General features: G+C 42.8%; 1 protein-coding gene across 2 annotated transcripts; it reads right to left on the bottom strand.

The window, feature by feature from the left end:
• Positions 1 to 20,533: 20,533 nt before the first annotated feature.
• Positions 20,534 to 52,820, bottom strand: LOC129826236 (angiopoietin-related protein 2-like). 2 transcript variants are annotated; one of them, XM_055886739.1, is made up of 6 exons: positions 52,198 to 52,820; positions 51,086 to 51,258; positions 38,624 to 39,582; positions 32,288 to 32,481; positions 26,513 to 26,783; positions 20,534 to 26,333 (listed from the first exon to the last, which is right to left on the bottom strand). In XM_055886739.1, exons 3-6 carry the CDS (start codon positions 39,543 to 39,545, stop codon positions 26,134 to 26,136), a joined length of 1,587 nt encoding a protein of 528 aa, XP_055742714.1. In that variant the 5' UTR covers positions 39,546 to 39,582; positions 51,086 to 51,258; positions 52,198 to 52,820; the 3' UTR covers positions 20,534 to 26,133. The 2 variants fall into 2 exon arrangements, with proteins under 2 accessions (XP_055742714.1, XP_055742713.1); XM_055886738.1 differs by lacking the exon at positions 51,086 to 51,258.
• Between the last annotated feature and the right edge of the window lie 19,269 nt (positions 52,821 to 72,089).

The following is a 72,089-nucleotide window of genomic DNA, read 5'->3' as shown; positions in this document are numbered from 1 at the left end:
GCAAAAGATCATGAATCGTTTACTGATGTGTGTTCACAACTAAATAAATGAGCTCATTCACCACTGGAACATTAAAACATAACTTTGATTGGATGTTCGGCTACAGTTTATATTAGCTGTGGAATTCAAGACATTGTTTAACTATTGTGTATAATTTATCACATTTTGCTTGAATCGCAACCGTGAAGCTAAGCTTGACTGATTTTGGGATGTCACGCAAACCCAAAGATGGACAGGGGAATGTTATTGTCCAGATTATTAGTTAACATGTTATTGTTATAATTGTGGCATATGTTGAGCTGATCTCAGACCATTTCCATAGTTACACATAAATTCCAACCCTAGACGTTGGGAATAGATAATGACGTATTAAACCATTTGGAAATGTAGAATCCTATGTCATCAACCATATGTCAGCTGTGCCCCAGAACCATGTATCCCACATCACGCCAAGCATTTGCAGGGAGGTTCACTTCACCTGCTTTCCTAAGAGTGCAAAATGTAATTTTTTGTTGTTGTACTTTTACTCCTTTTTCTCCCCAATTTCATGATATCCAATTGGTAGTTAGTCTTGTCCCATCGCTTGCAACTCCGCTACGGATTCAGGAGAAGCGAAGGTCGAGAAGTCCCGGCCGGCCAAACCCTCCCCTAACCCAGACGTCGCTGGGCCAATTGTGCACTACCTCGGGTCTCCTGGTCACGGCCGTCTATGACACAAGGAAGACATCAAACCCTAACTCTAGCCTCCCTTTGCCTTGATGACAGCTTTGCACACTCTTGGCATTCTCTCAACCAGCTTCATGGGGTAGTCACCTGGCATGCATTTCAATTAACAAGTGTGCCTTGTTAAGTCAATTTGTGGAGTTTCTTTCCATCTTAATGTTTGAGCCAATCCATTGTGTTGTGACAAGGTAGGGGTGGTATACAGAAGATCAAGTGCTATGATGAAACTGGCTCTCATGAGGACCGCCATAAGAAAGGAAGACCCAGAGTTACTTCTACTGCAGAGGATGCGTTCATTAGTTACCCGCCTCAGAAATTGCAGCCCAAATAAATGCTTCAGAGTTCAATTAACAGACACATCTCAACATCAACTGTTCAGAGGAGACTGCGTGAATCAGGCCTTCATGGTTGAATTGCAGCAAAGAAACCACTACTAAATGACACCAATAAGAAGAATAGACTTGCTTGGGCCAAGAAACATGAGCATTGGACATTACACCTGTGGAAATCTGTCCTTTGGTCTGATGAGTCAAAATCATGGAGGAGGAGGTGTGATGGTGTGGGGGTGCTTTGCTGCTGACACTGTCAGTGATTTATTTAGAATTCAAGGCACACTTAACCAGCATAGCTACCACAGCATTCTGCAGAGATATGCCATCCCATCTGGTTTGTGCTTATTGGGACTTTTTTTGTTTTTCAACAGGACAATGACCCAACACACCTCCAGGCTGTGTAAGGGTTATTTGACCAAGAAGGAGAGTAATGGAGTGCTACATCAGATGACCTGGTCTCCACAATTACCCAACCTCAACCCAATTGAGATGGTTTGGGATGAGTTGGAGAGCAGAGTGAATGAAAAGCAGCCAACAAGTGCTCAGCATATGTGGGAACTCCTTCAAACCTGTTTAAAAGCATTCCAGGTGAAGCTGTTTGAGAGAATGCCAAGTGTGCAAAGCTGTCAAGGCAAAGGGGGACTACTGTGAAGAATCTAAAATCTAAAATATATTTTGATTTAAAACTTTTTTTGGGTTACTACATGATTCCATATGTTATGTCATAGTTTTAATGTCTTCACTATTATTCTACAATGTAGAACATTTAAAAAAATAAAGAACAACCATTGAATGAGTAGGTGTGTCCAAACTTTTGACTGGTACTGTCAGTACCCGTAGAACACTCCTATTGTTTCAGACCCTATCAGCTGCGTGGAACCTGCTGCACTGTAAATGGGTTACTGTGAATTTGACAGTAGCTTACAGGCTGCTTGATGGTTAGTAAAATTATGTATTTCATATTACAGTACAGCTACTGTAATATAAATATGGTATCAAAGCAAGTACTGTGTAATGACACACAGTACCTTTAAAATATACTGTATTACATTGTAAAAACAAACAAACAAAGGCTTCCAAACTGGAAGCGACTGCAGGGCAAAACAGACCAAAAGGACATGGTAAAATGCTCAACCATTTTAATGTTTAAGACCTTCTGCCAATCTGTCCCCTATACATCTTACATTGATGTGGCATTATAACCACATAGGAGCTAAATTGGTACCGCATTCTCACTCACAAGGTGCGTCAAATATAGCCTCTTACAAGGCACGCTTCAAAATATGTTAATGAGACTGGAAACAACACCATGCACCCACTAGTGGTCATTTGGTTTTTGACGCGCCAAAGATACGGTACGTTACGGTTCTCTATTCTGTGGGGTAGAATTACAGTACCATTTGAAATACAGCAATTCTTTCCCCGCTCCCAACATTTTCCCACAATGCAACATAATGTACAATATGCTGCAGTAAAACATTGCAAGTTATTTTACTGCTGATAAAAATGAGTGTATAATTTACAGTTTACTGTTATAGTATGGGTTACAGTGTGAGAAAACAACAGTTTGTTCTGCTCTTAGCTGATGGACATTGAAAGGGGTAAAAAAAAAATGGTATTGTACTGTTGATCTTGTATCTTCTCTTTTCCCTTTTCTCTCTTGTAGGCAACGCATTCCTTGAATTCATGTGATCATTTTAAATGTTATTTCCATTTCAAGGGAAAATCTAGTTCATGCGTTTTATTGGACTTGCAGCTGTCATGGGAACACTTATGAAAATGGGATTTAGTCCACAATGTGCTCCATGTCAGTAACAGACTAGGAGAGCTGATGGCTTTAAAGGAAATCTTTTTTTTTTTTTTTTACTGTAACACATTGGTATACCATTCTACAATACGATAAATTCAACTCTAAAGGGTACAACAGCAGTGTGTACTACTGTATATCTGTGTTATGACTCTTTCCAATTCCTAATCTCTCTTCTCCTTTTGATCATCACATGTCAGTTAGCATGAGTGCGTTAAAGGTAATGGCTAAAGCAGGCACATTGACAACAAAAACAAAGAGTTCCTTCTGGCTTTTCTCCTACAACGAAAGCCAGCACAGTGCTACAGACCGGTCACCCTGTGGAAATGAAGAACGTGGCAGAAGAATGACATCATCCACCCCAAAAATCTGGAAAGGAACAAACGACTGAAGATTGCACAGAGGTCAATAAATCATTGAGTTTATTGAGGATGTAAGGAAGTAGGATGAAAGCAGAGTCTCAGTATTAAAATTAAATGCATTTGAACTTGTAATATTTTATTGTTTTTGTCTGCTACAAAGCCGTACACTATTGTGAATGCTTATAGCAAGCCATATAATTCATTAATAGCTGTCTCATTTTTGAAAACTTGATGCTCTTCTCTGTTTGTCCTGGAGCTGAATGACCTATGTTCTCTTTTCTCTGCACTTTAGATCTTCAGACTCAGACAGACTTGGACGGCATGACATGGTAGGACAGTAAGAAGTTGCTCACTGCATCACATCCTGCTCTAACTGTTTCAAGAAGTATATGATCGAATAGTCTATTCAAACACAGGACAGATAAGAATGTCCTCACAGAGAAAAGGGAACAGAAGTGGGTTGGAAGAACTTGAAACTTTGGTCATCAGTTTTTACCCCAGGTTTTACAGCTATCAGATCTAGACATTACCACATTTTGAAGCCAGTTCAAGCTCAGTTCAATGGTTTTGGTCATTTAGAAAGTTGAATTATTCCACATTTGATACTGACAAATGCAATAAACAACTAAGGATATTTTTCTTCAGCCAGCTACACTGCATTAGCCAATATACTGTGTGTGATTCTCTGTTTCTAAATGTTTCCAATGACTACCATATGGATGATAATACTTTTGTGACCATCATTTGGTGTGGTTTGGATATAGACAGGGAAAAATATACTGGTTAATCTTTTATTGCACACTATTTATTATTAGAATGATTCCAACCATGCTGTTTAGAATTGTGTTTTTGCTGATTTGCAGTGAAGTGGTACCATTCTCTGCTCTATTCAGTGACATGCTATACTGTATGTCACCTCCATGGGAAAGTCTTTGTTACGTGCCAGTTTCCTTTTCCCAGTCTGATGTACTCTATAGGGCATATTTGTTTATATATGAAAACAAAGGTCAAAGAAGAATACTCTAGTATGACCAGACTGGCTGAGGAATGTTCTTCACATTACCCATAACTGCATGTCACCATTAAGAGTGGAATATGGTACATTTGGGCTTTAAAAAAAAATAAAGGCACTAAACATCAGAGCACTTTGCAGTAAATTATCTTGGTAAAGTTGTAAAATATAGGCCTATAGACATTCTTGATAGAGGCCCTAACTAACACTGATGCCTCTCAACAATGGGCCTATGAGATCATAATGTCCATGCATTTCTCATTCTGTGGTCGGTTAAAATGACTCCATAACTGTCTGCCCTGGAAGCTTTGACAGATTTACAGTATGTGTTTTACATTGTGCTGCATGAATGGGTTCAGATTTCAGAAAACATTTGCACATGCCTAACGCCTTGTACACACATGGATGGAATTCCACTGACTGTACGTCCTTTTCATGCAGTCTTGCCCCACTACTGCTCGGATAAGTCAATGCAAAATAATTATATAACAATATTTTTCATCTTTTTGTGTTTCATAATTTTCCTTCACTTTGCAAGTGGCTGGATCTATCTCACCGTGTAGTGCACAGGTGTCAAACTCATTCCACGGAGGGCCGAGTGTCTGCGGGTTTTCGCTCCACCCTTGTACTTGATTGATGAATTAACATCACTAATTAGTTAGGAACTCCCCACACCTGGTTGTCTAGGGCTTTATTGAAAGGAAAGACCAAAAACCTGCAGACACAAGGCCCTCCGTGGAATGAGTTTGACACCCCTGGTGTAGTGTTTATAATGCAAGATGGAGGAGAGCCCGTCTCTCGTCAGATTGCATTTATTTTGGGAGATTGAAAAATATGGCCTTTTCAGTCAAGACAGGAGAAACATATTGTTTCAGGTGATAATAAAACATGTTGAGTTACTTTTTCCTCAACTTGTTTCTCTTACTTTCTAGCAAGTCAAGCTAGCATACACAGAGCAGCTAAAGTTAGCTACTGTAGCTAGCTACCTAGATCGTTTGTGTGTATGCATTGATATGTAGGCTGTGTGCCTTTTTAAAAAATGATGTAGTTCTGTCCTTGAGCTGTTCTTGTCTAATGATATTCTGTATTATGTCATTCTGTATTATGTTTCATGTTTTGTGTGGACCCCAGGAAGAGTAGCTGCTGCTTTTGCAACAGCTAATGGGGATCCTAATAAAATACCAATAGCTAGACTAGATTGAAGATTCTGTAGCTACACCTAATAATTATCATCATAAACGAACATCATTACCATCACAATTTCTTCAGCTTCCCTGAAACATTGCCTCAGATCAGAACCTGTCTGCAATTGCTGTATTGTACAATGATTGTTGTTGCAGGCAGATAACTATGTTGACAGCACAGCAACCCCTCATCAGCTTGGTTCAGCCTTCACTAGGTTGCTCAGCAAAGACTGTAGTGTACTGCAAGGCAGAGATTGTCTTATGATACAGTATCTTTGTGAAAGCTACATGACAGAGATGGAAAGATAGGAGAAGCAGAGGTGAGGGGTAATTCAAACGCCAATAGGAAAACATGACTATTTTATCAAGGTCCGCCTGAAAGCCTGTGGAGTTTGAGTAAAGAGGGAAGGATGGAGAGCTAAGTGTGCACTGGTGCTCATCAGGTGAAGGGGAGAGAGTGATAGAGTGATAGATGAGGGTGTGCTGGCATAAAGATTGATGATATACTACTGCTGGCTGTTTTTAGCTGTTTGTATATTGACCAAATGCCTTTTAAATTATACTGAACAAAAAATATAATCAGTCAATTGAAATAAATTCAATAGGCCATAATTTATGGATTTCACATGACTGGAAATACAGATATGCATCTGTTGGTTGCAGATACCTTAAAAAAAAAAGGTGGGGGCGTGGACCAGAAAACCAGTCAGTATCTGACAGTGGTGGAAAAAGTACCCAATTGTCATACTTGAGTAAAAGTAAAGTTACCTTAAAACCTCTCCGGAAATAGGGGGCGCTGTTTTCACTTTTGGGATAAGATCGTGCACAAATTAAACGGCCTGGTACTCTGTTCTAGATCATACAATATGCATATTATTACTATTGGATAGAAAACACTCTGACATTTCTAAAACTGTTTGAATTATATCTGTGAGTAAAACAGAACTCATTTGGCAGCAAACTTCCAAACAGGAAGGGAAAATTCTGAAAATGGGGCTCTGTGTCAGGGCTTGCCTATTCAATTGCCTTATATTTATGGATCTGTATCCACTTCATACTCCTTACACTAGATGTCAACAGGCAGTAGAATGTTGAATGGGGTGTCTAGCTTGATTTGAGACCGAATGAGAGTTTTTGGAGTGACAGGTCCGCCCTATTGGCAGTATTCAACTGCGCACCAGGGAACACGACATTGTCTTCTGAAATGCGTTAGGTATACACGACGAAATGCTCCGTCTCGGACTTTATTGGATACATATGAGAAAAACATCATAAAGATGGATTTTCAACCGAGTTTGACCAGTTTATTCGACGTCTATTGTGACTTTTGGAATTTTTCGTTCCATGCGCCAAGAGTTGATGGACACGTGTGAGCCACAATGCTAGCCAAAGTTGCTAATTCGACAGAAGAAATGGACATTCTAAAACAAAACAACGATTTATTGTGGAAATAGGACTCCTTGCACTACATTCTGATGGAAGATCATCAAAGGTAAGAGAATATTTATGATGTTATTACATATTTTTGTGGTATATGTTGGCTCCAACATGGCGGGGAATTGCTGGGCGCTGTCTCACAATATTGCATGCTGTACTTTGTACTAAAGTTATTTTTTTTTTAAATTTAACACAGCGGTTGCATTAAGAACCAGTGTATCTTTCATTTGCAGTACAACATGTATTTTTTAGTAAAGGTTATGATGAGTTTTTTGGTTAGATTACGTTATTGTCCAAAATTTCTCCGGACAATTTGGTGCATTATGGCGCTGTATTCACAATGTAATACCAGGATTTGTAGCTATAAATATGCACATTTTCGAACAAAACATAAATGTATTGTATAACATGATGTTATAAGACTGTCATCTGATGAAGTTGTTCAAAGGTTAGTGATTAATTGTATCTCTATTTGTGGGTTTTGTGAAAGCTACCTTTGCGGTGGAAAAATGGCGTTGTGTTTTTGGATATTGTGGTGAGCTAACATAAATATATGTTGTGTTTTCGCTGTAAAACACTTAAAAAATCGGAAATATTGGCTGGATTCACAAGATGTTTATCTTTCATTTGCTGTATTGGACTTGTGATTTCATGAAATTATATTATATGATATCCCTGTGGCGCTAGGCTAGGCTATGCTAGTCAGCTTTTTTGATGAGGATGATCCCGGATCCGGGATGGGGGGCCGTAGAGGTTTTAAAAATGACTCAAATAAAAGTGAAGTAAAATACTACTTGAGTAAAAGTCCAAAGGTTTTTGGTTTTAAATATACAAACACGGGGTCAGATTTACCAAATGGAGGGCGAGTTTAACAAAACAAATACAGATAGGAATAAGAAATAAAAGTAACAAGTAATTAAAGAGCAGCAGTAAAATAACAATAGCGAGACTATATACAGGGGGGTATCTGCAAAGAACTGTACAGCAGAGAGTCCGCCTTTTTTTTGGCACTCCAAACATACACACAGAAACAAATCCAGTGTAGTCTACACAGACAAAATATTTGTATCAAATCAAATTATATTTGTCACATGCCCCGAATACAACAGGGTGTAGACTTTACCGTGAAGTGATTGCTTGCAAGCCCTTCCCAACGATGCAGTAAAAGAAAACAATCCAGAACATCCCAAACATGCTCAATGGGTGAGGTGTCTGGTCAGTATACAGGCCATGGAAGAACTGGGACATTTTCAGCTTCCAGGAATTGTGTACACATCCTTGCGACATGGGGCCGTGCATTATCATGCTGAAACATGAGGTGATGGCGGCGGATGAATGGCACATCCTCAGGATCTCTTCACGGTATCTTTGCATATTCAAATTGCCATCGATAAAATGCAGTTGTGTTCGTTGTCTATAACTGATGCCTACGCATACCATAACCAAACCGCCACCATGGGGCACTACAACGTTGACATTAGCAAACCTCTCGCCCACACGACGCCATACAAGCTGTCTGGCATCTGCCCGGTACAGTTGAAACCAGGATTCATCCTGTAGAGCACACTTCTTCAGCATGCTAGTGGTCATCGAAGGTGAGCATTTGCCCACTGAAATCGGTTACGACGCCAAACTGCAGTCAGGTCAAGACTATGGTGAGGATGACGAGTAGGCAGATGAGCTTCCCTAAGATGGTTTCTGACAGTTTGTTAAAAAAAATATTTGGTTGTGCAAAACCACCTGTTCATCAGTTGTCTGGGTGGCTGGTTTCAAATGGTCCCGCAGGTGAAAAAGCCAAATGTGGAGGTCCTGGGCTGGCTACAAGTGGTCTGCGGTTGTGAGGTCAGTTGGATGTACTGCCAATTTCTCTAAAACGATGTTGGAGGCTGCTTATGGTAGAGAAATTAACATTAGGTTCTCTGGCAACTGCTCTGGTGGACTGTAGTCAGCATACCAATTGCACGCTGTGGCATTGTGTGACAAAACTGCACATTTTAGAGTGGCTTTTTATTATCCCCAGCACAAGGTGCACCTGTGTAATGACCATGCTGTTTAATCAGCTTCTTGATATGCCACACCTGTCAGATAGATGAATTATCTTGGCAAAGGACAAATAATCACGAACACTGATGTAAACAAATTTATGCACAACATTTGGGAGAAATACGCTTTTTTTGTGCGTATGGAAAATTTGGGCTATCTTTTATTTCAACTCATGAAACATGGGACCAACACTTTACATGTTGCGTTTATAATTTTGTTCAGTATATATTCCATTTTGGGGCGGCAGGTAGCCTAGTGGTTTGAGTGTTGTGCTAGTAACCGAAAGGTTGCTAGATCGAATCCCTGAGTTGACAAGGTAAACATCTGTCATTCTGCCCCTGAACAAGGCAGTTAACCCACTGTTTCTAGGCCGTCATTGTAAATTTAAAAAAATTCTTAACTGACTTGCCTTGTTAAAAAGGTTACATTTTTTAAATGTTTTTATTCCTGTGGTTCCACTCCTTGTCCTTACTACATGCAGGGTTGGGGAGTAATGGATTACATGTAAAACCACCGATTTCATAGTGGTCTCTGTCTCTGGAGGTAAGGATGACAGTAGTGGTGTAGTCTACGGTGATAGGATATCACTTATTATTGATATCTACGTTAGCGCGTTGATGTGAATCACACTGCTGCTCTCTCATTTAGCTATTTGCGCCTTACAGATTGTGGTTGTTGTGGATGGCTGTTCACAAATCTAAATGTGTATTTGAACCCAAAAATGGTTGAATTCAAGAACTTTAAGCTGCTTATCAATCATTGTTTTTGAAAGCAGTGGACAGGCAGTGAAATATGCGCTCTTGCAACAGCTGCATAGTGCGGATCCCAACCTATGGGCTTTCATTGCTCAATCTAATTCATGCTGATAATTTTTTTAAATCCATAGTCCTAATGGAAACGTGCTCAAACTCACACACTTTTGATGCACTTAAAAGGGCAATATGTAGTTGCTATATCCATTTTTGGACTTATTTAAGCAATACGGCACTAGGAGGTGTGGTATATGGCCAATATACCACGGCTAAGGGCTGTTCTTATTCACGACGAAACGCGTAACTGCCTGGATACAGCCCTTATCTGTGGTATACTAGCCGTAAACCACAAACATCTGAGTTGCGTTATTGCTATTATAAACTGGTTACCAGCTAATTAGAGCAGTAAAAATAAATGTTTTGTCATACCTGTGGAATACGGTCTGATATACCACAGCTGTCAGCCAATCAGCATTCAGTGCTCGAACCACCCAGTTTATAATATATCCATTGAATCTTAAAATATAACATAAATGCCTCATGAGCTTAATTAAACTGTCACACTCCACGAGAACCTTAAATATAAGCTTGTTTTTCTCCAATGTTTGTAAACATTTTAAATGTAAACAATCACTGTATAGCTTCATAAAATGCTAAAACAATCATTTCGATATCATGGATGTTCAGTCCTTGCATCCATAGCTCTGTCTATTAATCTTAGTGGTTGCATTTCTCCAGGCCCATCCCTCAACTTTTTACCAAAACAGAGGCAGGGTGTCCATTTTGTTATTGTTTCATCTGTAAATTTGCCCTTTAAACAGTTGCATATTATCAAGATATCTAAATGTCACCAACAAAAAGGTAAACCATAGGCCTATAGCAAATGCAGCATATGGCATTCATTTTTTACATGTAAATATTTTTCAGTAGTGCTCAAAGCATGCCATTCCATGAGGGCAGCATTTATTGTTCAACTGGAATCAATGAGCCCAATCAGTCCTCCATGACAACAATCATAAACAGAGTAGGACTGGCTAATAGGTCCTTAGTTTTGGGGTCATGCTCAGGTTAAACAATTTGGCTAATCTATACTTCCATATTTCCAAGTCCTGTTCTTGAAGATCAAGTGGTATAACACTTACTGGAATGACTGGAGTTCTGATAGACTTTGGTTTTTAATGTAAAGATATAATTTAATCATGTGTCAGAAGAAGCCTATATACCCAACCCTCAAAGTAAAATGTATGGCCAGCAAAAATACCCCCCAAAAAGTAAAAGATAAGAATAACAAATAATTAAAGAGCAACAGTAAATAACAATACCGGGTCTATATACAGGGGGTACCAGTGTCGAGGTAATTGAGGTAATATGTACATGTAGGTAGAGTTATCAGATTACGTTACTGAGTTTGGGTAATCCAAAAGTTACTTTACTGATTACAAATTTGGACAGGTAAGTGTAATGGATTACATTTAGAAAGTAACCTTTCCAACCCTGACTACACGTACACTGCTCTACAGACAGACATGCACTGATACACTCCTGCTACATAGCCTTTAGGCCCAAAGCCACAAAGACGGACTGCAGGGAGCCATGAAATGCATCTAATGGAAATTATCTCTCAATGCCCTGCCACAGCCATTGATGTATGAGGTATTAAGATCTTTTGGAACCTCAGGGAGATATTGGCATCAATGACCCTGAACAGCAATATGAGTCAGTCAGCATCATTATATGTGTATATGCAGATTCAACACTAGAACATGGTTTTGTCTGTTTGGGAGGATGCAGTGGCGGTGGGGACTCTGTCAGCCTCACTGAATGAGTTTTTCCATTGTGGTGTCACCTCAAACAGACACAGCGGCAGCCGGAGTGGCTGTTCTGTTTATGGAGACGATGAGACACCTACTCTAACCCTGTTTTGGCAAAGTTGAAGCTGGCTGATGAGCTGACACTATATTTAGCTGACAGTTAGGCTACACTCACATTCATGTCCATGATATACCTCGCTCATCAGATTTAGATCCATAAATGGAACTCTCTTATACCATTTCACTTACCGAGATACAATTTGAAGATAAACAGATCTGCTTAGACCTGAGCATATGAGTTCTTGCTTAAGGTTGAAGAGATTACATGTTTAGGCCTGTTTCTGAGTGCCACTCTAGTAGATTCTTGACCCAGCAGGTTGGTTGGTTCTTCACCAGGCTGGTTAAGGCTGGATGTGCTTACTCAACTCAGTGTGAGTGAATAGCTGATTGAGAGCCAGCCCACTGTCAGAGCAGCTTTACAGTCCACCTTGGACATAGACTGTTACATAAGAAATTGTATTTGTGCTCTTCTGGCAGAGACCTGAACATGAAAGGGGGAGGATGAGCTTGTCTTAAGTTGTCCTGTCTCATCGGTCTATGCTGATATGTGACACAACTACTTCCATTCATTTGTATGGGTTACCTTCGGTCAAGTCACATGAAACTTGTGGGGAAACGGAGAACACCGTCATGTTTGTGGGATTCTCATCTTTCCATAGTGGTCATATTAGTTTGTAGGCCAGACATTTTCCATTTTTGGGATGTCTCACGGTCTGACAAATGCGGAAGGCCGACATAGGCGGATGTGATGGATTGAGTCGCAGCCCATGCAAAACTGATATCTCTAGCTTAAACTGACGGAATTTAATGGATTTTTTTTTTTTACCCCTCTTCGGGGGACACAGCTTTGTTTTCTATAACTTTTTTGTTACATATACATACATTTTACATACATATTTTGCATACATTGTACTTTTATAGAAAGCAATCACATAACACATTACCAAACATACGCTCTTTTATCCCACCCCTCAGCTACTCTCAGCCCATCCCACCTATCACCATAGACTACCCTCGTTTGGATTCCAAGTGCCATATATTTTTCAATTGTGCTGTGATGTTTTACATACATTTTGAACCTTTCTAATCGTATAGTGTCCACAGATTGTGAGCTAAAGAATGAAACCTTTCCTACGAGTATTATGTTATTTATTGATTGACTATGGCTTTCCAAATCGCCCAACACTGCTATTTGTAAGGTTCATTTTCAGTGAATGTGATTTTTATCCATTCCTGAACCTGTGACCAGAAACAAAGGGTCAATACCAGAATAAATAATCTTGTGATTCTGTCTCTTCGCAGCAAAATCTACAGAGCTGAGATTGTTGTATGCACTATATACACTGCTCAAAAAATAAAGGGAACACTTAAACAACACAATGTAACTCCAAGTCAATCACACTTCTGTGAAATCAAACTGTCCACTTAGGAAGCAACACTGATTGACAATAAATTTCACATGCTGTTGTGCAAATGGAATAGACAAAAGGTGGAAATTATAGGCAATTAGCAAGACACCCCCAAAAAAGGAATGGTTCTGCAGGTGGTGACCACACACCACTTCTCAGTTCATATGCTTCCTGGCTGATGTTTTGGTCACTTTTGAATGCTGGCGGTGCTTTCACTCTAGTGGTAGCATGAGACGGAGTCTACAACCCACACAAGTGGCTCAGGTAGTGCAGTTCATCCAGGATGGCACATCAATGCGAGCTGTGGCAAAAAGGTTTGCTGTGTCTGTCAGCATAGTGTCCAGAGCATGGAGGCACTACCAGGAGACAGGCCAGTACATCAGGAGACGTGGAGGAGGCCGTAGGAGGGCAACAACCCAGCAGCAGGACCGCTACCTCTGCCTTTGTGCAAGGAGGTGCACTGCCAGAGCCCTGCAAAATGACCTCCAGCAGGCCACAAATGTGCATGTGTCTGCTCAAACGGTCAGAAACAGACTGAAATGAAACCATAACTTAAGTATGAGTGAAGCTTTAATATTTAATCATTTTAGCCCCCCAAACTCATATTAATCATATAAATAGGCACGTTTAATTTTGTCTGGCTTAGCGTAACAAATAAAATGAATTTTTTTTTTGCTCATATAATTTTAAAAAGGTAGTCGTCTGGAGTAGGCAGCGCCGTTCGTAGGTAGGTTAACTCTGATAGGACCAAAGAGTTAATCAATGTGATTATTTTCTATAAATAGACAAGTATCTACTTTTCCATGGTTGCAGAATCATATCTATTTTTGCTAACTTTCTATTGAAATTTTTGTGGTAAGTGAATACCAAGTATGTATACTTCACCATTCACCATGTGCCCATTTTATTGGTAAACTACAAGGTAGCGTAAACACTGTGTCTTTTAACCATCCAATATGCAATATGGTACTCTTGTCATATTTAGGTCCAGTCTATAAAAAATTAGCAAGATCTTCAATGAGACTGTGCAGGGATCAAGATTATGGACTTAAGAAAAAACTGGAGTCATCGGCATACATGGACACTTTTGTTTTTATCCCCTGGATTTCTAACCCCTTGATGTTCTTGTTGGATCTAATTTTAATAGCTAGCATTTCAATGGCCATAATAAATAGATTTGGAGACAATGACCAGCCTTGTTTTACTCCTCTTAAAATCTCAATACTTTCTGAGAAGTAACCATTATTTACTATTTTACATCTGGGGTTGCTGTACATAACTTTAACCCGTATAAAAGATTCACTGAAATTAAAGTTATCCAGGTATTTATATATAAATTTTAGTCATACTTTATCAAACGCCTTTTCAAAATCCGCTATGAAGACCAGGCCTGATATCTTTGATGTTTCATAATAAATTGTATCAAGTAATTGTTGCATAATATCTCAATTATGTCCTTCATGTAAAAAAATCTGTCTTATCAGGATGAACAATATCTGGTAAAACCTTTTTTATTATATTTTCGCATCACAACATTGAAGTGTAAGAGGCCTCCAGTTTTTTAAATGGACTGGACCTTTATACTTACCACCTGGGTCCTGTTTTAGTTGTAATGAAATCAGACCTTCTTGTTGAGTATCTGAAAGTCTACCATTTTTATAGGAGTAATTAAATAAAGAAAACCCTGGAATGAGTAGGTGTGTCCAAACTTTGGACTGGTACTGAGGCAAAAGGAAAGGCAAATAAGTCTGGCTGCACAACCAATTGGCAAACATACTGCAAATTGAGAAATCATGTGACTAAAACTAAACTAACTAGGAAACTACACTATGAAACAAGGTGAAATGACATATAGAATGATACTAAAAAGCTTTGGAGCACCTTAAATGAAATTATGGCCAAAAAGGCAAACTCAACTCCATCATTCATTGAATAAAAAAAACACTGATTTTGCCAACTACTTTAATGATTTTTTTCATTGGCAAGATTAGCAAACTTAGGCATGACATGCCAGCAACAAACATTGACACTATAGACCCAAATTAAGCTGATCAAATTATGAAAGACTATTTTATTTTTGAATTCCGTAAAGTGAGTGTGGAAGAAGTAAAATAATTACTGTTGTCTATCAACAATGACAAGCCACCGGGGTCTGACAACTTGGATGGAAAAATACGGAGGATAATAGAGGACGATATTGCCACTATTATTTGCCATATCTTCAATCTATGCCTACTAGAAAGTGTGTACCCTCAGGCCTGGAAGGAAGCAAAAGTAATTCAGCTACCCAAGAATAGTAAAGCCCCCTTTACTGGCTCAAATAGCCAACCAATCAGCCTGTTAGCAACCCTGAACACAAAGTTTTGGGGAAAAATTGTGTTTGACCAGATACAATGCTATTTTACTGTATTCAAATTGATAAGACTTTCAGAATGCTTATAGGGAAGTACATTCAACAAGCACAGCACTTACACAAATTACTGATGATTGGCTGAGATAAATTGATAATAAAAAGATTGGGGGGCTGTTTTGTTAGAATTCAGTGCGCCTTTTGACATCATCGACCATAGTCTGCTGCTGGAAAAACATATGTGTTATGGCTTTAAGTTATGGCCCCCTGCTATATTGTGGATAAAGAGTTACCTGTCTAACAGAACACAGAGGGTGTTCTTTAATGGAAGCCTTGAACATTTAAATAGCTTGTCAGCAGATGTTTTTTCTGGACGAGCACTTCAAAAAAGGAGAAATTGAATATTTAAAGCTGGGTTGGAGAGACCTATGCTGCCACCTAATTGTAGTAACAGCAGAGGTGTAGGCATCTTGATGAATACGAATAAACCCTTTTTCCTTATATCCCAGCATATGGACAGAGACAGATGTTTTCTAATTTTGAATTGTACCTTCCATGGGGGAAAAATACACATTGATTTCATTGTGTATTCCCCAGGGGAAACCTGGTATTTTTTAGATAGAATTCAAGCTATATTAGATCAAACCCAGACAGATACTATTATTTCAGCAGGTGACCTAAATCAAGCATTCAACACAAGTTAGACAGATGTAACAATACTAAAGGGAAATTCATGGAACCTCCAAAGAGGCTGAAAAATGTCATCTCTACAAGTATTTCACAGGACACCTGGAGATTATTCCTAACTCCGAAAATGTCTCTCTTTTTTCTTCTCAAAGTAAGAAAAGCTATTCACGAAATGACTGCATTTGTTTTCTCCAAAAATGCGCTCAACAATATACTTGGTTCTAAAATCGATGATCAAGTGATATCGGATCATTCCCCTGTATCATACTTACACCAACAGAAAGATACACACTGACAGAATATGGAGAACGAGCATTTTCAAGACATTAAATATGTAAATGAAAAAATAAAGACCTTTATCATTATAAATCTAGACATAGAGGACAAAGAAAAGCTGACCCCGACAACATTTGGGATGCTTTTAAGATATACATTCGGGGAATGATTGTCACGTCCTGACCATAGTTCTTATGTGTTTTGCTTGTTTTAGTGTTGGTCAGGACGTGAGCTGGGTGGGCATTCTATGTTGTGTGTCTAGTTTGTCTGTTTCTGTGTTCGGCCTAATATGGTTCTCAATCAGAGGCAGCTGTCAATCGTTGTCCCTGATTGAGAATCATATTTGGTGGCTTGTTTTGTGTTGGGATTTTGTGGGTGGTTGTTTCCTGTCTTTGTGTTTTGTCTGCACCAGAAAGGACTATATCGGTGTGCCACATTTGATATTTTGTTTTGTAAGGGTTCACGTTTATTTGTCGTAATTAAACATGTTGAGCACTGGCTACGCTGCGTGTTGGTCCGATCCCTGCTACACTCTCTCTTCTCGTGAAGAGAGGGAAGGCTGCCGTTACAGAACCACCCACCAATCTCGGACCAAGCAGCGTAGCAACGGGCAGCAGCGGCAGCAGCAGCAGCAGGGGGACCAGGAGAAATGGACTTGGGAGGACGTGTTGGACGGAAAGGGTTGCTACACATGGGAGGAGATCCTGGCTGGTAAGGATCGCCTTCCATGGGAACAGGTGGAGGCAGCTAGGAGAGCGAAAGCAGCTGAGAAGGGGAACCGGTGTTATGAGGGAACACGGCTGGCCAGGAAGCCCGAGAAGAAATCCCAAAAATGTATTGGGGGCGGGGGTAAAGGGTAGTGTGGCGAAGTCAGGTAGGAAACCTGCGCCCACTTCCCATGCTTACCGTGGAGAGCAGGAGTACGGGCAGACACCGTGTTATGCGGAAGAGCGCACGGTGTCTCCTGTACGTGTGCTTAGCCCGGTGCGGTACATTTCAGCTCCACGTATCGGCCGGGCTAGAGTGAGCATTGAGCCAGGTGCCATGAAGCCGGCTCAACGTGTCTGGCTTCCATTGCGTCTCCTCGGGCCGGCATACATGGCACCAGCCTTAAGCATGGTGTCCCCGGTTCGCCAACACAGCCCAGTGTGAGTTATTCCACCTCCCCGCACTGGTCGGGCTACGGGGAGCATTCAACCAGGTAAGGTTGGGCAGGCTCGGTGCTCAAGGGAGCCAGTACGCCTGCACGGTCCGGTATATCCGGCGCCACCTTCCCGCCCCAGTCCAGTACCACCAGTGCCTACACCACACACCAGGCTTCCTGTGCGTCTCCAGAGCCCTGTTCCTCCTCCACGCACTCTCCCTGTGGTGCGTGTCTCCTGCCCAGTACCTCCAGTTCCGGCACCACGCACCAGGCCTACTGTGCGCCTCAGCAGGTCAGAGTCGGCCGTCTGCCCAACGCCGCCTGCACTGCTCGTCTGCCCAGCGCCATCTGAGCTGCCTGCCTGCCCAGCGCCATCTGAGCTGCCTGCCTGCCCAGCGCCGTCTGAGCTGCCTGCCTGCCCAGCGCTGTCTGAGCTGCCTGCCCGCCCAGCGCCGTCTGAGCTGCCTGCCCGCCCAGCGCCGTCTGAGCTGCCTGCCCGCCCAGCGCCGTCTGAGCTGCCTGCCCGCCCAGCGCCGTCTGAGCTGCCTGCCTGCCCAGCGCCGTCTGAGCTGCCTGCCTGCCCAGCGCCGTCTGAGCTGCCTGCCTGCCCAGCGCCATCTGAGCCGTCCGTCTGCCCAGCGCCGTCAGAGCCGCCCGTCTGCCCAGCGCCGTCAGAGCCGCCCGTCTGCCCAGCGCCGTCAGAGCCGCCCGTCTGCCCCGAGCCGTCAGAGCCGCCCGTCTCTCCCGAGCCATTAGAGCCAACCGTCTGTCCCGAGCCGCCAGAGCCGTCCGTCTGTCCCGAGTCGCCAGAGCCGTCCGTCAGTCAGGAGCCGCCAGAGCCGTCCGTCAGTCAGGAGCCGCCCGCCAGTCAGCAGCCGCCAGAGCCGCCCGCCAGTCAGGAGCCGCCAGAGCCACCCGCCAGTCAGGAGCCGCCAGAGCCGCCCGCCAGTCAGGAGCCGCCAGAGCTGCCCGCCAGTCAGGAGCCGCCAGAGCCGCCCGCCAGTCAGGAGCCGCAAGAGCCACCCGCCAGTCTTTTGTTTATGTATGTTTTTTATTGTTTGAGGAAAATATCTATAATCATACAAAAATAGAATAGTGGAATACACAAGGTGCAATTAAAAAATGTGGTTGTGCATGAGGAGTTTTACTCTTGTCATGTCAGTCACTGACATTCACTCAATTAGCCATGTCAGGAAAAAAAATGTTAGATTGGTAAGTTAGTCTAGCCAGCTATCTAAACTTGTAGTAATCATGGCCGAATACCAACTGTTAGCTGAAAAACTGCAAATTTCTTCTCTCGCCCCATAGTAAAATGTGTAGAAATGCAGAAAGCTTGCTTTAAAACTGCAACATTTTCATAACTCCCCATGGTAAAATGTGTAGAAATGCAGAAAGCTTGCTTTAAAACTGCAACATTTTCGCAACTCCCCATGGTAAAATGTGTAGAAATGCAGAAAGCTTGCTTTAAAACTGCAACATTTTCATAACTCCCCATGGTAAAATGTGTAGAAATGCAGAAAGCTTGCTTTAAAACTGCAACATTTTCGCAACTCCCCATGGTAAAATGTGTAGAAATGCAGAAAGCTTGCTTTAAAACTGCAACATTTTCTTAACTCCCCATGGTAAATGTGTAGAAATGCAGAAAGCTTGCTTTAAAACTGCAACATTTTCGCAACTCCCCATGGTAAAATGTGTAGAATTGCAGGAAATTCACCTTAAGCTGTTTTTATCTCAATATCAAATCATTTCTGGACAAGTAATTACCTTACTGTGATTGTTTTCAATTCAAATGGTCAAAAGCAAACAAAAATAGCTTCTTAGCCACGAGCAATTTCTCAAGCAAGGATTTTGCTAGGACTGTCTAGGAGTGGTCTGAGTGGGAAGGAGAAAACTAGCTGTTATTGGCATAGAGGGTTGGAACTCCCTTTTAGCTTAAACAGGCAGAAATTGCAGGCGGTCTATTCAAACAGCTCTTACACTAAAAGGGCATTATCATAATTTTGCTAGGTGGCTGCTAGCATGCTAGGTGGCTGTGCTAACGTCTTTTAGATGATTTTATTCTTAATTAAGAGCTGTTATAAATGAACATGCTCATCAAGCTTTATCTCTGTTTATTATTCGTTTGGACACGGCTCACTGGTTAACCGATCCCACTGGGCACAGATGTCAGTTTAACGTCTAGTTTTGATTTACATTTGATTGAGTTGTCAACTAATGTAAATTCACCAAAAAATGCACTACGTCATTGGATTAGGTAAAAATGTCAGTGAAAAAAAGACAATGTCATTACGTTGATGACTTTTTGCAAATCCAATTCGTTTTCCACGTTGATTCAACATCAGAACATATATTTTTGGTGTTGAAATGACATGGAAACAACGATTGAATAGTTTTTTGCTCAGTGGGATGGTTCTTTTTGATACATTTCATTGGATGGTTGCAAAGGATGTTCAGATGAAAAACATTGGATGAAACTCTTTTGATTGCAGTGTAAACATGCTTATCCTTTCTCTAGAGATGGGCAATATCCATCTACTAAGTTTTGATATACCGTTATAGTTTCTTAATACATGAATGTCCTGTCATATCTCTCCTAAAGGGAAATATCAGACTGCATTACAAATGGCTTGCTTAACAGTTTGCCATTAGTCCGTGAATGTGCTTCTCTCTCTCTTTCTCGTCATTTTCCACCCTGGTTTGGAAATCCCTGGTTCAGTCAAATAAAAGCACTGTCTTCTGTGGGGGAAAGGGACTGTAGCATGCCTGGGGTTTTACAGGCTGTCAGGTTTCATTTGTCATCCCATGTTCCACTGGCCCTGTGGTTGATAAATGCTACGTCAGAGACAGAGACAGTGGCTCTGTCTCCTTAGTCACACGTGGCCTAATATTGTCCACAGGAGAGGAGAGCAGCTAGCTGACATCTTCATCGCAGACTGTCTGTAATTAGCTTAATCTCCATGGAGCCATGCCCTGTCTGGCTCGGCCTCTCAGACATTCTCTCTCTCTCTCTCTGTCTATCAATCTATCTCTCTCTCTCTGTGTGTGTGTATGGCCTGTAATACAAGATCCAAGACACATGAACATATACAAGATCATACAACAGAATGTCTGTACATAAAGCAAGAACTCCCAAAGAAAAGCAAAGAAGCTGCACATCGTTTATTGCAACTGTATAGTGATACATGTTAGCTTTGTTACATTATATTACAAATATATTTTATGTACAGACAAAATGTGTTGAGTCATTTTACACCAACAATACAGTACAGTATACATTGTTCCTTGGTTGCAAGCTAAAAATTGAGTTTTCATGTCAGAAAGCAATATTGAAATATGACAGCTGCATGTAACCTTTATATTTGATGAAATATCACTCTACCATCTAGACTTATGATCAAGTCAGTTGTCATTGAATAGTCGTGGCCAAAAGTTTTGAGAATGACACAAATATTAATTTTCGCAAAGTTTGCTGCTTCAGTGTCTTTAGATATTTTTGTCAGATGTTACTATGGAATACTGAAGTATAATTACAACCATTTCATAAGTGTCAAAGGCTTTTATTGACAATTACATGAAGTTGATGCAAAGAGTCAATATTTACAATGTTGACCCCTCTTTTTCAAGACCTCTGCAATCCGCCCTGGCATGCTGTCAATTAACTTCTGGGCCACATCCTGAATGATGGCAGCCTATTCTTGCATAACCAATGCTTGGAGTTTGTCAGAATTTGTGGGTTTTTGTTTGTCCACCCGCCTCTTGAGGATTGACCACAAGTTCTCAATGGGATTAAGGTCTGGGGAGTTTCCTGGCCATGGACCCAAAATATCAATGTTTTGTTCCCCGAGCCACTTAGTTATCACTTTTGCCTTATGGAAAGGTGCTCCATCATGCTGGAAAAGGCATTGTTTATCACCAAACTGTTCCTGGATGGTTGGGAGAAGTGTCTCTCGGGGGATGTGTTGGTACCATTCTTTATTCATGGCTGTGTTCTTAGGCAAAATTGTGAGTGAGCCCACTCCCTTGGCTGAGAAGCAACCCCACACATGAATGACCTCAGGATGCTTTACTGTTGGCATGACACAGGACTGATGGTAGCGCTCACCTTGTCTTCCCCGGACAAGCTTTTTTCCCGATGCCCCAAACAATCGGAAGGGGGATTCATCAGAGAAAATGACTTCACCCCAGTCCTCAGCAGTCCAATCCCTGTACCTTTTGCAGAATATCCGTCTGTCCCTTATGTTTTTCCTGGAGAGAAGTGTCTTCTTTGCTGCCCTTCTTGACACCAGGCCATCCTCCAAAAGTCTTCGCCTCACTGTGCGTGCAGATGCACTCACACCTGCCTGCTGTCATTCCTGAGCAAGCTCTGTACTGGTGGTGCTCCGATCCCGCAGCTGAATCAACTTTAGGAGACGGTCCTGGCGCTTGCTGGACTTTCTTGGGCGCCCTGAAGCCTTCTTCACAACAATTGAACCGCTCTCCTTGAAGTTCTTGATCATCCGTTAAATGGTTGATTTAGGTGCAATCTTACTGGCAGCAATGTCCTTGCCTGTGAAGCCCTTTTTGTACAAAGCAATGATGACGGCACGTGTTTCCTTGCAGGTAACCATGTTTGACAGAGGAAGAACAATGATTCCAAGCACCACCCTCCTTTTGAAGCTTCCAGTCTGTTATTCGAACTCAATCAGCATGACAGAGGGATCTCCAGCCTTGTCCTCACACCTGTGTTAACGAGAGAATCACTGACATAATGTCAGCTGGTCCTTTTGTGGCAGGGCTGAAATGCAGATTAAATGTTTTTGGGGGATTCAATTCACTTGCATGGCAAAGAGGGACTTTGCAATTAATTGCAATTCATCTGATCACTCTTCATAACATTCTGGAGTATATGCAAATTGCCATCATACAAACTGAGGCAGCAGACTTTGTGAAAATGTATATTTGTATCATTCTCAAAACTTTTGTACTTCGGTTTTTCTGGACCCTGTACCTTGGACTACTGTGCCACACAAGCGTTATGCATAGTTGAATGATATACATCATTGTTTACTGTGAGTTTGTAAGACAGATATCAGGTGATGATTGTTGGCAGTACCAGACTATTGTATCTGTGCCTCCTTTAACATCCGTGGTAGACATTAGATTGTATATCTTAACAAAGATGATGGCTAATGGTGAATGAATTGCAGGTATACACAACATGAGTACCTGTACCAAGAAATATGATTATTGTTTCATATAAATTACTCACTTGAAGAGCTTGCTTTAAACAAAATAAGGCTAGTCACTGGATATAATGTCCTGTGTCATCTTCATTCTAATAAAAATATTTATTGCATTATAATACATACAGACTTCAATATAAGATCGCAATCCCAAGCTCCTTAGTGTAAGTACTGTGAACTGACGTACTCTCTCCTAATTTTCTTTTTATCTTTGTTTTATCCCAAATGAATCACACCGTTCCATCAGTTCTAAGGCAGCAGTACACCTTAACAGCCACATTTGAATAGAATTTGAAGGGAAAGAAGCAAGCATAAAGCTGTGCTAGTGCATATGTTTGTCTTTGGAGCAACATTTGTTTTTATTATGGATCCCCATTAGCAGCAGCTACTCTTCCTGGGGTCCAGCAAAATTAAGGCAGTTATATACAATTAAAAACATAACATTACATTTCACAACACATTAAATGTGTGTCCCCAGGCCACTACTCTACTACCACATATCTACAACACATAATCCATGTGTACGTGTGTGTATAGTGCGTACGTTATCATTTGTGTGTGTGTGCCTCTTCACAGTCCCTGCTGTTCCATAAGGTGTGTTTTTATCTAGGGTTTTTCAATCTGATTTAACTGCTTGCATGAGTTACTTGATGTGGAATAGAGTTCTATGTAGTAATGTGTGCCTCCTATAGTCTGTTCTAGACTTGGGGACTGTGAAGAGACCTCTGGTGGCATGTCTTGTGGGGTATGCATGGGTGTCGGTGCATTCAACATGTAAATACGTCTCACAAATACAAGCAGTGATAAAGTCAATCTCCTAAATTTTGAGCCAGGAGAGATTGACATATTAATGTTAGCTCCCCATGTACATTTAAGACCCAGCCGTGCTGTCCTGTTCTGGGCCTGTTCTTTCCAGTCGCGTGGCACCTGACCACACGACTGGACAGTCGTCCAGGTCCGACAAAACTAGGGCCTGTAGGACCTGCCTTGTCAATAGCGCTGTTAACAAGGCAGAACAGCACTTTATTATGGACAGACTTCGCCCCATCTTAGCTACTGTTGCATCAATATGTTTTGACCATGATAGTTTACAATCCAGGACCATTCCAAGCAGTTTAGTCTCCTCAACTTGCTTAATGGGCACATTATTCATTACAAGATTTAGATGATTCTTAGGGTATAGTGAATGATTTGTCCCAAATACAATGCTTTTAGTTTTTGAAATATTCAGGACTAACTTATTTCTTGCCACCCATTCTGAAACTGACTGCAGCTCTTTAAGTGTTACAGTTATTTTACTTGCTGTAGTAGTTGAAGTGTATAGTGTTGAATCATCAGCATACATTGAAACACAGGCTTTACTCAGAGGCAGTGGCAGGTCATTAGTAAAGATTGAAAAAAGTAAGGGGCCTAGATAGCTGCCCTGGGGAATGCCTGACTATACCTGGATTATGTTGGAGAAGTTTCCATTAAAGAATACCCTCTGTGTTCTGTTAGACAGGTAACTCTTGATCCACAATATACCAGGGGATGTAAAGCCATAACACATACACTACCATTCAAAAGCTTGGGGTCACTTAGAAATGTCCTTGTTTTTGAAAGAAAAGCACATTTTTGGTCCATTAAAATAACATCAAATTATTGATCAGAAATACAGTGTAGACATTGTTAATGTTGTAAATTACTATTGTAGCTGGAAACGGCTGATTTTTTTATGGAATATCTACATCGGCATACAGAGGCCCATTATCAGCAACCATCACTCCTGTGTTCCAATGACACGTTGTGTTAGCTAATCCAAGTTTATAATTTTAAAAGTCTAATGGATCATTAGAAAACCCTTTTGCAATTATGTTAGCACAGCTGAAAACTGTTGTGGTGATTACAGCAATAAAAATGTCCTTCTTTAGACTAGTTGAGTATCAGGAGCATCAGCATTTGTGGGTTTGAGTACAGGCTCAAAATGGCCAGAAACAAAGAACTTTCTTCTGAAAGACATCAGTCTATTGTTGTTCTGAGAAATTAAGGCTATTTCATTCAAGACATTTCCAAGAAACTGAAGATCTCGTACAACGCTGTGTACTATTCCCTTCACAGAACAGTGCAAACTGGCCCTAACCAGAATAGAAAGAAGAGTGGGAGGCCCCGGTGCACAACTGAGCAAGAAGACAAGTACATTAGAGGGTCTAGTTTGAGAAACAGACATGTCCTCAACTGGCAGCTTCATGAAATAGTACCCTCAAAACACCAGTCTCAACGTCAACAGTGAAGAGGCGACTCCGGGATGCTGGCCTTCTAGGCAGAGTTGCAAAGAAAAAGCCATATCGCAGACTGGCCAATAAAAATAAAATAATTAGATGGGCAAAAGAACACAGACACTGGACAGAGGAAGATTGGAAAAAAGTGTTATGGACAGACAAATCTAAGTGTTCGGATCACAAGGAAGAACATTCGTGAGATGCAGAAAAAATGAATAGATGCTGGAGGAGTGCTTGATGCCATCTGTCAAGCATGGTGGAGGCAATGTGATGGTCTGGGGGTGCTTTGGTGGTAAATTGGGAGATTTGTACAGAGTAAAAGGGATCATGAAGAAAGGCTATCACTCCATTTTGCAACGCCATACCCTGTGGACGGCGCTTAATTGGAGCCAATTTCCTCCTACAACAGGACAATGACCTAAAGCACAGCTCCAAACTATGCAAGAACTATTTAGGGAAGAAGAGGTCAGCTGGTATTCTGTCTATAATGGAGTGGCCAGCAAGGTCAACAGATCTCAACCCTATTGCGCTGTTGTGGGAGCAGCTTGACCATATGGTATGTAAAAAGTGCCCATCAAGCCAATCCAACTTGTGAGAGGTGCTTCAGGAAGCACGGGGTGAAATCTCTTCAGATTACCTCAACAAATTGACAACTAGAATGCCAAAGGTCTGTAAGGCTGTAACTGCTGCGAATTGAGGATTCTTTGACACAATTATTATTTAAATTAAAAATCATTATTAATAACCTTGTCAACGTCTTGACTATATTTCCTATTCATTTTGCAACTCATTTCATGTATGTTTTCATGGAAAACAAGGACATTTCTAAGTGACCCCAAACTTTTGAACGGTAGTGTACGTTTTTCCAGCAGCAGATTATGATCGATAATGTCAAAAGCTGCACTGAAGTCTAACAAAACAGTTCCCACAATCTTTTTATTATCAATTTCTCTCAGCCAATCATCAATCATTTGTGTAAGTGCCATACATTTTGAATGCTTTTCCCTATAAGCGTGCAGAAAAGCTGTTGTTAATTTGTTTACTGTGAAAATGCATTGTATCTGGTCAAACACTTTTTTTGTTTGTTTACTAAGGGACTTTGAAGCAGCACGATGCTTCTCCTTTATTGCTTTTCCAAGGCTTAGATATTGCACTTTCTATGTCATCGTCCTCTTGATCTGGTTGTGTGAGGTTCCATTGTATCAGAGTTCAAGAGCTGTTGGAATTTAAGTTCGTGGAAAGGAAATAGTTTTGCCATGGATACCTAATGAAAGGTGTTTGGGTTCGGTCTTATCATCATAGATACTTTCTTCAGGGAGTAGGCCCCTCCTCTGAATTCAGCCCAGTAGACTCCATCTTGGTAGCGACTGCGGTAGTGTCCACCTCTATACCATACTCCATTGAGGTTAGAATGGGCACATGCATTGTACCACCAGCCTCCCTTCTGGTAGTGGGCACAGTTACCTGGGTTGAAGCAAATATTAGTTAGACATCATTGTTGAATCTCAATCAAAATCTATTGTCGGCCTATGCACTAGGTTAAATGTCAGTTAATTTGGCAAATTGTCAGAACACTGAAGCTTTTATCTCACATTTCTGCTGTTATAGTGATAGTGCATGCAACTGTATGATCTTGACATTACCTGTATACACATCATGGTCTCTGTCCAACGTAGTGAACTGTTTGCCGTTGTGCCAGGTGAGGGAGTCTCCGGCGTTGCCATGGTAGCGGCCCACCCTGAGTTTGTAGAAGTCTGCCTCAGGTTCCAGCCTGAAGCTGGCGTACTCTGCAAACACCTTCCTACCAGACCAGTCCTCCAGAGTCACCAGCAGCTTGTAATTCCCTTGGTTGGTCAGCCAGTAGATGTTCTCCAGGCCCAGCCAATACTCTCCATCTATGTTTCCAAAGCCTTGCTATGAGGGGAAAATATACATACAACAGTCAACATCATGGGCTTTACACAAGTCCCGTCAGCATTATAGTACAACGGTTTAATTTGTTTAATTTGTCTAACCTTAGCAATTTCTTCTTAGCTAGCTACTTAGCCGTCTGTGTATAAAAGATAATTGCGTAATTATCGTATTCCGTCGTCTATCGTAGTCCACACTGCTATCTGCCCAGCAGCTAGCAAACGTCCACCGTCTACCGAATAGTAGTATAACTTTTCATTACATTTCATTATAGTACAACGGTCTGATTTTCATTTTCACTACAGTACAACGGTTTGATTTGTTTGATCTTAGCTAGCTACATAGCCGTCTTTGCATCAAACATAATTGTGTAGTTATTGAGGTTCGCCAGCCAGCTATTTTCGCCCTAACGTAACGCAACGTAGCCAACACTGCTAGCTAGCCAGCTTGCCACCGAATAGCAGCATTGTAGAAACGAGTGCATTACAACGGAACGACTTGATCAGTGTAGTGTTGGCTGACTACACAGTTGTCTTTGCTATCTTTGATTTTTATTTGTTCGATCTTAGCTAGCTACTTAGCTGGCTACATAGCCGTCTTTGTATCGGTGATAATTGTGTAGTTATCAAGGTTCGCTGAGGTTCGCTAGCCAGGTATTCTCGCCCTAACGTAACGTAACGTAACGTAGTCAACCCTGCTAGCTAGCCAGCTAGCCACCGATTAGCAGCACTGTAGAAACGATTACATTACAACGGAACGACTTGACTTGTGTAGTGTTAGCTAGCTACATAGTTTTCTTTGCTATCTTTGTATCTAAGATAATTGTGTAGCTTTGAGTAATTATCGGTTAGCTAGCCAGCTATTTTTCGCCTGCCGCGCTGCCGTCCTCCTACATAGCCAACACTGCTAGCTAGCCAACTTCTACCGAATAGCAGCACTGTAGAAACTTACATTACAACGGAACGACTTGATTAGCGTAGTGTTAGCTAGTTGTCTTTGCTGTCCTTGTATCCATGATAACTGTGTAGTTTAGAGAAATTTAGTGAAATTGTCGAGGTTACCTAGCCAGCTTCACTTTCAACAACGTAGCCACTGCTAGCCAGGCTACTTCACCAGCCAGCAGTACTATATCATTTTAGTCAATAAGATCTTGTATTTTATTTTTATTTTTTTGCAACGTAAGCTTAACTTTCTGAACATTCGAGACGTGTAGCCCACTTGTCATTCTAATCTCCTTTGCATTAGCGTAGCCTCTTCTGTAGCCTGTCAACCATGTGTCTGTCTATCCCTGTTCTCTCCTCTCTGCACAGACCATACAAACGCTTCACACCGCGTGGCCGCGCCCACCCTAACCTGGTGGTCCCAGCCCGCACGACCCACGTGGAGTTCCAGGTCTCCGGTAGCCTCTGGAACTGCCGATCTGCGGCCAACAAGGCAGAGCTCATCTCAGCCTATGCGTCCCTCCAGTCCCTCGACTTCCTGGCACTGACGGAAACATGGCTCACCACAGATAACACTGCTACTCCTACTGCTCTCTCTTCGTCTGCCCACGTGTTCTCGCACACCCCGAGACCTTCTGGTCAGCGGGGTGGTGGCACCGGGATCCTCATCTCTCCCAAGTGGTCATTCTCTCTTTCTCCCCTTACCCATCTGTCTATCGCCTCCTTTGAATTCCATGCTGTCACAGTTACCAGCCCTTTCAAGCTTAACATCCTTATCATTTATCGCCCTCCAGGTTCCCTTGGAGAGTTCATCAATGAGCTTGATGCCTTGATAAGCTCCTTTCCTGAGGACGGCTCACCTCTCACAGTTCTGGGTGACTTTAACCTCCCCATGTCTACCTTTGACTCATTCCTCTCTGCCTCCTTCTTTCCACTCCTCTCCTCTTTTGACCTCACCCTCTCACCTTCCCCCCCTACTCACAAGGCAGGCAATACGCTTGACCTCATCTTTACTAGATGCTGTTCTTCCACTAACCTCATTGCAACTCCCCTCCAAGTCTCCGACCACTACCTTGTATCCTTTTCCCTCTCGCTCTCATCCAACACTTCCCACACTGCCCCTACTCGGATGGTATCGCGCCGTCCCAACCTCCGCTCTCTCTCCCCCGCTACTCTCTCCTCTTCCATCCTATCATCTCTTCCCTCTGCCCAAACCTTCTCCAACCTATCTCCTGATTCTGCCTCCTCAACCCTCCTCTCCTCCCTTTCTGCATCCTTTGACTCTCTATGTCCCCTATCCTCCAGGCCGGCTCGGTCCTCCCCTCCCGCTCCGTGGCTCGACGACTCATTGCGAGCTCACAGAACAGGGCTCCGGGCAGCCGAGCGGAAATGGAGGAAAACTCGCCTCCCTGCGGACCTGGCATCCTTTCACTCCCTCCTCTCTACATTTTCCTCTTCTGTCTCTGCTGCTAAAGCCACTTTCTACCACTCTAAATTCCAAGCATCTGCCTCTAACCCTAGGAAGCTCTTTGCCACCTTCTCCTCCCTCCTGAATCCTCCTCCCCCTCCCCCCCCCTCCTCCCTCTCTGCAGACGACTTCGTCAACCATTTTGAAAAGAAGGTCGACGACATCCGATCCTCGTTTGCTAAGTCAAACGACACCGCTGGTTCTGCTCACACTGCCCAACCCTGTGCTTTGACCTCTTTCTCCCCTCTCTCTCCAGATGAAATCTCGCGTCTTGTGACGGCCGGCCGCCCAACAACCTGCCCGCTTGACCCTATCCCCTCCTCTCTTCTCCAGACCATTTCCGGAGACCTTCTACCTTACCTCACCTCGCTCATCAACTCATCCTTGACCGCTGGCTACGTCCCTTCCGTCTTCAAGAGAGCGAGAGTTGCACCCCTTCTGAAAAAACCTACACTCGATCCCTCCGATGTCAACAACTACAGACCAGTATCCCTTCTTTCTTTTCTCTCCAAAACTCTTGAACGTGCCGTCCTTGGCCAGCTCTCCTGCTATCTCTCTCAGAATGACCTTCTTGATCCAAATCAGTCAGGTTTCAAGACTAGTCACTCAACTGAGACTGCTCTTCTCTGTATCACGGAGGCGCTCCGCACTGCTAAAGCTAACTCTCTCTCCTCTGCTCTCATCCTTCTAGACCTATCGGCTGCCTTCGATACTGTGAACCATCAGATCCTCCTCTCCACCCTCTCCGAGTTGGGCATCTCCGGCGCGGCCCACGCTTGGATTGCGTCCTACCTGACAGGTCGCTCCTACCAGGTGGCGTGGCGAGAATCTGTCTCCTCACCACGCGCTCTCACCACTGGTGTCCCCCAGGGCTCTGTTCTAGGCCCTCTCCTATTCTCGCTATACACCAAGTCACTTGGCTCTGTCATAACCTCACATGGTCTCTCCTATCATTGCTATGCAGACGACACACAATTAATCTTCTCCTTTCCCCCTTCTGATGACCAGGTGGCGAATTGCATCTCTGCATGTCTGGCAGACATATCAGTGTGGATGACGGATCACCACCTCAAGCTGAACCTCGGCAAGACGGAGCTGCTCTTCCTCCCGGGGAAGGACTGTCCGTTCCATGATCTCGCCATCACGGTTGACAACTCCATTGTGTCCTCCTCCCAGAGCGCTAAGAACCTTGGCGTGATCCTGGACAACACCCTGTCGTTCTCCACCAACATCAAGGCGGTGGCCCGTTCCTGTAGGTTCATGCTCTACAACATCCGCAGAGTACGACCCTGCCTCACACAGGAAGCGGCGCAGGTCCTAATCCAGGCACTTGTCATCTCCCGTCTGGATTACTGCAACTCGCTGTTGGCTGGGCTCCCTGCCTGTGCCAATAAACCCCTACAACTCATCCAGAACGCCGCAGCCCGTCTGGTGTTCAACCTTCCCAAGTTCTCTCACGTCACCCCGCTCCTCCGCTCTCTCCACTGGCTTCCAGTTGAAGCTCGCATCCTCTACAAGACCATGGTGCTTGCCTACGGAGCTGTGAGGGGAACGGCACCTCAGTACCTTCAGGCTCTGATCAGGCCCTACACCCAAACAAGGGCACTGCGTTCATCCACCTCTGGCCTGCTCGCCTCCCTACCACTGAGGAAGTACAGTTCCCGCTCAGCCCAGTCAAAACTGTTCGCTGCTCTGGCACCCCAATGGTGGAACAAACTCCCTCACGACGCCAGGACAGCGGAGTCAATCACCACCTTCCGGAGACACCTGAAACCCCACCTCTTCAAGGAATACCTAGGATAAAGCAATCCTTCTGCCCCCCCCCCCCCCCCCCCCCTTAAAAGATCTAGATGCACTATTGTAAAGTGGCTGTTCCACTGGATGTCATAAGGTGAATGCACCAATTTGTAAGTCGCTCTGGATAAGAGCGTCTGCTAAATGACTTAAATGTAAATGTAAGCAGTTGATCTGGAGGTCTGGGGGATAACTCAGAGGCTCTACTCTTTTTTAAATAGGTTTTATTTGTGTTTAATTACAGAGGCTCTACTCTACTCAATGCCCTGGAAGTACTGAGAGGAACAGTCCCTCTAGAACGCCCTGACAATTAAGTTCCATATGAATCTGTCTTAGAGTGTTGTTTATTGTCAGAAAAAGTAACAGCAAATGGCTTGAACCAACTACACCATAGCCAGCCCGGTAATAAGTGGTTAGTTCTTCACTATCTTTCATTTATCAAAAACGTATTGATGGCCTGTGTAGAAGAGTGGGAGATCTGTGAGCTTGTTATAAGATGTGTGCTGGTCTGAACTGTTCTGCCTCAGCTCTGTGCCAGCCTAAGTCATAGGATGTAATATGGCTTACATTACATTGTAGATGCTTTGTTTCATGGGATGATCTGGCTATTGTACACATTTAATTCCCATGTGTTTTAAGGTGTATTGTAAGGTCTTGGATAGTTCTCTGGCAAAGATTTAAACAAGACCCTTGCAAATTGTCTGCCCTCTGATGTTCACGCTTCAATTACTTCACCCTTTTCTAGTGCTTTAGATCCTTTTACTGGCTCAGGAAAAACACTGGCAATAGTCATCCCTTAGTATTTCATGCTGTCCTCATAAATGCTTGTGTAAAGTTGTGTAAATGCCTGAATTCATCAATGTATTTTTCCTCATCATAAACCATTGCCATGACGTAAATATAAATAATTTTTATGGACCATTAATTATTTTACAGTGGGCTGTTTTTTTATTGTGGCATTTATTTCCAGTATGGCAGCCTCTCGTCTACACGTTTCTCATTAAGTCTGTATGCGTCCTTTGTGGACTAATTTCACAAAGACCCAACTCATGTTGGAGTCATAGGCCAGTGGTGTGACTGACAGGTGCAGAACCCTGTAGGTAGCAGAGCAGGCAGTGCAGGGGACCATTCTCCTCAAACCTCAATAATTACATTTCATTATTAGTACAGATCTGTATAACGTCAGACACACCAGACATGTCACCTGTTTCACTCAGCCACGACATACAGAGACACAAGTCTACATTGAACCTGCCTCCCTCTTTACTAAATTAGTTTGCCGTAGTGTGGAGTTGTTTACCTACCTTGTAAGTCTCCCAGTTCCTGAAGAAGTTGACTGATCCATCCAGCCTCCTCTGGATGACAGTCCAGCCACCAGGGTCATGTCTCTGGTCACACCACACCTGCATCAGTCTGTTGGCGTTCTCTGGCTTCACTAGGTACATGCCACTAGCCGTGTGGCCATCCTCCAGGGCCTGCAGGCAGTCCTTCCATGGCCCTGTATGGGACAGGACAGGAGACAGAAACCATGGTGGAGTCAATGGAGGTTGCCAAATGATATATTTTTCTATAATATGAGTCACTCGCTTCTTTAGTCTTCATATATTCATAATGAATACAACTGTATTATTGTGTGACTATCACAGTATTAGAGACAGAGGCTATGTAGCCTAATTGACCACAGCATGATCTACTGTTACAGATGCAGGATCTTCCTTTGATCAGCCTGTTGCAGGAATGGACAAACGTTAAGTGTATTTGAGCTTTAAAAGGGCTTCTAAAGTTTGTAATTTCCACTTTGAAATGTCAGAGTTGATTTCCACAAAAAATGTATCAATATCTACAAAAATGTCCATTAATTATAATCCACATAATAATTAACATTTCCATTTGTTGAAGGATTATTTTCCTGCTCTAGCAAAGTGGCTCAAATTAATATCCTACATCTGTAATGCTGCTACTACCATCTTTCAGTAGGAAAAGCTCTCAGCTTAAGGCCAGCGTTGACTTTGGCTGCTGCTCTCACAAGCGAAATGGCTGCAGGCAGTGCAGCCAAGAGCAACATTGGCATATGGCTAAAGGGAGACCTGATTGCTGAATGATGCAACAGTAGCAGATGGATCAGCAGGGACTCTAAAGATCCCTTGGTGATGAATGACATCAAGGGCATTGGGCTTTAAGAAAATTCTCTTTCATTGAAATAGAGTTAAAAAATCTAATATTTGATGTCTTCCTAAACCCATTTAGGATGCAGCAACTATCATAGTAAACCTCTGAGCAAAATGAAACAACCTATAGACAGTACTCGCTGTAGGTGCCTCTCCTTGATTTCATCCATTACTATGCATGTTTCCCATGTTGTTATTGTCAGTGGGTGTTTTTGACCTACCCCGGTGGAGGTAAAACCATATCCTGTACTATACTGACCCAGAGAGCTGTTGCGCTATTATGCAGATCGGAGACATTCCATCAGGTTAAATATGAAAACTATAGGGTTTTAATCTAATCTCAGATATCAGCCATGGAAACTCTGCTGAGACAGTGGTCTCCATCAAAATGCTTGTGCGTTTACGTGGGTGGTGTGGCCTTGAAATGAAGCCTCTCACCAGGACACAGCATGGCACTACATGCCACTCACAACCACACAATGTGACATACAGCTGTCTAAATGCAAGCGCCATTTCTCACTCAGAGAAGTACACATATCTTATGGTAGGGGTTGGAGGGTGAGGGGGGGAGTGATTAAATAAAGGTGTTTGGGTAAAGGATGTTGAGTGTAACTAGGGGGGAATCCTTCTTCCTGCCCTTCATCTACACTGATTGCAGTGGATTTAACAAGTGACATCAATAAGGGATCATAGCTTTCACCTGGATTCACCTGGTCAGACTGTCATGGAAAAAGCAGGTGTTCTTAATGTTTTGTATACTCAGTGTATAACAGACCCAAATGCGAAGATGGATGCCCTGACAGAAAACAAAGACTGAGCAGGATGTGTTTTATATTGCACTGCAGTATATGATTTAACGAGGGATGAAGTTTATGTTAACTTCTGCTTGTGTTTGGTTTATTCCTTTGTCTTGGTGTTCTGGTTCATATCTGTAAAAACAGGAATTGGCGTGTTGCCTGTTAGCCATTACTCTCCCCCTCAAAAGATCTTTAGTCCGCAGACATGAAAACAGTCTTCTATAGGGCTTTTGACTCCACTTTTTTAATTGGATGTGAAAGTATTAACCTATTCAAGAGTTTACACTGAAGTGATTTGCCAAATGACCCTGTTTAGAACACGATGGACATTTGTACAGAAACAGGAGGAAGAGAGGTATCCACACAGAGGCAGAAGTGGCTGGTCTGCATCCAGCCAGGGTAGGGAGAGAGCAGTATGAGGAAAAGGCAGTATGTAAGAGAGGGGTGATGGAGAGAGAGGAAGACCAGACAGGGAGATGTCAGGCTTTCATAAAGTGACCACAGTGACAGCCTGGCTGTATCAGAATATAAAGGAGGAAAACATGGAGCTAATTCCAAGCAGGACTGTCAACCACAAGGTTTCACACAGTGTCGCACAGTGTCACACAGAGACATATGAACAAAGGTTCACATTGTAAACTGATAGGCTAAACGGCTATAGTCACTTCTATAAAATAGGTTTTGCTAAAATGGCATGTGAGAAGTAATCCATTAGCCAGCCACCTCCTCTCCAGAAAGATGTATGTTGTTCAGACATAAGCCAGAGCACTGCACTACTGATAAACCCTGCCACTGTGGCAGAACATTTGATTGATACAAGCCTGGGGGGCTGGAATAAATTACAACACACATTTCCTCTGTCTTTTCAACCTCCCCCTTCCTTACTCTCTCTCTCTCGCTCTCTCCCTCTATCCCTCCACCACACCTTTCTCTCTCTCCCTCTACCACATCTCTCTCTCCCTCTACCACATCTCTCTCTCTCTCCCTCCACCATACCTCTCTCTCTCTCTTTCTCTCTCTCTTCCCTCCACCACAACCCTCTCTCTGTCTCTCTCTCCCTCTATCCCTCCACCACACCTCTCACTCTCTCTCTCTCTTCCCTCCACCACAACCCTCTCTGTCTCTCTCTCCCTCTATCCCTCCACCACACCTTCTCTCTCTCCCTCTACAACACCTCTCTCTCTCCCTCCACCACACCTCTCTCTCTCCCTCTCTCTCTCCCTCCACCACCACTCTCTCTCTCTCTCCCTCCACCACTCTCTCTCTCTCTCCCTCCACCACACCTCTCTCTCTCCCTCCCTTTCTGCATTGTACAGAACTCTCTTTTTGTGTGGTGAGTTTGTATAAACTTTGGGGTGTCAGTTGCAGTTGGCCCTGACAGGAAATTGCTTGCCTCCCTTCAAATAAAATAAGAGTTTAATTGTCACATGCTTCCTAAACAGCAGGTATAGATTAACAGTGAAATGCTTAGTTACAGGGCCTTCCCAACAATGCAGAATAAAAATAAAATAAGATTTCAGCCACACCCATTGCTGACAGGTGTAGAAATTGAGCACACAGCCATGCAATCTCCATAGCTTAACATAGGCAGTAGAATGGCTTTACTGAAGTGCTCGGTGACTTTCAACGTGACACCGTTATTGGATGCCACCTTTCCAACAAGTCAGTTCGTCAAATTTCTGCCCTGCTAGAGCTGTCCCGGTCAACTGTAAGTGCTGTTATTGTGAAGTGGAAACGTCTAGGAGCAACAATGGCTCAGCCGCGAAGTGATAGGCCACACAAGCAAGCTCACAGAACGGAACTGCAGAGTGTTCAAGCTATTAGAGCGTAAAAATTTTTTGTCCTTGGTTGCAACACTCATTACCGAGTTCCAAACTGCCTCTGGAAGCCACGTCAGCACAAAACTTTTTGTCGGGAGCTTCATGAAATGGGTTTCCATGGCCAAGCAGCCGCATACAAGTCTAAAATCACCATGTGCAATGCCAAGCGTTGGCTGGAGTGGTGTAAATCTCGCAACTTTTGGACTCTGGAGCAGTGGAAATGCTGTTTTTCATGGTTCTGGCTAGGCACCTTAGTTCCAGTAAAGTGAACTCTTAACGCTACAGCATACAATGACATTCTAGATGATTCTGTGCTTTCAACTTTGTGGCAACAGTTTGGGGAAGGCCCTTTCCTGTTTCAGCATGACAATGCCCCCATGCACAAAGCAATGTCCATACAGAAATGTTGGTTGAGATCGGTGTGGAAGAACTTGACTGGCCTGCACAGAGCCCTGACCTTAACCCCATCGTACACCTTTGTGATGAATTGGAATGCCGACTTCGAGCCAGGCCTAAATTCCCAACATCAGTGTCCGACCTCAGTAATGCTCGTGGCTGAATGGAAGCAAGTCCCTGCAGCAATGTTCCAACATCTAGTGGAAAGCCTACCCAGAAGAGTGGAGGCCGTTATAGCAGCAAAGAGGGGACCAATTCCATATTAATGCCCATGATTCTGGAATGCGATGTTCGACGATCAGGTGTCCACATACTTATGTAGTGTATGTACATAATGTAGCCATGTAGTGTATGTACATTTAGGCAGGGGTAAAGTGACTAGGCAACAGGATAGATAATAAAGAGGTAGCAGCAGCGTATGGGATGAGTGTGGAAGTGTAGAAGTATGTGTGTGGGCCAAATGTGTGCCTGTGTGTACGTGTTATGTGAGTGAGTGAGTGAGTGAGTGAGTGAGTGAGTGAGTGAGTGTGTGTTGAAGTGTCAGTGTAAGTATGTGTGAGTCTGTGTATAGTCCAGTGTGTGAGCATAGAGTCAAAAATAGTTAGTGCAAAAAGGGTCAAGGCAGATTGTCCGGGTAGCTATTTTGTGAACTATTTAGCAGAGTACAGAGCACAGTGTCTACACATCAGTCAGGAAAGCACACTGTGACACAGTGTCGAGGGAAAGAGCTTACCATGGTCAAATACTGTATAGCGTAAGCCAATGTGACCTACTGCATTCAAATGACATGGTATCTAGTGGAAGTATCTGTTAACAAGAAAATACTAATCAAATCACTTTGAGATGATTGAGAGCTCTCCCTAGAGTCCCATACATCCTCTGGCCAATTCCTGCTGCTAGCTTGTGGTGGGGTTTCCCCTCATAACTGAAACACTATTCTTACCATGGTCAGGGTTAGATTGACCATGAAATGCAGTGTAAGCTGGCTTTGCCCCCTCGGCAGTGGGCTTGTAGCCCGTGGTGAGTTGAGACCACACAGAGCCTGTCTCTAGACTTCCCCTCATCTGGTGTCTGTTTCTGCTGAGACACATGTCTGTCTGTGGCTCAGCCCTCCCATCCAACAGCAATAGTCACTGGCACAGGCATACGAACTAACACCTCACTGTTAACAGTTAAATACGAGCAGGATAATAAATACAGCAAGGTTTGTGAAAGGGATGAGACTTGAGGAGAAATCACAAGAACATGATATACTGTAGCTATTAGACATGCTTTGTTAGAAGACCACTCTGATTATTGTACTTCTATTATCAGCTTAAGACCCTAGTTAACTCGCCACACACACAGTTAACGAGCGTGACAGTCAGTCTCATCCACATCTCTGTTGTATTCAGTCAACTACACAGTTCACTAAGTTGCCAAGTAATCATCCAGTAACTTAAGCTTCTAAATGTACTAAATCAATGAGGATGGTTTCAGACAGCTCCACTTTCAGTGGCCTCAATACCAGAGAGCTCCAGTCCAACCATCCATGAGCATACAAAATATGTGTTTTAAGATGCTTTGTGGATTGTCATCAGTATCAAGCCCATTAGATGATATGCGTCGCAATGGCTTTTAAACAACATCAGCTCTGTTCTCCCCTAGAGGCCTTTTCTCAGGGAATGTTTGAGACGTATTATTCCCATAGGCAATAGTGAGAAGAATGGATAAAGAATAGATACCTGCTGTTGTCTGGTGATTAATGATTTAGAAAGACCAAACTAGTCTCACACACAACCCTCTGTTTCAGACTGTCTGACATTAGTCTGCTGAGGGTTCATAGAACATGCCAACTTCTCTTTTCATCTTGATTCCTCATATACAGTGAGCTCCAAAAGTAATTCACTTATATGTGTATTAAGTAGTAAAAAGTTAAGTATTTGGTCCCGTTTTCCTAGCGCACAATGACTACATCAAGCTTGTGACTCTCCAAATGTGTTGGATGCCTTTGCTGTTAGTTTTGGTTGTGTTTCAGATAATTTTGTGCCCAATAGAAATGAATGGTAAATAATGTATTGCCATTTTGGAGTCACTTTTATTGTAGATAAGAATATAATATATTTCTAAACACTTATACATTCATCTGGATGCTACTATGATTACGGATAATCCTGAATGAATCGTGAATAATGATGAGTGAGAAAGATACAGACGAACAAATATCAATATTTGTGCGTCTCACTCATCATTATTCATGATTCATTCAGGATTATCCGTAATCATAGTAGCATCCAGATGAATGTAGAAGTGTTAAGAAATATATTATATTCTTATTTACAATTCAAGTGACTGAATGGTAAAGCGCTGCGCCCGAGCTCACTGTAAATGTAACTTCAGACCAGATCTGTATCAAGGAATATTCATTTCAATAGGTGACTATAAGCATGCAGGCTGCTCAATGAAACAGAGCGACTCACCAGAGGGTTTGTTGGTGGTAGAAGGGCTGCCTGTGCCACTGGGCATGGTAGGAAGGACAGGCAGCACAGACTTCTGGTCACTCTGAATCTCGTTGGTTATCTGGTTGGTGAGGCGTGGGTCGGTGGGAGGTTGGTAGGGCTTGTTGATGGGTGGTGATGGTGCGGGTGGGGGTGGGGGTGGGGGTTGAGGCCTGGGCTGGGGTACAGGGACTGGGCGAGGGGGGCTGACCGGCCGACCCTGGCACTGCTCCTCCAGCAGGGCGATGAGGACCGACTGGTTATTGGCCAGAGAGGCCAGGTGCTGGTACTTGTGCTCCAGGTCCTTGTAGCGGTTAGTGAGCTGCTGCATCTCCGAGGTCTGGTTGAGGATGCGGTTCTCCATCTGGGACAGCTCCAGGGCGTTGTCCCTCTTCCTGATGATCTCGTGTAGCAGCTGCATGTAGAGCTGGGTCACCCTGGAGTTCATGTTCCTGCTCTCCTTCCTCAGCAGCTTGACCTCGTTGACGATGCCTCCGTCCACCTCCACTAGCTGCTGCAGCGTCTCGATCTGCCTCTTCTGCTTCTGCAGCTCCCCGTTCAGCAGCTCCAGCTCCTGCTTGTTGACGCGGTTCTCCAGCACTGCGTCCGGCTCCTTGCGGTTCACACAGATGGCCCCTGTCACCTTCTGCTGGGGAACGATAAAGGTGTATGAACACCTGTCAGGTTGCTGGGAGTCGGCGAGGGCCCGTCTGCTCCTCCGCCCAGAATACAGGAACTCTCTCTCCAGGCCATCCTCACTGCTCTCAAACTCCTGGGACGGGGCTCTGCCCTGGCTCCTGGCCTGGGGGTTGCTCTCCTGGCGGTTCCCCTGGCCCTGGGGCTGCTGGGCTCCAGACACCAGACCATACACCAGGAACAGCAGCACCACTGCAGGGAGCTCCATCAGTCTGGGAAGGGCTCTCACTCACACACACCTTATGCTTAGGAGGCAGAGGGATATGAGAGACAGGGAGGTCATTGCTGTGGTATAAAATACTGAATTATTACACAAATACTGTGACACACCAACCAGGTCAGCTATCTTGTTCAAATGATCTCTAATTGTGTTATAAATAAATGTGTTATAAAGCCTAAATGGTTTCCTTTGTATTATTTCAACTAATTCTCATATTCACATCTTGGGTTTAGCGTGTCTCCAGTGAAAGGGTTTTGTTTGGTCAGGTATTGTCACCCTGGTAATGGTGTTTTCCATGGGTCTTGTCTGAACAGGCTCAGAGAAACGACATGCTGATTCCAACAAGATCTGGCATCACCTATTCTATGCTTGTGATATCATTGAGTGGGTTTCACTAAACCTCCCACTATTATCAAGCAGTGGAAATCTCAACTGCGAGCCAGGTTAGATTTCATCAAGGGGCCAAGCTGGTGTGCCATAATATCTCTATCTAAAGGCACCAGGCTGATGGTTTAGGCTGTTTGTGAGAGCATGGCTGGCTCTGGCTGTCTTAGATTGGGTACGATGAAACCTTTTTCCTGGCCTGCCTGTTCAGTCCACCAAGGCCCCTTTTGGAGACCCATAGGGCTGGAGTCTACTCTTACATGGACAGGACATCAATGGGAGGCTTCACAGCACCACTGATTGGTACCAGAGGCAGCCTGTCCCTTAGGATGGCTTCTTCCTAGTCTCCATTACACGAGAGGGCCAGGCAGACACACAGCTCAGGGAGCAGACATGCTCTGTCCTGGGACCCCCTATTCATTCCAGATCCCAGCCCAGAATCCATGTCAGACTGGGGGTTGTTAGGGCTAAAGAAATATAGGCCACCATAAAAGGAGGCCTTTCCCGTTAAGGATGCTGTGACTTTGTATTATATAAGGTATATATAAAGTACTCAATTCTCATACTTGAGTAAAAGTAAAGATACCTTAATAGAAAATGACTCAAGTAAAAGTGAAAGTCACCCAGTAAAATACTACTTGAGTAAAAGTCTAAAAGTATTTGATTTTAAATATACTTACTGTAAGTATAAAAGTAAATGTAGTTAACTAAAATATACTTAAGTATCAAAAGTAAAAGTATGAATTATTTAAAATTCCTTATATTAAGCAAACCAGACAGCACAATTATTATTTAATATTTTGAATTTACGGATAGCCAGGGTCACACTCCAACACTCGGACATAATTTGCAAACAAAGTATTTGTGTTTAGTGAGTCCACCAGATCAGAAGCAGTAGGGTTGATCAGGGATGTTCTCTTGATAAGTGTGCGAATTGGACCATTTTCTGTCCTGCTAAGCATTCAAAATGTAACGAGTACTTTTGGATTTCAGGGGAAATTAATGGAGTAAAAAGTACATAATTTTCTTTAGGAATGTAGTGAAGTAAAAGTAAAAGTAGTCAAAAATATAAATAATAAAGTACAGATACCCCAAAGTAGTACTTTACAGTATTCTTACTTAAGTACTTTACACTACTGGTAACTGTGTTACAAAAGGAAAAGCAGAATCTTAAAATGTATGTTTGAGTATGAAAAACACAGCCAGACACCATAAAATGTGACTTTTGCTCAGTGTGAATTGAAGGGATTTAGTCACCAGTAATCTGCTATACAGTAGCTTGGAGTTGTGAACTGTAATTCAGTGGGTGAGAATCAGATACGTTAAATGGAAGCTGTTGGAGTGTTATTAGTCTAATCCTTTCGACCCCTGCTATGTTCTTATTTTAGCTAGTAAAGTACTAGCTAGTTTTAGCTAGTAAAGTACTGATCTCTCTAGTTGCTAAGTCTGTTTTAATCAAATAAAAAAAAAATATTTGTCACATGCGCCGAATACAGCACGTGTAGACCTTACCATGAAATGCTTACTTACAAGCCCTTAACTAATAATGCAGTTCAAGAATTAGAGTTAAGAAAAGATTTACTAAATAAACTCAAGTTTAAAAAATTCAAAAGTAGCATAATAAAATAACAATACCGAGGCTATATACAGGGGGTACCTGTACCGAGTCAATGTGAGGGGGTACAGGTTAGTAGTAATTTGTACATGTACAGTTTAAGTCGAACATTTACATACACTTAGGTTGGAGTCATTAAAACTAGTTTTTCAACCACTCCACAAATTTCTTGTTAACAAACTATAGTTTTGGCAAGTCGGTTAGGACATCTACTTTGTGCATGACACAAATAATTTTTCCAACAATTGTTTACAGACAGATCATTTCACTTGTAATTCCTTCTTCTAATGTTAACATGCATGAAACCAAGGCTTTTACGGTTACAGAAGTCAACAAATGAGAGTGCCTGGGGAATGGAAGTGGTGCTGGGGGCTGCAGGGCCTGGGTTAGCCTCTACATCGCCAGAGGAACAGAGGAGGAGTAGGATAAGGGTACGGCTAAAGGCTATAAGAACTGGTCGTCTAGTGCGTTCGGGAACAGAGAGTAAAAGGAGCAGATTTCTGGGCGAAGAATGGTTTCAAGGCATAATGTACAGACAAGGGTATGGTAGGATGTGAGTACAGTGGAGGTAAACCTAGCCACTGAGTGACAATGATAGAGTTTTTTTTCTAGAGGCACCAGTTAAGCCAGGTGAGGTCACCACATGTGTGGGGGGTGGAACAAAAGGTCTTTCTAAGGCATATTGGGCAGGGCTGGGGCTCTACAGTGAAAAAAGACAATCATCACTAACCAAAACAGCAATAGACAAGGCACATTTACATTAGGGAGAGGCATGTGTAGCCAAGTGATCATAGGGTCCAATGAGTAGCACTAGATGATTCAGGGAGCCAATTCCATAGTCGCTGCTATGCTAGGCGAGCTGGAGACACGGCGATCCAGACAGCTAGTGGGCCGGGGCTAGCAGATGGGCATCTCGTGACGTTGCAACGGAAGAGCCTTTTGAAACCACCTCGGACGGTTACATCGGCAGACCAGTCGTGATGGATCGACGGGGCTACATTTCGTCAGTAAAGAATAGGCTGGTGGACCTTTTTTCAAAATTATAGCTAAGCATTTTGAAAGCATGATGTTGACATGATCAGTCCAATCAGTTTTACCTAATTCCTATCGACATGTTAAATGTGCAAACACAGGGAAAAGAACTCTGGACCACCTATACTGTATCACAATTCCAGTGGGTCAGAAGTTTACATACACTAAGTTGACTGTGCCTTTAAACAGCTTGGAAAATTCCAGAAAATGATGTCATGGCTTTATAAGCTTCTGATAGGCTAATTGACATCATTTCAGTAAATTTTAGTCAATTTGCTTGACATCATGGGAAAATCAAAAGAAAACAGCCAAAACCTCAGAAAAAAAATGTAGACCTCCACAAGTCTGGTTCCAAACGCCTGAAGGTACCACATTCATCTGTACAAACAATAGTACGCAAGTATAAACACCATGGGTACACGCAGCCGTCATCCCGCTTAGGAAGAAGATGCGTTCTATCTCCTAGAGATGAACGTACTGTCACGGCCATCGTAGGGAGGAGACCAAGGCGCAGCGTGGTATGCGTACATTCTCTTTATTATAAGAATGAACACTGAACAAAACTAACAAAACAACAAAACGAACCGTGAAGCTATACAAAGAGTGCTGAACAGGCAACTACACATAGACAAGAACCCACGAAACCAAAAGGGAAAATGGCAACCTAAATATGATCCCCAATCAGAGACATCGATTAACAGCTGCCTCTGATTGGGAACCAATTCAGGCCACCATAGACCTACATATACCTAGACATACCAAAACCCATACCTGACCCTAACCCTAACCAAAAAAAAAACCTAGACAATAGAAAAACAAGCATACCCACCCTCGTCACACCCTGACCTAGCCTAAATAATAAAGAAAACATAGATAACTAAGGTCAGGGCGTGAAAGTACCCCCCCCAAAGGTGCGGACTCTCGACCGCAAATCTGAACTTATGGGGGAGGGTCTGGACACCGCCCCCAATCTTTACACTGATCCCTCCGCCTTTGTAGATCCGGACCGCGGATCCTCGCCGGAGTCTCTGGGATGCGGATCATAACTAAGGACAGGGCGTGACACGTACTCCGGTGCAAAAATCCCAGAACAACAGCAAAGGACCTTGTGAAGATACTGGATGAAACAGGTACAAAAGTATCTATATCCACATTAAAATGAGTCCTATATCAACATAACCTGAAAGGCCGCTCAGCAAGCCAGACTACGATTTGCAACTGCACATGGGGACAAAGATCGTACTTTTTGGAGAAATGTCCTCTAGTCTGATGAAACAAAAGTAGAATTGTTCGGCCATAATGACCATCATTATGTTTGGAGGAAAAGTGGGACGCTTGCAAGCCGAAGAACACCATCCCAACCGTGAAGCACACCATCCCAACCGTGAAGCACAGGAGTGGCAGCATCATGTTGAGGGGGTGCTTTGCTGCAGGAGGGACTGGTGCACTTCACAAAATAGATGGCATCATGAGGAGAAGAATTATGTGGATATACTGAAGCAACAGCTCAAGACATCAGTCAGGAAGTTGAAGCTTGGTCGCAAATGGGTCTTCCAAATGGACAATGACCCCAACCATACTTCCAAAGTTGTGGCAAAATGGCTTAAGGACAACAAAGTCAAGGTATTGGAGTGGCCATCACAAAGTCCTGACGTCAATCCTATAGAAAATTTGTAGGCAGAACTGAAAAAGTGTATGCGAGCAAGGAGGCCTTCAAACCTGACTCACTTACACCAGCTCTGTCAGGAGGAATCGGCCAAAAGTCACCCAACTTATTGTGCTTGTGGAAGGCTACCCGAAACGTTTAACCCAAGTTCAACAATTTAAAGGCAAAGCTACCAAATACTAATTGTGTGTATGTAAACTTCTGACCCACTGGGAATGTGATGAAAGAAATAAAAGCTGAAATAATATATATATATATATCAATCATTCTCTCTACTATTGTTCTGACATTTCACCTTCTTAAAATAAAGTGGTGATCCTAACTGACCTAAGACAGGGAATTTTTACCAGGATTAAATGTAAAGAATTGTGAAAACTGAGTTTAAATGTATTTGGCTAAGGTGTATGTAAACTTCTGTCTTCAACTGTAGTTAGTAGTGCTGGGCGATATGACGATAGAAAAACCTCTATCGTTTCATATTATGCTCTATCATTTATTTTGTTGTGTCGCAAATCACACTCTTTACGGCAATATTTTTTGTCAATTGGACGAAGCTTTGCATTCTTCCACATGTGCCGTATCGGGATATGAAATTTTGGCCATATCGCCCAGCCCTAGTAGGTAGGGGTAAAGTGACTATGCATAGATAATAAACAGCGCGTAGCAGCAGTGGGAGTCAATGTAAATAGTCCGGGTGGCCATTTGATTCATTGTTCATCAGTCTTATGGCTTGGGGGTAGCTGTTAAGGAGCCTTTTGGACCTAGACTTAGTGCTATGGTACCGCTTGCCATGCAGTAGCAGAGAGAACAATCTATAACTTGGGTGACTGGAGTCTTTGACAATTTTTTGGGCCTTCCTCTGACACGCCTAGTATATAGGTCCTGGATGGCAGGAAGCTTGGCCCCAATGATGTACAGGGCCGTACGTACTACCCTCTGTAGTGCCTTACGGTCGGATGCCGAGCAGTTGCCAAACCAGGTGGTGATGCAAATGGTCAGGATGCTCTCGATGGTGCAGCTGTATAACTTTTTGAGGATCTGGGGACCCATGCCAAATCTTTTTAGTCTCCTGAGGGGGAAAAGGAGTTGTCGTGCTCTCTTCACGACTCTCTTGTTGTGTTTGGACAATGATAGTTTGTTGGTGATGTGGACACCAAGGAACTTGAAGCTCTCGACCTGCTCCACTACAGCCCGCCGATGGGGGCATGTTCGGCCCTTCGTTTCCTGTAGTCCATGATCATCTCCTTTTTCTTGCTCATGTTGAGGGAGAGGTTGTTGTCCTGGCACCACACTGCCAGGTCTCTGACCTCCTCACTATAGGCAGTCTCATCGTTGTTGGTGATCAGGCCTGCCACTGTTGTGTCGTCAGCAAACTTAGTGATGGTGTTGAAGTCGGGCTTGGCCACTCAGTTGTGGGTAAACAGGGAGTACAGGAGGGGACTAAGCACGCACCCCTGAGGGGCCCCCAATGTTGAGAATCAGTGTGGCAGATGTTGTTGCCTACCCTTACCACCTGGGGCTGGAAGTCAGGAAGACCAGGATCCAATTGTAGAGGGAGGTGTTTAGGCCCAGGGTCCTTAGCTTAGTGTTGAGCTTCTGGCTCGTGGCCTTGTGAATGTTGACCTGTTTAAAGGTCTTGCTCACATCGACTACGGAGAGGTGATCACACAATCGCATGCATGCTTCAGTGTTGCTTGCCTCGAAACAAGCATAAAAGGCATTTAGCTCATCTGGTAGGCTTGCATCACCAGGCAGCTCATGGCTGGGTTTCCCTTTGCAGTCGGTTATAATTTGCAAACCCTGCCACATCCGACGAGCATCAGAGCTGGTGTAGTAGGATTCAATCTTAGTCCTGTATTGACCATTTACCTGTTTGATGGTACGTCTGAGGGCATAGCGGGATTTCTTATAATCATTCGGATTAGTGTCCCACTCCTTGAAAGCGGCAGCTCCAGCCTTTAACTCGATGCAGATGTTGCCTGTAATCCCTGACTTCTCATTGGGATATGTACTGTACACACGGTCACTGTAAGGACGACGTCGTCAATGCACTTTTTGATGAAGCTGGTGACTGAGGTGGTATACTCCTCAATGCCATCGGATGAATACCGAAACATATTCCGGTCTGTGCTAGCAAAACAGTCCTGTAGCGTAGCATTCGCTTCATCTGACCACTTCCGTATTGAGTGAGTCAGTGGTACTTCCTGCTTTAGTTTTTGCTTGTAAGCAGGAATCGGGAGGATATAATTATGGTCAGATTTGCCAAATGGAGGGTGAGGGAGAGTTTTGTATGTGTCTCTGTGTGTGGAGTAAAGTTGGTCTAGAGTTTTTTCTCTCTGGTTGCACATGTGACATGCTGGTAGAAATGAGGTAAAACTGATTTAAGTTTGCCTGAATTAATGTCCCCGGCCACTAGGAGCGCCGCTTCTGGATGAGCATTTTTATTTTTTCTTATGGCCTCATACAGCTCGTTGAGTGCGTTCTTGGTGCCAGCATCGGTTTGTGGTAGTAAATAGACGGCTACGAATAATATAGATGAAAACACTCTTGGTAGATACTATGGTCTACAGTTTATCATGAGGTACTCTACCTCAGGCGAGCAATACCTTGAGACCTCCTAATATTAGACCTCTCGCACCAGCTGTTACTGTCAAATAGATACACACCCCCACCCTTCGTCCTTCCAGACGTAGCTGTTCTGTCCTGCCGATGCACGGATAACCCAGCCAACTGAATATTATCCGTGTCGTCGTTCAGCCACGACTCGATGAAACATAAGATATTACAGTTTTAAAAATGTTGTATTTTATTAGGATCCCCATTAGCTCTTGCAAAAGCAGCAGCTACTCTTCCTGGGGTCCACACAAAACATGAAACATAATACAGAATAACATAATACAGGACATTATTAGACAAGAACAGCACAGAACTACATACATTTAAAAAAAAAAAAAGGCACACATAGCTTACATATCAATGCATACACACAAACTATCTAGGTCAAATAGGGGAGAGGCGTTGTGTCGCGAGGTGTTGCTTTATCTGTTTTTTGAAACCCGGTTTGCTGTTTATTTGAGCAATATGAGATGGAAGGAAGTTCCATGCAATCAGGGCTCTATATAATACTGTACGTTTTCTTGAATTTGTTCTGAATTTGGGGATTATGAAAAGACCCCTGGTGGCATGTCTCGTGGGATAAGTGTGTGTGTGTCAGAGCTGTGTGTAAATTGCCTATGCAAAATGTCCCGTTGGTAGGATAGTGTCGAGCGGATTTCATCCAGTTTATTTTCCCGTGATTGCACCTTGGCCAATAGAACGGATGGTAGAGGCGGGTTACCCACTCGCCAACAAATTCTCACAAAGCACCCCGATCTCCGCCCCCTGTATTTCCGTCTTTTCTTCACATGAATGACAGGGATTTGGGACTGGTCTCGGAGAAGCACTGGATTGGATTAAGAAAAAATCTACATCCAGTTCGAGGTGAGTAATCGCTGTTCTTATGTCCAGAAGCTCTTTTCGTTCATAGGAGACAGTAGCAGCAACATTATGTACAAAATAAGTTACAAACAATGCAGAAAAAACACACAACATAGCACAGTTGGTTAGGAGCCCGAACAACGGCAGCCATCCCCTCCGGCGCCATTATCTCACTTGATGTCAGGTGAGTGTGTTTAGCTAGCTGTCCTGACTCTGGCTCTCTTGGGTGACTGCCACTGTTAAGAGGAGTGGCTTCACACTGCGTATGGAAAGTCTGACACAGAGCAGCTGATGCTATTCCTGCGCCTGTTTTAAGATATTGATCAGATTGCATCAGGCCTGAACCGTTTACCAAGAGACAGGTAATACGGCTCATTCACAAGATAAAGGACACACCCTTGTCTATACAGTATATTATTTCCTATATGTATTTAGAATATTGGAATTTCAAACTAAACTTAACCTGGAAAGAATGTTGAACTCTTAGCTAAACCTTCTCTGGACAATTACATTGCTCTGTTAAACAGTGTAGAGGGAATGTTGTCTAATAACAATCTTACCTGATACAGTTTATCTCTGAACAGAGGGTGCATTTAAGTAGTGTGATTAGTTCACAAGAACTAACTTTTAAGATGCAACGCTTAGATTTTCACAGGAGTTCATGAAAAAGAGACACGTTGACTGTTTGTTCCAGATTTCAAAGAGCCTTTTTATTCGAAAAATAGCCGGTCAGCAGTTGAAGGGACTGTGGTGCTATTGGAAGCGGAGGGGATGCCACTGAGTGCAAAGGAGAATGTGACCGCAGTGTAAGGATAACAAGGGCCTGCACCCCTTGGGTTCCTTAATTGAAAGCTGCTGCAGATTGGATTACAGAGGAGCCCTGTGCAACACCTCCCCAGAGTCAGGACAAGCCTTTCTGATCTCATACCTCTAGAGTGGGAGGCTTGGTGCAGGGCAGGCGCATGGCTGCTGGCCTGATTCTGTTGACTCTATTTAGTTTAGAGTAACTACATTACCTGCTCAGTAGTTACTGCTTGAGGTCTGACCCAAAGGAGAATCACGTGCAAGATGTCCAGACAGCCTTCAGAATCAGAGGGGAGAACACTTTTGTTTTTGCCTTGCTATTCTGGGCATGGGGCCAGCCCATTAGGTTCAATAGACGGAGAGCAACTGTCCAAGATCAAGACCGGTGGAGATCTCTGGCTGGTATGAAGAAAATTAGTGTCGAAGATACTGTATGAAAGTGATAAAGACATGGAGTGGGAGAGACAAACATATACTAACTTACTTAAAACTGTTTGAGCTGTACATGTTCTAACACATTTCAAGCTCTATATCGTCGCTGTCCGATTTGGCAATTTTTCATTTGTTACATTTATTGAAAGCAGTAACTCTCCTCAATATACTCTAAACATTTCATGACTCTAGGACAAAGAACATTTATTCAAAATAGCTTCTGAAGTTTCATAATTGTATGTTCTTAATAGAATTTTTTGTTTTGGAGGTTTTCATCAGACATCAACGATATATGTTGTTCTCATGAATATAAGACTCTATTTTTTCCTACCAGTAAAAGTTCAAAAGAAGCCATGGTTAGGTTTTGTTTTACTGTGAAACACTCCTCCGATACAGTATGTGGGTCTCTTTCATGGAGTTCATCACTAATCAAGCCATATGACATCATCACAGCAAGTGCTGATTGACAAAGAGAAGATGGTAAAGATTGGATTTAGCTACAGTATCTAAACACAGGCTATAAGTCCTTATTAAGAACATCTGCTGAGCACTTTGTGGGATGTAAAACAGAAAATAAAATGAATTCCTCAGGGGGAAACAGAGGACAACAACACTTGATAATGACCAATCAGGTCTAATAAAACAGTCACGGTCTCCACTCTGTTAATGGCCTGGGACTACTGTGATACTGCTGTGGCTTCCCTCTCTGAAACATGAGCTGTCTGTTTGAGGGAAGTTATGCGCCAGCCACTTCATGACTGCAGAGGAGCCCCATAATACCATGCGGTTAGCCAGGAGTCTCCCAGCCACCTCAAAGCTGGAGGAAAATGTCTGAGCTTGTGTGTGTGTGTATTCAGATAACACCACATGCCAGACTCAGGCTCCCAGGAACCAGAGAGATTCCCATCTGCCCAAGAAAATCACCCTGTTATTAACCCCTGAGGCAACATGCTCTCTCCTCCTTCATTCCTATACACAGACAGCAGACTGACTGGCCTTATTATTGTTGTGACATCAGTTCTGTTTAAATGAGCAGCCATTGACTGCTTGGCCACTAGCAATGTGTATGATTTACTGGTGTTGAGTAGCTTCATATACTGTCGGGCACAGAGGACAACACAAAGGACACCTCAGAGGACACTGAACATCTCTGTGTCAACACTCACTGGATAGGTGTTGAAGAGGACAGTGATACTGTAGACAAATAACTACAGTAGCTTTATGGATGATAGTGCCCTTGGGGTAAACAGTGTTCCTAAGTAGAGCTGTCTTGCTCGTTAGCATGTCTGTCAAATTCACAGGTCGGTAGTGCCTTTTTCTAATAGTGTGACAGGTAGTGCTTTGTGTGGTTCAGTGTGGCTGTGAGCAGCAGCATGCTCCAGTGTTTTTGTTCATGCTCAGCACATAGTAATTAGTAGGTGAGCAAAGCGGACCGGCGGGCCCGGCTGATGTCCCTCTCCCCAGCCCCTCTCATTTCAGAGTGAACGTGGCATTCCTCACATTCTTAGCCACCTCATTAGAGTGAGCTGCCACAGACACTACAGACAGACACACTGGTATTCGCGGAGAAAGAAAGAGACCCCTCCTCTCTGCCCCAACTCTGCTGTACCTATACGTCAGCTCTGCCTCCTGCCCTACCACACCACAGCAAGTCATACAAACATCAGAAGCTCTGTTATCTCAACTACCACCCCCACTAATACAAGTGCACTTCAATCTTCACAGTTTATTACTAGTCACAACATATAAATTCAACACCTCCCAAACTACAGCACTGGAGCACTGTGCAAAATGAGGCCCTCGAACATGCTCAATTAGGAACAATTATAGTGAGCCATAACAGTGCTGGTTGTATGACATGCAATTTGTTTTGGATCAGAATCAAGTTAACTTTGCACATGGTAATCTGGGTTATTACTTTATCTAAGGTGACCACATTATTCCCTCATGCATGTAATGCTGGTTAGCCCATAACATAACACTGTAGACATAATTCAACTTAGCCCCAGACGCAGCCTAAACTATCTGCTCGGTCTGATTGTGTTGAGTCTGAAGCTGATGGAAAGCCGCCATTGTTTTGCCTTTCCACAGCACAGAATAGTTCTGATGATCATTTACCACATTTAGTAGGGTTGCTTTATTTGACTCTTTCTGGCTTGTGTGTTGTTGTGTGGTGTGGTTTGTTGTTTTGGCTGTCACATTTCCTCTGATGGTGTCAGGCAGGGGTTTCAGGAACCGTTTCAAAACATCTCTAAATGCACCCTCAAAGCCATCTTATCCAAGCACAGCCCCTGTGGGAGCAGAGACAAAGCAGAGATTCAACAGAACAGCTCTCTTCTTCCCTGTCCACTTCAGCATGGGGGAACATCCTGACGCAGGGGAAGGCTGTACCCAGTACTCTATGGATAATTTTAATAAAATATATCTATCTATATCCATTAATGTACAAATGACAGCAAACTCATTTAGACTAAAATTAAACTGTGCAAAATTATTGGGTTGGAATTTGGAATTTTGTGAAGTGAAATATTTTATTTTTATGAATAATCAAACATCTCAAACAAACAACTTCTGCTGGTGTGAACCATATCACAAAATGAGGGCATAGTTTTTTGTGGCTCTGCTTACAATCATGAATGAATAGATGTTCCTATTAAAAAGCCCGGGCTCCTGCTATTGGCACTATTCACTAGCAGCCTATCTTTGTTGTTCGAGTACACCTTTGGAATCCTCTGTGATGATAAGTGGCGTGTTTATCAGTAGTTAACAAGCCCTTGCCCTGGAAAGCCCACGACTTTAGTCTCTCTGCTTTGTGTTGACCCCTATCTTCTGAGTCTATATCAGATCCAGCTGCTTCGTTAATCCAGACAGGGGAATTAACCCTGGACAACAGACCTCTCCTTGTAGCTCCATATAGATAGCACCCAGGTGCTAAGCTTCAAACTGGTCAGCAGGAATCTCTGGCTAACTCAACACAGAGTGGCCAAAGCCTGTCTGACACTGTGCAGCTCAGTGGTCAATTTCAAACAAAGTTACTAAATTATCAACTGATAATCAACAGGTTAGACAAGTGAGCTAATTCAATCAGTGAAAAGTTCATCTTGAGGCTCTACTTAGGCGCAACACTAGCAACACTTACAGAAGTATGAGCAAGCCATGCTAGATTACTGCATGTACACATTCAATACAGAGAAAGACACAGTGAAAGTCAAAGGCCACTGAATCCTTACCAGATAATTGTCAACTCTAGCTTGTTATCCCTGGCAACACTGATTGAAGTGTCCCCTTGAAGAAAGTCATCACCGGTCTGTGTGAAAGCTGTTTGGGGCTGTCGTCTCTCTCGATCACTTGTTTTTTGTCACCTGCACCCGTCTTTTCACTTAAAGGTGGACTGCGGTTTGAAGCCTGTTATTAAAACACCTTCATTCTAGAACCAGGAGCTGCACTTGTCGGGAAGATGTCCTTTGTACTGAAGGCATTGAGCAAATATGAAAGAATCCACTTGAAATTACTAAATAGAGTAAATCCACATTTGTTTTTAGATGTAATGTGGAGATTCCTCACAGGCAGTGAGAACGCAGGAGACAGTGAGAGGTCAGTGTGCTTTCTGTAGCCCGGTAGGAGAAGAATGTCACTTTCTGAGTGCTGAGTCCATCACTTCTGCCTCACAGCTCTAAGACACAGTATTTTTCTGCTGCCCTCCTTACCTCCCCTTTCCTTTCTCTCCCTCTCTCTCTCCTCAGTGCATTTACATGATGAAAAATGCTCTGGCACAATGTTTCAGTAAGCTGACAAATTGAGCACAAGCCCTCCCATGTCTCCTCCCCTTGGCACAAAGACATCCACAAGCATGAGATACAAGCTCTGACTACACATACACCACACACCTCTCTCTCATTCACGCACGCACACACACACGCGCGCACACACACAGACACACAGTTTCCCAGCACTCTCTCACCCTCTGTTGGTTGTAACAGCAGGGAGTGGTGATGTCACAGCAATCAGAGCATAATTGGGCTCTGATGTATGTGAGCCAGCGCTGTAGGAGGAAGGAAGCTGGTTAAAGACATATGAAGAAAAGCACCCGAGCATTGGTTTGAGATAATAGTGGTTGAGCTTTTGATTGGACGAGTGAAAGTAGATCCTAGACCAGAGCTAAGGAGCAAGCTTTCTCTGTTGTAAAGCAGGCTGCTCTGTAGATGGCTCCAGATTGGGCTGAAGGGGTGATGAGGATGATTGAAACTGTTTCTTTATTTCTTCAGTTCCTCGTCTTTCTCTACCCAGGGTTACTTTTCTTGTTGTTTGCATTATTGTGTTTGTGTGTTTGGTTTGTTGATGCTGTTTGAAGGAGATGACTGGACTTGGTTGTGACTGGGAACATCTTGCTCAATATGAACAGAGTCATAGTATGTTCATGATATGTCAGTGTGTAGACAAGCTTGCCAACTCTCTGAGAAAAGCAGTCATGCAGAGAATTGGCATTGACAGTCTTCACCTGGCTGTAGTCAAATGGGTTTTGTTGTTCTCTTATTTAACTTATTTAACTTTTTCTCAGAGAAATAGTATTGTTATCAGGTTTAAGGATTCCACTTTAGTTGTTTATGCGTTTATTCTGAATGCTGTACGATTCAGGGGGATTAGCAATTAAAAGCATTTGTTGAATTGCTTTTTTCCAATAGTGAGGGCTTACAGTTTTTCTCGATTGCTTAAACACAAAAACTGGTTCCTGTAGCACAAAAACCCAAACCCATACCCTTATGTCATTCCCAAAAACACACACACATTTCCCATAACCGTAAACACTATTCACTTGTTTCCACGCATGTTTCAACATTCAAAACTCTTTCTGCAAAACCTTACACAAAAGTGGCTAAATAAATAATTTATTGCATTATATATTCATTCAGCCAGCACATGCTCTCAATATAGTTAACTCAAGTCATCACAACCTACATCACAGCGTTCTCCAGGTGCAAACACTAAGCCTCAAAATTGTTAACACATCAATTAGAATTGCAGGATCAATAAATAGGGCCTAGAGGCATGTCCATGTGCTTTGGAACAATGGATCCTAACAATGCTGATGTTGCAAGACAACAGAGAGGAAGAGGACGACGAAGACAACAACAAAGACAAGTAATCTCAGATGAAATCCGTGCCACCCTAGTTCATCATGCGAAAACAGATCATTTGCCTTGTTGTTACTGTGATACATGTAATGCTGTAGTGTGCATAGACTGAATCTCCACTTTGTTCTCAGTGTAGTTTTTACCACAGTAATGGATTACCATAGGTCAGTAATGGAGAAATACATTTTTGCTGAAATGAGAGGCGGCCATCTATTGGAGGTGGGCAGAGACTTCTCACAGCTGAGCAGGAGACTGTCCTGGTAATTATGGTGATTGCCAGTAATGCCATCCGTTTGAGGGAAATTCAAACCCAAACAGTTGAAGACCAGGTAGTCTTCCAAGGAATTGACAGCATCAGTATTTCCACCATTGACCAGATCGTTCAGAAGAACCACATAAGGACAAAGCAGCTGTACTGTGTGCCTTTTGAAAGGAATTCAGACAGAGTTAAGGGGCAAGGATTCCAATATGTGCAGGTAATTGCTATACTGTACAGAAGTTTTACAGTATGTAGAGTATGGCCCATCTCTCCAGCATATCAATTCAGTACTGTACAGTAATGTGTTACAGTATATGCAGTACACAATCTTTCATTCCAGTACAGTAGTACACTATAGTACTGTATTTGTAGTACAGTAAAATGTGTGTTTTTTTTAAACTTCTGTAGAGAATCTTTGAGCTGGATGCCATGGCTGACCCACAGGAGTACATCTTCATCTTCTAACCAAAAGGCGCAAAAGGGGGCGCAACATCATTGGTCACCGTGCCATCATACAAGTTCCTGGCCAGAGGAGAGGCAACATCACCCCATGTGCAGCCATCAGCAATCGTGGCGTCCTCCACCGCCATGTCAAAGTGGGTCCATACAACACAACACAACTCCTTCAATTTCTAGATCAGCTGCACAATAACATTCTTCAACAGGAAGGGGAGCCAGGGCAACCAGAGCAAGCCCAATATGTTGTCATTTGGGATAACGTGAGTTTCCATCGGGCTGCTCTGGTTCGCGTCTGGTTCAATGACCACCCCAGGTTCACCATTCATTTTTTTTGTTTTGTTTTTTTTTTGTAATTTTTATCCCATTTTCTCCCCAATTTTCGTGGTATCCAATCGCTAGTAATTACTACCTTGTCTCTTCGCTACAACTCCCGTACGGGCTCGGGAGAGACGAAGGTCGAAAGCCATGCGTCCTCCGAAGCACAACCCAACCAGCCGTACTGCTTCTTAACACAGCGCGCCTCCAACCCGGAAGCCAGCCGCACCAATGTGTCGGAGGAAACACCGTGTACCTGGCCCCCTTGGCTGGCGCGCACTGTGCCCGGCCCGCCACAGGAGTCGCTGGAGCGCGATGAGACAAGGATATCCCTACCGGCCAAACCCTCCCTACCCCGGACGACGCTATGCCAATTGTGCGTCGCCCCACGGACCTCCCGGTCGCGGCCGGCTGCGACAGAGCCTGGGCGCGAACCCAGAGACTCTGGTGGCGCAGTTAGCACTGCGATGCAGTGCCCTAGACCACTGCGCCACCCGGGAGGCCCACCATTCATTTTTTGCCAGCATATTCCCCATTTCAATCAATTTTATTTTATATAGCCCTTCGTACATCAGATAATATCTCGAAGTGCTGTACAGAAACCCAGCCTAAAACCCCAAACAGCTAGAATGCAGGTGTAGAAACACGGTGGCTAGGAAAAACTCCCTAGAAAGGCCAAAACCTAGGAAGAAACCTAGAGAGGAACCAGGCTATGAGGGGTGGCCAGTCCTCTTCTGGCTGTGCCGGGTGGAGATTATAACAGAACTATGCCAAGATGTTCAAAAATGTTCATAAGTGACAAGCATGGTCAAATAATAATCATGAATAATTTTCAGTTGGCTTTTCATAGCTGATCATTAAGAGTTGAAAAACAACAGGTCTGGGACAGGTGGCGGTTCCATAACCGCAGGCAGAACAGCTGAAACTGGAATAGCAGCAAGGCCAGGCGGACTGGGGACAGCAAGGAGTCACCACGGGCGGCAGTCCCGACGCATGGTCCTAGGGCCCAGGTCCTCCGAGAGAAAGAAAGAGAGAAGGAGATAATTAGAGAGAGCCAAGATTTTCAAAATGTTCATAAATGACAAGCATGGTCAAATAATAATCAGGAATAAATCTCAGTTGGCTTTTCATAGCCGATCATTAAGAGTTGAAAACAGCAGGTCTGGGACAGGTAGGGGTTCCATAACCGCAGGCAGAACAGCTGAAACTGGAATAGCAGCAAGGCCAGGCGGACTGGGGGCAGCAAGGAGTCACCACGGCCGGTAGTCCCGACGTATGGTCCTAGGGCTCAGGTCCTCCGAGAGAAAGAGAGAAGGAGAAAATTAGAGAGAGCCAAGATTTTCAAAATGTTCATAAATGACAAGCATGGTCAAATAATAATCAGGAATAAATCTCAGTTGGCTTTTCATAGCCGATCATTAAGAGTTGAAAACAGCAGGTCTGGGACAGGTAGGGGTTTCGTAACCGCAGGCAGAAACAGTTGAAACTGGAATAGCAGCAAGGCCGGGCGGACTGGGGACAGCAAGGTGTCAGCATGCCCGGTAGTCCTGACGTATGGTCCTAGGGCTCAGGTTCTCAGAGAGAAAGAGAGAACGAGAGAATTAGAGAGAGCATACTTAAATTCACACAGGACACTGGATAAGACAGGAGAAGTACTCCAGGTATAACCAACTGACCCTAGCCCCCCGACACATAAACTACTGCAGCATAAATACTGGAGGCTGAGACAGGAGCGGTCGGGAGACACTGTGGCCCCATCCAAAGAAACCCCCGGACAGGGCCAAACAGGAAGGATATAACCCCACCCACTCTGCCAAAGCACAGCCCCTACACCACTAGAGGGAAATCCTCAACCACCAACTTACAATCCTGAGACAAGGCCGAGTATAGCCCACAAAGGTCTCCACCACAGCACAACCAAGGGGGGGCGCCAACCCAGACAGGAAGTTCACGTCAGTAACTCAACCCACTCAAGTGACGCACCCCTCCTAGGGACGGCATGAAAGAGCACCAGCAAGCCAGTGACTCAGCCCCAGTAACAGGGTTAGAGGCAGAGAATCCCAGTGGAGAGAGGGGAACCGGCCCTGGAGAGACAGCAAGGGCGGTTCGTTGCTCCAGAGCCTTTCCGTTCACCTTCACACTCCTGGGCCAGACTACACTCAATCATATGACCTATTGAAGAGATAAGTCTTCAGTAAAGACTTAAAGGTTGAGACCGAGTCTGCGTCTCTCACATGGGTAGGCAGACTGTTCCATAAAAATGGAGATCTATAGGAGAAAGCCCTGCCTCCAGCTGTTTGCTTAGAAATTTTAGGGACAATTAGGAGGCCTGCGTCTTGTGACCGTAGCGTACGTGTAGGTATGTACGGCAGGACCAACTCGGAAAGATAGGTAGGAGCAAGCCCATGTAACGCTTTATAGGTTAACAGTAAAACCTTGAAATCAGCCCTTGCCTTAACGGGAAGCCAGTGTAGGGAAGCTAGCACTGGAGTAATATGATCAAATTTCTTGGTTCTAGTCAGGATTCTAGCAGCCGTATTTAGCACTAACTGAAGTTTATTTAGTGCTTTATCCGGGTAGCCGGAAAGTAGAGCATTGCAGTAGTCTAACCTAGAAGTAACAAATGCATGGATTAATTTTTCTGCATCATTTTTGGACAGAAAATTTCTGATTTTTGCAATGTTACGTAGATGGAAAAAAGCTGTCCTTGAAACAGTCTTGATATGTTCGTCAAAAGAGAGATCAGGGTCAAGAGTAACGCCGAGGTCCTTCCCAGTTTTATTTGAGACGACTTTACAACCATCAAGATGAATTGTCAGATTTAACAGAAGATCTCTTTGTTTCTTGGGACCTAGAACAAGCATCTCTGTTTTGTCCGAGTTTAAAAGTAGAAAGTTTTCAGCCATCCACTTCCTTATGTCTGAAACACAGGCTTCTAGCGAGGGCAATTTTGGGGCTTCACCATGTTTCATTGAAATGTACAGCTGTGTGTCATCCGCATAGCAGTGAAAGTTAACATTATGTTTTCGAATAACATCCCCAAGAGGTAAAATATATAGTGAAAACAATAGTGGTCCTAAAACGGAACCTTGAGGAACACCGAAATGTACAGTTGATTTGTCAGAGGACAGACCATTCACAGAGACAAACTGATATCTTTCCGACAGGTAAGATCTAAACCAGGCCAGAACTTGTCCGTGTAGACCAATTTGGGTTTCCAGTCTCTCCAAAAGAATGTGGTGATCGATGGTGTCAAAGGCAGCACTAAGATCTAGTAGCACGAGGACAGATGCAGAGCCTCGGTCTGACGCCATTAAAAGGTAATTTACCACCTTCACAAGTGCAGTCTCAGTGCTATGATGGGGTCTAAAACCAGACTGAAGCATTTCGTATACATTGTTTGTCTTCAGAAAGGCAGTGAGTTGCTGCGCAACAGCTTTTTCAATTTTTTTTGAGAGGAATGGAAGATTCGATATAGGCCGATAGTTTTTTATATTTTCCGGGTCAAGGTTTGGCTTTTTCAAGAGAGGCTTTATCACTGCCACTTTTAGTGAGTTTGGTACACATCCGGTGGATAGAGAGCTGTTTATTTCTGGATCCGTTTCTGGATCCGACTGAGGAATTTTTCTCAGCATGGCAGTGGAGAGTGTATGACCGCAACCCCTACGCACAGCAACACCTCCTGGAGGCAATGGTGGACGCCTGTGGTGATGTGTCTGTGGAGTCTATCCAGGGTTTTTTAAGTCACACAAGGGCATTTTTCCCATGCTGCCTGGCAAGAGCAAACATAATGTGTGACGTTGATGAGATATTATGGCCTGACCCAGACCTGAGACGAGATGATGAGAACGCTGAAGCTGAGTAACCTGTACATTTTCTGCAATTGGAAATAAAGCTTTTGGAAATTGGGTATTTTACTGTGCATGTTTTGTCAGTGTGACATTTTAAAAGTCAGGTTTTTGACCAAAACAGCATTTACAGTAGTATTCCCTTATCCACTAATGTAAGAGGTATTTATTACAGTTCTGTTTTGAATTTCTCTCACCAGGGTGTTCTGAAAGGGTTATCTGTATAATCAGTGCTGTGATTTTACAAAGTTCCAAATTATTTCTCTGAACCTATTCTAAACATTTTGGTAGCAGTGTTTTGAAGTAATCCATCCAGTGTGTAACAAACAATCATGTAGTCTGTGTTTTTGACAGCTTGTGTGTGTTGTCTGAGTGCAAAGTTTGAATTGGGACACAGAAGTTAGATGTTTGTACCGTTGGTTGTGAGTTTCTAAAATTGTGTGCGAAAATTTGAGAAAATGGTGAGTTGTTCCAGGAATTGTGTCTAAGCAATTGAGAAAAACTGTAATAGTAACTAAATGTAAGTAGTTGCCATTGTTCTTGTTCAGACTTGATTCGTGATACATGATCAAAGATGACTTCAGATGTTTATGCCTAGGCTAGTTGGTCAACTGAAACAGCAGGCTACGACATTATTAAATGCTACAAGGTTATGTAAATATGTTACTTCTCTGCTTTTTATTATTGGTTGGTGTTATAATATAATCATTAAGTTAAACTGTGGGTTTTTACAATGTACAGGATGTCTGGCTTTTCCCTTGAGCTGCATCCATTATAAATGTGATTCAGATGTTACCTCTCACTGCTACACTCTTAGGGAAAAAAGGTGCTATCTAGAACCCAAAAGGGTTCTTTGGCTGTCCCATAGGAGAACCCTTTGAAAAACACTTTTTGGTTCCAAGTAGGACCCTTTTGGGTTCCATGTAGAACCCTTTGCACAGAGGGTTCATACCATCCACCACTTTCCATCGCTTCTGAGTATATTACTCCCAAATGTTCAGTCTCTGGACAATACAATTCTGCTGTACATATACTATTCGACAGATATACTGCATATACTATCCATATACTGTCCATGTTGTCTATACATCCCATCACATACAGTACCAGTAAATGTTTTGACACACCTACTCAGTCAAGGGTTTTTCTTTATTGTTACTATTTTCTACATTGTAGAATATTAAGGAAGACATCAAAACTATGAAATAACACATATGGAATCATGTAGTAACCAAGAAAATAGTTAAACAAATCAAAATATATTTTATTTTTGAGATTCTTCAAAGTAGCCTCCCTTTGCCTTGATGACAGCTTTGAACACACTTGGCGTTCTCTCAACCAGCTTCACCTGGAATGCTTTTCCAACAGTCTTGAAGGAGTTCCCACATATGCTGAGAACTTGTTGTCTGCTTTTCATTCACTCTGCGGTTCGACTCATCCCAAACCATCTCAATTTGGTTGAGGTCGGGTGATTGTGGAGACCAGGTCATCTGATGCAGCACTCCATCACTCTCCTTCTTGGTCAAATAGCCCTTACACAGCCTGGAGGTGTGTTGTGTCATTGTCCTGTTGAAAAACAAATGGTAGTCCCAGTAAGAGCAAACCAGATGAGATGGTGTATTGCTGCAGAATGCTGTGGTAGCCATGCTGGTTAAGTGTGCCTTGAATTCTACATCACTGGTAGTGTAACCAACAAAGCACCCCCACACCATCACACCTCCTCCATGCTTCACGTGGGAACCACACATGCGGAGATCATCCGTTCACCTACTCTGCGTCTCACAAAGACGCGGCGGTTGGAACCAAAAATCTCAAATTTGGACTCATCAGACCAAAGGTCAGATTTCCACCTGTTTAGTGTTCATTGCTCATGTTTCTTGGCCCAAGCAAGTTTAAACATAATAAAAAGTAAGTTTGAATGACATTGAGGGGCAGTGTTTTTACAGTTAATGCCGGTTTGCCTGAGGCTGATGCCGTGCAGGTGTTTGTACACATGCATATACACACACTCTCATTCAAATACACACATACACAGACACACACACATGTAATAGTGCCAGACATGCACTCAAACGTATACAGTTGGTATTGCTGTTATGAGTTTATTTGTCCTTAATGTCCTTTGTTGTTTTTGTATTTAAAAAAAATACTCATTTGCATTGTTGTCTGCTGTTTTAATTCAGTCTTTTTCTTTTTTCTCTTTAGTTCATTTTCTTGGTTGTTGGTGCATTGGGGGGTAGGGAATGGAATGAATTGTCTTTTTTTTTGGGGGGGGGGGGGGGCTGTGGAAGGATCTTGGAGGGTTCGGGTTCACATTTTTTGGCCTGGTGTGAGATCTGTTAACGTGCCCTAGAGCAGGGCATTGACCCTGGATGCTTCTGTGTGTCGCTCTGAATGGGAATCTGTTGGATGACTGGTGTGGTGTAGTTGTTGATCGGCTTCTCTGTAAGTATATTGTATGTTTTGGATATTCAATAAATAAAATTAAGTATATTCTTATTATTGTCCTTAAGTAGGGGTTTCTTTGCAGCAATTCGACCATGAAGGCCTGATTCACGCAGTCTCCTCTGAACAGTTGATGTTGAGATGTGTCTGTTACTTGAAGTATTTATTTGGGCTGTGTACTTATTTGAGGTGCAGTTAACTCTAATGAACGTTTCCTCTTCAGCAGAGGTAACTCTGGGTCTTCTTTTCCTGTGGCGGTCCTCGTGAGAGCCAGTTTCATCATAGCGCTTGATGGTTTTTGCGACTGCACTTGAAGAAATGTTCAAAGTTTTTGAAATTTGTCAGATTGAGTGATCTTCATGTTTTTAAAGTAATGATGGACTGTTGTTTCTCTGTGCTTATTTGATCTGTTATTGCCATAATATGGACATTTACCAAATAGGGCTATCTTCTGTATACCAACCCTGCAATACCTTGTCATGACACAACTGATTGGCTCAAACGCATTAACTTTTAACAAGGCACACCTGTTAGTTGAAATGCATTCCAGGTGACTACCTCATGAAGCTGGTTGAGATAATGCCAAGAGTGTGCAAAGCTGTCAAAGGGTGGCTACTTTGAAGAATCTCAAATATAAAATACATTTATATTTTTTGGTTACTACATGAATCCATATGTGTTATTTCATAGTTTTGATGTCTTCACTATTATTCTACAATGTAGAAAATATTTTTAAAAATGTAAAAACTTGAATGAGTAGGTGTGTCCAAACTTTTGACTGGTGCTGTATTTATACTCTGGACTCCAACATTGCTCATCCTAATATTTCTATATTTCTTCATTCCATTCTTTTACTTTTTAGATTTGTGAGTATTGTTGTGTATTTCTGCACTGTCGGAGCTAGGAACACAAGCATTTTGCTACACCCGCTATAACATCTGCTATATATGTGTATGCCACCAATACAATTTTGATTGATTCAATTTCTACATGGAACCCAGAAGGGTTCTACCTGGAACCAAAAATAGTTATCCTATGGGGACAGCTGAAGAACCGTTTTGAAACCCATAGCTTTTTTCTAAGAGTGTATGGGTATACATGAGCCCTAGTATAGGCTAGAAGCCTCCCTTCCATCAGGCCAGCCCTAACCTCTCATCCACCAAATAGTCAAAAACAAGATTTACATTTATAACCCTCTATTGTTTAAACACGAAAAGCATTGTTTGTGAGCCCGAGTTAATGTGATACTGACAACAATGAAATGGCCAGGTTATATTGACTGTAACCTGATAAATTATGTTTAATGCCATAACTTACCACCTTTCTCAATTTAGAGTAGGTATTTTTGCTTTCACATCAATCTCTTATAACTCTGAAGTTATTATTTTAACAGCCAACAAGAAACTTAATAGACCCTGCCTATATTGGGATTATACTGATTTGCTGTGAAAGTGCAGTAGGCCTGTATCAATGAATTAAATAGTTTGCACTTATGCATTTTAAGATAGGACAGGAAAAGCTATTTGGAAAAGGTAAAGAAAGTGCTCTGGTGTTCTTCTTGGCTTTAGCTTTACTTAGCTGGAAAAATCCATGGAAAAGGTTTAGTATATAAAAGTAAATGCATATTGTGGATTCAAAGGTATTGAAAATAAATGACAATATCGCAAAGCCATTAAGAGAAAGTAGCAGTTAGGCTTTGACTGGAAAGCTTCCCACTGGGCAAAAACTGTCTGAATCAACTTTGTTTCCAAAATTCAATGAGATGAAGATGAGATGAGATTCAATGAGATGAGATAGAATCAACATGGGAAAACTGATTAGATTCGCAAAAAGTCATCAATGTAAGGGAATTTCGTCTTTCTTTCACCCAAGTTTGAACCTAAATCAAATGACATAGTGAAATGTTTTGTTGATTTCACATTGAATTTACTTTAGTTGACAACGCAAACAAATGTAAATCAAAACTACAAGTTGAAATGATGTCTGTGCCCATTGGATTGCAGCTCACAGAAACCAACTAATTTAAGAGGGTTTCTTCTCACTCACTTGAAGACTGTATGAGATCCATCTACCAAACTAAGCATTCTCATACAATTCCAAGTGCCAACCCTCACTGAGCTAGAGCAAGTGTTTTACAATACTGACTGTGTGTTCATCATTATTGATCATTTTAATGAATGTCACTTCCAAGAATGAACCTTCTCTTTCCTCCGAATGTCAATGGAAAAATCTCAGGCATCTTTACTTGTACTGAGAATATACAACTGTCTGAGCTACAAACGAATATGACCCTACTATGGAAAGGGGAGACTCTCACGAACACTGTGGTCTTCTCCGTTATGCTTGTCTGAAGGTAACCCATACAAATGAATGGAAGTATGGAGGTAGTTTTCATCCAGCATGTGTAAAAAAAAAAGTTAAATATGTGTCCAAAAATATATATATATATTTCCTGAGCTTTCTTATATATCCTAGATGTAGGACAGACACTTCAAAACATTATTCCTCATCATTTATTTGTTGACTCTTTTTTTGCCATTGAATGTGTTATTCAATGTGTTTCTTTGGGCTATATTATTAAATGACAAATTAAATATATTTTTTAATATCTAAAGGGGTCCTAAAATTCCAAATCAAATAGCTAAATGATTCATGGTATTACTATCTAAAAACAATTCCATATGTCAGCTTTGTCAGTGTTGTCTCTCATTAGTACTAGAAACAGAAGATTCTAGATATTATTTCTGGTGTCTAATTTGGCTGCAACTTGTCTTAGTTGATGTGCTGTCCACTCTCCATCTTGAGTCTAGACCTTCTTCCATTTTCTCCAATATTCAATAAGACGTTTTGTTTTATCGCAGTCCTAAATACGGTTTTAGTCAACAATATTTAGGAATGGATTTCTGGCAAGTATTTTTAAACCCATCCAAAAATCTAAGAAGTCACTTATCGGCTTTCAACCTCTGTATGACTGTAAATACCACAGCTTTCGTTTGAAGTCTTGTGTTCCTAAAAATCGAACATTTGTTCCTGATATCACATATTATACATAATATGATGTAAACTAGCTGTACACTAAACTTTTTTTCTCCAACTCTTCTAATTATGTGCCAAGCGTGCATGGTTCTTTTTTTCTCTAATTCATTTTGTGTTTCGTCACGTATGAAAGCAAATGCACATGATGAGATAGGGTAAAGGCTAAATGTTGAAAGGTGCAAGGCTGGTCGTTAAAACTATACTTCAGGATTTTGTCAATGAAGCCCTTTATCTACTTCCCCAGAGACAGATGAACTCGTGGATACCATTCTTATGTCTCTGCATGCAGTCCGAAGGAGGTTGCTAACTAGCGTTAGCGCAAAGTCTATCATAACTACTAGCATGCTAGTAGAAGCAGTTACCATAGACTTACGGTTATCGCGCTAACTCCAGTTAGCATTGGCTCACAAAGCTACTTCCAACTTCCTTTATACTGGATGCAGAGACATAAAAATGCAATTAGCTGCCCTCCCTATCCACAGACAGCCATTGTAAAGAGAGGCCTATACAAAGAAGAAGAGGTCTGCACTGCAGGGAGACAGGCTCTGTGAGTTGTCACATCCAATCAAAGACTCCCTTGCTAAATGTAACCGCATCTATTTAAGGATGGAAAAGAGTGTCTCATACAGAACACATTGTGCAAAGCAATTATGGTTCACATTAAACTGGAGTGTTTGTGGTGGAAAGTGAAGTAATAGAAATCTGAACACATGAAATGGTAATGGATCAGTAGATGATTTTATGTGGCTCTTTGTTTCAGGCTGCATATATCTTGCAGCATGTAGCCTAGCAGATAAGAGCATAGGGCCAGTAACCGAAAGGTTGCTCGTTCGAATCCATGAGCCGACAAGGTGAAAAGTCTGTGACCTAGAGCAAGGCACTTGCAAGAGCGTCTGCTAAATTACTAAATTGTAAACTGTCTTGCTGTTACTCTAAATCAGGGATCCCTAACTGGCGGGCCACGGGTGATATTTAGATTTTTTTTTTAATTGGTGGACATAAAAGACTGTAAAAACACCAGGAAATCCCATGCATTATAGAGAGACGTGATCGTATACAAATGTAAGCAATTTTTGAAATTGTTATGTTTTAGTCAAATATAATATCTGTTTGGCGTCTACAAATTATTTGTAATTATGTTCTGGCCCCCGGACCATCAACTCAAGAAAAAAATCGTCCCGTGGCTAAGGCTAGTTGATGATCCCAGCTCTAAATGCATCAGGCCCTTTATCTTAATTAAGGCCTCTCTATTTCATCCTAAAACATATAAGTTGCAGAACTGCCAAAAGGAATCCCTTAAGATTTTTGTATGCATTTTCTCTATGGCAAGGATGAAGCTGCAGCTGTTTCTTTCAAGGCAGGCCATTTGAGGTAATGTACTCTATGTTGTTTCAATCATTACTGCATCCTGGTAACTGTGACATGAAGTTCTGAAGTCCTGCTGAAGCCCAGGGCTGAAGTCCATCTCCTTGATGTTCCTATCTGGTTTTATCCCTCTTTTAGGCGAGGGATGTACTGTATCATCTTATGGTATTAAGCAGTAAGCTATAGACAGGCCATGGGAAGGTAAACAATGCACTAATAAGTAATAAGAAAACCGACTCTGTGACATTGCATCGTTTTTATCCGTATCTGTCACGTTCCTGACCTGTTTTCCTTTGTTTTGTATTCATTTTAGTTGGTCAGGGCGTGAGTTGGGTGGGTTTGTCTATGTTTGTATTTCTATGTGGGGTTTTGTGTTCGGCCTGGTATGATTCTCAATTAGAGACAGGTGTGTATTGTTTGTCTCTAATTGAGAGTCATACAAAGGCAGCCAGGGTTTCACTGGTGTTTTGTGGGTGTTTGTTCCTGTGTCCTCACAGGACAGTTGAAGGTTAGTCACGTTTGTAGTTTGTAGTGTCTTGTTTGCTGTGTTCATTAAAAGATGGCTTATTTCCCTCAATCCGCATCTTGGTCCTATCCATGCTCCTCCTCGTCTAAGGGGGAGAACAACAATGACTGCCTTTACAGTATCACTGTGATCAGTTCAGTGTGGCCATCTGCAGATGGATTAACTGGCTTTCCAGTGTTCATGAGTACAAGCTCCCAGTTACTGTTGAAATGCTTTGTTTAACTTAGCTGTATGTACTGTAAATGGAACAAAGGCTGAAAACAGCAGTGATCTTATTCCAACTGCAAAGTCATGGCATGCAGTACTGTTGACGAACATATCAAGACTGTTTCAAGGACAGCTTTTTTCCATCTACGTAACATTGCAAAAATCAGAAATTTTCTGTCCAAAAATGACGCAGAAAAATTAATCCATGCATTTGTTACTTCTAGGTTAGACTACTGCAATGCTCTACTTTCCGGCTACCCGGATAAAGCACTAAATAAACTTCAGTTAGTGCTAAATACGGCTGCTAGAATCCTGACTAGAACCAAGAAATTTGATCATATTACTCCAGTGCTAGCTTCCCTACACTGGCTTCCTGTTAAGGCAAGGGCTGATTTCAAGGTTTTACTGTTAACCTATAAAGCGTTACATGGGCTTGCTCCTACCTATCTTTCCGAGTTGTTCCTGCCGTACATACCAATACGTACGCTACGGTCACAAGACGCAGGCCTCCTAATTGTCCCTAGAATTTCTAAGCAAACAGCGGGAGGCAGGGCTTTCTCCTATAGTTCTCCATTTTTATGGAACAGTCTGCCTACCCATGTGAGAGACGCAGACTCGGTCTCAACCTTTAAGTCTTTACTGAAGACTCATCTCTTCAGTAGGTCATATGATTGAGTGTAGTCTGGCCCAGGAGTGTGAAGGTGAGCGGAAAGGCTCTGGAGCAACGAACCGCCCTTGCTGTCTCTGCCTGGCCGGTTCCCCTCTCTCCACTGGGATTCTCTGCCTCTAACCCTATTACAGGGGCTGAGTCACTGGCTTACTGGTGCTCTTTCATGCCGTCCCTGGGAGGGGTGCGTCACTTGAGTGGGTTGAGTTACTGACGTGATCTTCCTGTCTGGGTTGGCGCCCCCCCTTGGTTTGTGCTGTGGTGGAGATCTTTGTTGGCTATACTCGGCCTTGTCTCAGGATTATAAATTGGTGGTTGAAGATATCCCTCCAGTGGTGCGGGGGCTGTGCTTTGGCAAAGTGGGTGGGGTTATATCCTTCCTATTTGGCCCTGTCCGGGGGTATCTTCGGATGGGGCCACAGTGTCTCCTGACCTCTCCTGTCTCAGTCTCCAGTATTTATGCTGCAGTAGTTTGTGTCGGGGGGCTAGGGTCAGTTGGTTATACCTGGAGTACTTCTCCTGTCTTATCCAGTGTCCTGTGTGAATTTAAGTATGCTTTCTCTAATTCTCTCTTTCTCTCTTTCTTTCTCTCTCTCTGAGAACCTGAGCCCTAGGACCATACGTCAGGACTACCGGGCATGATGACTCCTTGCTGTCCCCAGTCCGCCTGGCCTTGCTGCTATTCCAGTTTCAACTGTTCTGCCTGCGGTTACGGAACCCCTACCTGTCCCAGACCTGCTGTTTTCAACTCTTAATGATCGGCTATGAAAAGCCAACTGAGATTTATTCCTGATTATTATTTGACCATGCTTGTCATTTATGAACATTTTGAAAATCTTGGCTCTCTCTAATTTTCTCCTTCTCTCTTTCTTTCTCTCGGAGGACCTGAGCCCTGGGACCATACGTCGGGACTGCCGGGCATGGTGGCTCCTTGCTGTCCCCAGTCCGCCTGGCCTTGCTGCTGTTCCGGTTTCAGCTGTTCTGCCTGCGGTTATGGAACCGCCACCTGTCCCAGACCTGTTGTTTTTCAACTCTTAATGATCGGCTATGAAAAGCCAACTGAAAATTATTCATGATTATTATTTGACCATGCTTGTCACTTATGAACATTTTTGAACATCTTGGCATAGTTCTGTTATAATCTCCACCTGGCACAGCCAGAAGAGGACTGGCCACCCCTCATAGCCTGGTTCCTCTCTAGGTTTCTTCCTAGGTTTTGGCCTTTCTAGGGAGTTTTTTCTAGCCACCGTGCTTCTACACCTGCATTCTAGCTGTTTGGGGTTTTAGGCTGGGTCTCTGTACAGCACTTTGAGATATTAGCTGATGTACGAAGGGCTATATAAAATAAACTTGATTGATTGATTGTAGCGTACAGTAGGTATGCCTTCAGGGTCACCATCAAAAATTAGATAAGATACATTTCAGAAAGAGAGAAGACATCATTTTACACCAATGAAAGAGAAGGAATAGAGATGAGGCTGACGTCTCTGTGATTCAGCTGTAAGGTGAGTGCCTGATGTGAGCTCCCTACTGAGACCACACGCAAACACACACACAGTGGTGTAAAGTACTTATGTAAAAATACTTTAAAGTACAACTTAAGTCGTTTTTTTGGGGTACCTGTACTTTACTTTACTATTTATATTTTTGACTACTTTTTCTTTTACTTCACTACATTCCTACAGAACATTATGTACTTTTTACTCCATACATTTTCCCTGACACCCAAAAGTTTTGAATGCTTAGCAGGAAAGAAATGGTCCAATTCACACACTTATCAAGAGAACATCCCTGGTCATCCCTACTGCCTCTGACCTGGCGACTCACTAAACACAAATGCTTTGTTTCTGAATGATGTCTGTGTTGGAGTGTGCCCCTGGCTATGCGTACATTTTTAAAACACAAACAATTGTGCCGACTGGTTTGCTTAATATAAGGAATTTGAAATGATATATACTTTCACTTTTACTTTTGATACTTTAGTAGATTTTTTAAATTACATTTACTTTTGTTACTTAGGGAAATTTTCAAAAACCAAATACTTTTAGACTTTTACTCAAGTAGTATTTTTCTGGTGGACTTTCAATTTAACTTGAGTCATTTGCTATTAAGGTATCTTTACTTTTACTCAAGTATGACAATTGGGTACTTTTCTCCACCACTGTACACACACACACACACACTCACACACACATACTCACACCCATACCCCCATAGTGTAGTATGCTTACCGCTCAGCCCCTGCAGGATAAACATGGGTCTGCTGCAGCACAAGGCCAAAGCGTGTCCCTGTCTCCCTGGCAATGATGGATGGTCCCATGGTAACCCCTAGCGACCTTGTCATCCCTGGGCTGATATTAATTGCTACTCACTGTTTGTACCCCACATTGGCTGACAGCTCTCAAACCAAAGGAGAAATATATAATATAGGTTTATTTTTCTGTGGAATTTTTGCATCAGAACATGCCTACTCCCTCTGGTTGGAGTATGACATGTAGATGGGTGAAGCCGTTGGGGGAATTTTATCAGGAAATAATATTTATTTCTGGATTACTTTTGTTTACTTACAGTACACTCACACTACGAACTGTTCCACTCCACTCACACACAAGCCCCAGAGCTAAAGTGGACAGTCAGATAAACAGCTCATCATCAGTCACTTACAACTACAGTATCATACAGAGAATTATAGTGTCTGGGAGAATTATTGATCTGTGTCTCACCTGTTCTGATCTGCAGAACTAGCAATCTGTAACTACAGTCTCTTGTATACAGTACTCTTCCTGGTTGCTCACCAAGACTGGGGACCTTTCCATGTAACACTAACACTAACACATTATTTTCCATCCTCTCATTTACTTTTTAACTTTGTGATGTTTCCTTTCATGAATAAATGGATGGTTCTATTGGCTGTGCGTCTGGCGGTGTGCCTGAGGAGGTCTGGTGTTTTGGAGCTGTAGAGACAGCTGGGAAGATGAACTGTTCTGGGGTGAGACTGACTCAACCGCAGGTCACATCTCTAAGTGAGTCATGGTCTGCTTTTTGAAGAAGAGGGCAGGGGGTCAATGATCTCACTGTTTATACGCCAACGCGCGGTAGAAGCCTATGCGTTCACGAAACATTTAGATTTACACATGCTGTTGTTGTTTTGTTTGTATTTTGTTATCGGGTCGTTTCACGTTGATCATATGAGTAATCTCACGATGGAGATTTCGCTCCCTCTTTCTCAGTGACGCAGGGGAAAGCACAGTATGCAATGCCGGATGTGATTGTTAAAGGAATAATCCATTAAAAAAACTATTGTTTGATATTTATTTAATTAGTCCACTGTTGATACAGTCTCAAAATGTTTTGCATGTCATTAATCACGTTTTCAAGATATAGGACTTTCATAAAGCAAATTGTCAGTTGCCACATCATCATGAGGATGCTTTTTGCTGTTTTGATGTGGGAATTGACTATTAGCTTTTTGAATGTCCCATATCTTGAAAATGAGATTGCTGACATGCACAACATTTTGGGATTGTATCAACAGTGGACTAATGAAAAAAATATCAAAATATTGTTTTTTGGTGGATTATTCCTTTAAACTGGGCCCTGGTGTGTTCCTATTGGATAGAAGTTGAGTTCAGTTTTATGATCAGTGGGTCTGGCTCAGGATTCTGTCAGAATCACCCTGACTGTTAAAAGCCTCAGAATGAAACCACTAAATGTGGAATGTGTGAGAATTCAGAGGAATGGGATTTTATTTAGACTTTATGAGTCTGAAGTTTAAAGTGTGAGTGACTATAGGAACATAGGCCTGTGTGACCGATTCTCCACTTTACTTGCTCATAAATCCCAGCTAATTCCCAGATGATTTATCAATTCATCCCCACAAGTATTGAAGCTGCAAACTTCAAGTTTAGAGTTTAGGGGATCTAGCCACCTGGTGTCCCCGGACTAAATACTAACCCTGTGACTTGCTGGCTGGGTGTGTTTCTTATATTTCCTGACATTCATACAAGTTACACTGCTGTTGTTCAACTGCAGCAGATTTTAAATGCCATTCAGCTTGACAGAAACCTTGGCCAGATATATGGAGAATAAGACCCAAGGTCATCGTTTCAGAACATAATTGCAACAAAAAAGAAAGAAGTTCCATATCTCTGGACTGCTGCCTCACCTAAACAGATAATGAATTGATTATGCCAGAGAAGTCGGTGTTTGGAGGATATATTGGCATGAGTGTTGTTACTGTAGGCCTGAGACGATGTCGAGAGCTGGCAAACTGTGCCAATATATCCTCCAAACACCGGCTTCGAGGGAATGATCACTTTTATACAACGGGTTACCATCCTATTTAAATAATGATTGACATATTTTCATTAAAAACATTAATTTGATGAATTTATTCATACTATTTCATCCTTCCACAAGATATGGTCCTGATACAAATCTAGGGTTTCTACCCAAGGCGACTGGTCGTTTGTTCAATCGGTTCCCAGAGACGACGCGACCCAGTCGTTATGTATTTTTCTTCTGTATCTATGGACGCAGCCCAGTCGTTCGTTCTAAATGTTCTACTGCCATACTGACTGGCAACGTTCTTATCACTTGCTTGCTAGCTGGCCAACTATGGCTAACTTACAGTCACGTCAAACAGTACAGCCAGAATAACAGCAAACTATCTGCATTTGCATTTGTTTAAGCTGTTTTCTAGAGACATTTATAGAAAATGTCAGGACACTGCTGTTCAGAGGAGCTAGCCAACAACACAGCTAACACAATCACTTCAAACTGAAGCTGGAAAGACTGCAAACTAGCTGCATTTAATTGTACCTGTTTTCTATTGACATTTCTTTGTATATGTTCTTAAAAATT

Source organism: Salvelinus fontinalis, chromosome 28 (assembly GCF_029448725.1).
Source record: "Salvelinus fontinalis isolate EN_2023a chromosome 28, ASM2944872v1, whole genome shotgun sequence".
Classification (NCBI taxonomy): domain Eukaryota; kingdom Metazoa; phylum Chordata; class Actinopteri; order Salmoniformes; family Salmonidae; genus Salvelinus; species Salvelinus fontinalis.
The sequence above is the reverse complement of the archived record's forward strand: the minus strand, read 5'-3'. Positions and strand labels throughout refer to the sequence as shown.

Coding starts and splice junctions, on each gene's coding strand:
- LOC129826236 (XM_055886739.1), bottom strand. CDS start 39,545: ATGGAGCTCCCTGCAGTGGTGCTGCTGTTCCTGGTGTATGGTCTGGTG. Junction 32,482..38,623: donor TACCACCAACAAACCCTCTG/GTGAGTCGCTCT, acceptor TGTCCCATACAG/GGCCATGGAAGGACTGCCTG. Junction 26,784..32,287: donor GGAACTGGGAGACTTACAAG/GTAGGTAAACAA, acceptor TTCCCCTCATAG/CAAGGCTTTGGAAACATAGA.